The sequence below is a fragment of the Dipodomys merriami genome, unplaced genomic scaffold (genome assembly GCF_024711535.1).
Source record: "Dipodomys merriami isolate MVZ:Mamm:240054 unplaced genomic scaffold, mDipMer1.0.p SCAF_5, whole genome shotgun sequence".
NCBI classification, from domain to species: domain Eukaryota; kingdom Metazoa; phylum Chordata; class Mammalia; order Rodentia; family Heteromyidae; genus Dipodomys; species Dipodomys merriami.
Genome location: NW_027206068.1, coordinates 42,450,325 through 42,522,413, shown reverse-complemented (window position 1 = coordinate 42,522,413; position 72,089 = coordinate 42,450,325). Strand labels below are relative to the sequence as shown.

The 72,089-nt window shown below is 38.2% G+C and overlaps 1 protein-coding gene across 1 annotated transcript; it reads right to left on the bottom strand.

Moving 5' to 3' along the window:
* Positions 1-16,792: 16,792 nt before the first annotated feature.
* Positions 16,793-52,086, bottom strand: Col1a2 (collagen type I alpha 2 chain). The gene is made up of 52 exons (XM_069996508.1): positions 51,858-52,086; positions 49,254-49,264; positions 48,608-48,622; positions 47,950-47,985; positions 46,787-46,879; positions 45,457-45,510; positions 42,747-42,791; positions 42,492-42,545; positions 42,350-42,403; positions 41,926-41,979; positions 41,468-41,521; positions 40,914-40,967; positions 39,393-39,437; positions 39,004-39,057; positions 38,855-38,899; positions 38,430-38,483; positions 37,843-37,941; positions 37,701-37,745; positions 37,507-37,605; positions 36,999-37,052; positions 36,775-36,882; positions 36,358-36,411; positions 36,154-36,252; positions 35,192-35,245; positions 34,631-34,729; positions 34,189-34,242; positions 33,542-33,595; positions 33,337-33,390; positions 32,687-32,740; positions 31,680-31,724; positions 30,285-30,383; positions 29,004-29,111; positions 28,259-28,312; positions 27,317-27,370; positions 26,571-26,624; positions 26,416-26,469; positions 26,211-26,318; positions 25,759-25,812; positions 24,872-24,925; positions 23,736-23,897; positions 22,637-22,744; positions 21,865-21,972; positions 21,523-21,576; positions 21,329-21,436; positions 21,140-21,193; positions 20,646-20,753; positions 20,113-20,166; positions 19,896-20,003; positions 19,314-19,566; positions 18,731-18,915; positions 17,802-18,044; positions 16,793-17,257 (listed from the first exon to the last, which is right to left on the bottom strand). The coding sequence occupies exons 1-52, from the start codon at positions 51,925-51,927 to the stop codon at positions 17,111-17,113; spliced, it is 4,095 nt and encodes a 1,364-aa protein (XP_069852609.1). The 5' UTR covers positions 51,928-52,086; the 3' UTR covers positions 16,793-17,110.
* Between the last annotated feature and the right edge of the window lie 20,003 nt (positions 52,087-72,089).

Sequence of the window (72,089 nt, the reverse complement as noted above, 5' to 3'; positions counted from 1 at the left end):
GAGCACTTGTGAGCCATCACACAAGCACATAGAAACTTCTTAAAATTAGGGAACATGATATGTAGTTTGGCTATCACTTAATAAAAATGCAAGCAAATGCATATATGTACCTTTTAAAAAATCTTTATTATTAAGTAGTTGTACAAAGAGGTTACAGTTCTACAAGTCAGGTTATAAGTACAATGTATCTTGATCAACTTCACTCCTTCCATCCTTCCCTGTCATTTTACCCCTCCTGTCCCTACCCTCAAGTTATATAGTTTAATTTTTTACAAGATGTACATTGGATATAAGACAGCATTGACTCCATTTGTGAGCCTCCCTATTCATCCCCTAAACATGCATCTATTTATTTCTTAAAATTCATGTCTGTAGATTCAGTTATATTTCATATTTTTAAATAATCATTTCTGAGGTCATATTATTATGGTTATCAATGGTTATATAGGCACTTATAATATATAACCACTAATTTATTTTCTTCATCATAATTATTTTACTACTGATGAACAAAACTGTGTGGTAAATATATATATTTACGTATATATATATATATATATATATATATATATATATATATATATATATACTAAAATTATTTTTAGAGATCTGGGTATTATGATTCATGCTTGTACCCTCAGTAAATTGGGAGGGAGGAATTGAGAGAACTACAGTTTGAAGTCAGCACTAGCAAACAGTCCATGAGACCCAATCTCAACAAAGTAGGTAGGCTTGTAGTTACAGCTCTGTGGGAAGAATAGGTAGGCAAATTGAAGTCTGCATCTGGCTTCCAGGAAATAGTGGGAGACCTAAGTGAAAGTAAACTAAAAAGCATGAAAGGGCTGTAGGTGCAGCCCAAGTAATAGAGCATCTATTTAGTAAGCACAAAGCCCTAAGTTTGAACCCTAGTGTTAACAAACAAAAGCCCTCCAAAGATAATATTTAGGAAGACATTTAGTGAGATGGAGAAATAGTCATGAAATTTTTAGTTAAAAATTAGGAAAAAGAGCAATGTGGTGTGTAGTTTGCTCACTATTTGATAAGGTGGTTGGGTATGGTGACACTTGCCTGCAGTTCCAGCTGCTAGGGAGGTGGAGGTAGAAGGATTGATGTCTGATACCCACTATAGTAAAAGTGAGAGACCTTATCTGAAAAATAAAATTAATGCACAATGGGATGGAGGTGTGGTCTTAGAGCACCTGCCTAACAAGAATAAGACCCTGAGTTCAAAATCCCAATACTGCTAAGATACATATGTAAGTAAAATAAATAAAGAATGAATATTCTGAGGTTTTCTTCAGTAATATAAACATAGCAAATAGTTTTCTTTATTGCTTTCTAACATCTTTAAAATCTGAAGACAATAAAGTGTAAAGTGCACTAAATGTATAGGTTATTTTGTGCCAATTATATTTAAAGTGAAGATCAAAATATGAAAACAATTCACTTATTATTTCTAAAAAGAAAAACAAATACTGAAAAAGTGCCATGTTTACTTCTTACCTGTTTGGGATTCATTTTATCCCATTTGTAGAATTCTCAAGATATATAAAACATCTGTCTTTGTTGTCATTTAGTACAGTGAGACATACACGCTCAAAACCAGTTTGTGCAAATTTGGACCTGCACATTTTTTTCTGGTTCTAATTTCAGTAATTGATTTTATTTATTTATTTAATCATTTACTTATTTATTTAGTGCCACTACTGGGCTTGAACTCAGGGCCTTATCTTCTTGTTTGTCTTTTTCACTAAAGGTTGGTACTCCACTACTTGAGCCATACATACCTCCAGTTCCTAGATCTGCACATCTTTTTAAAGGTGGGATGGGAGGGGAGTGGTGTAGATTATTTGTACTTATCGAAGTCTGTAAGTGGATATCATGTCCAAGGGACTGGCTAGTTGGTATAAAAATTCAGTTGTTTATTTTTCATTGCAAGTTGGCAATTTCTTGTGATTCATAAACTTAAGCAAGCAAACAAGCATGCTGTGTATTTTCAGAAGGACACATTTACTCCAATGTTAGACATTGCCATTAACATATTCTGTGCTTCAGCAGGAATTTTATTGATTATAGGAACTGTTAAATAGTCCATCTGCAATGCAAATATAACTGCAAAAATTTTAAAAAGAGCATCAATTATTTTCCTCAAGCCATGTCAGAACTAAATTAAATAAAGCCCTTTGATTCAAGGCAGTCAGCCTTTTCTGATAAAGCTTTCAAATATCCGGCATGTTAAAAGGTATGTGAAAGATGACACTAGACAAGGAATGACACTGTCTCAATCATTTTTTAATAAAGGCCAATACCCAGCTATTCTGTGCAGCTGCACACAGCTTGACTGGCGAGTCATACTAATATGTGTTTAAATGTACATCAGTGTGGCCACATGTCATGCTGAGCTGTGCGGAGACCCCGCACAGATGCTCCCGGTGATGCTGGCAGCTGGTTTCCTGGAGTTTCCTGCCCTTTCTTGCAAAGCTGGGTATCGATAACCCACGTAGCTAATTTTTAAATATGAATGCACAGCACAGAGCCCAAGAATGAATGGAAATACTCACCCCTAAGGCATATCATGAGTTGATTATAATAAAAATCGCTTAATTATTTATTAGTCGTTGCTTTCTAAATTACTCTGGGGTTGCTGGAGGGTATAGACTGTGAGATAAGGGAGAAGAGCTGGAGAAGTAGAGGAGGCAGAGGGGACTGTGGTGAAGGTTTTTCATATTATGCAGATGCCTTTTGACTATATGCTGTGAGCGCTGTGGAGCCAGAAATCTTTCCACAGGGAGTGAAAGGTCAGATTTCCGTTTTCCCTGTGTGATGAAGGCTGAATATGGAGAGGGATGGGGGACAGAGGCAGAGAATGACTAAAATACTGGAAGCTTGTAGTAAACATTGCAATACAGGTGAGAAACGAGGCACAGTCCCCAAATATTTACAAAGTGAAGCACACAGGAAAAACAGGTGAATTTAGTATGCAGAAGAAAGGATGACCCACTTTCCTAATGGATACAAACAGACACTAGAAATGTTGGGAGAACAAATTGGATGGACACACACACAATAAACAATGACAGTACAACTACAAAACCCTCCAACTCAGTCACAAAAGCCGGGGAAAACATAAGTACCTCTTTATGAAGCTGAGGTCAGGGATTCAGACAAAAAGGAAACAGATTGTGTTACTTGTATTTGTTATGTTGCAATGGGAATGATTTTACTTGTCACACTAATGAGCTGTGGTATAATGGGCATTCTCCTTGTATCTCACCTACTCATTCATTAGAATGAGGTCTATTTATTTTTTCTTTTACAAAGTAAATATGCAGTCAGATCAAATAAATTTTGATGATTGCCAACAGATGGTGAGAGGCTCAACTTAAGGACCATCTGATCTTTTGCTTTTTGGTTCTTTCCGGCTGTTCTTTCTACTTAATTACCTTCCCCTCACTTCCTAATCCCTTCCATGTAATTCTATGCCAACACTGACTCTAGCACTCTCTATTAATTTTCCACAGCCTACACTGCTTTCTGATAAGATATTCTTTCTTTGTAGCTGTGATGCTAATGGGTCTAAAGAGTCTGGTTTAGCAGAACCTTTCAATCCTCCTTGAACCATGTGACTGCTCCGTTTATTAATTCAGTTTCAGGCTGAGAATTTAAGTCTCACTCTTACATTTTAATCTCATTTCACATCTGACACAATGGTTCTGGCACTGGTAATTTTACATAATCAAGAGGTATTTTAACTGACCTGTCTTTTAAATCCCTCTTGTATGAGACATTAATTTTTTTCAATCATTAAAACAGACTTAGTAGCATGATATATGTGTTGCAGAAAGAAGTTTCCTTTCTTACATGAATGCATTTATGTATCTTTTATGAATGAAGGCAACAAAGTATTGCTGTAATCAGTATTGTAACACTATTCCAGGGAGACCTTACAGGGTAGGAATTTGTGGAAGCTCAGTGAAGCACCTTTTACTGGAATTTTCTGGAGACTTTAAATGCATATTTTTATAATCCTGATCTAGGTAGAATTTTTGTTTTCCCTTTGACAAGTACACTTGAATGTCCAGTTCCAGATTAGAAGGATTTTCTTGTCCTATTCAGTATTCTCTAGTAGTTGCTCCTTACCAGGATGGGCTAGCAGCTTCCTGTGATGGGACTAACCTTTATTCCAAATGTGTCCTCATGTTCTTGTCTGGTTAGCAGTAATTTGTAATCAAGGGCTTTTTTTTTTTTTTGATAGAGGGATCACACACCAAAATCTAGTTCTGAAACATTTGTAGCACAATAAAAAATTTAATTTGAGAGATATCTATGTGTTGTACCATTTAAAAATTTTATATTTATTTAAAACATTGAAAAAAAGAAATCCAGAAAGAAAAAAGACTACCCTGCGGTAGTTGGTGATGATGGCTCTAAACATTTTGCATATATTTTCATACTCCCTTTCTGGATTTTTATGCATATGTGCACAAACCCAATGTTTTAAACAAATTTTGACTTACATGGTATATAATGAATTATACATAGGGTCAGTGTACGGCTTTAATTCTGTCCAGTTTTACTCTGCATGGGACACAATTTAAAAGCACGTGATGGAGGTCAAGGAGAGAAATGGAGTGAAGGCAGGGGTATGGACTAGCTATTTGTGTATCTCTGCTACAGTACCTATGATACTGATGGTACAAATGTTTTTTCTTATAAAATGGCCTAAATGCAAGCCAATTGCTTCTTAATGCTTATTCATAGAAATAGATATTTGACACAAAAAGGAAAAAGAACAGTTGAAGTTATGGTATTTGGTCTCCAGACTAAGGTTTGTCTAGGGTAATATTGACTGTAAAAGACATAATCTACTTAAAAGACAGAACTTCTGCATGAAAGGTAACTCCATATAACCTATGTGTTTAGTACACCATGATTAATTTTTTCCACATAATTGAGTATGCTTTGAGAACATTTAAAATAACTGTTCTGCGATACATCATATGGATGCCCCAAATCTAATTTAACCAGTCCACTACAATTAGGCATTTGGCAAATTTCTATTTTGTTATGAATAAGGCTGTGACAACTGTTGTGCTTAAGATGTGTATATGTGGCTTCCATGTCTCTTTTAAAGCCATTGTACCACATTCATGCTGACAAGATATGGGAAGGAGGGAGAGCTGACTTTACAACGTCCAATTATTTGTGGTTACCTTCAGTGGTGGCAGAGGCAATGAAACATGGATTTTCTTAGATACTCTTTGTATCTATCTATCTTTCTTTCTTTCTTTCTTTCTTTCTTTCTTTCTTTCTTTCTTTCTTTCTTTCTTTCTTTCTTCCTTCCTTCCTTCCTTCCTTCCTTCCTTCCTTCCTTCCTTCCTTTCTTTCTTTCTTTCTTTCTTTCTTTCTTTCTTTCTTTCTTTCTTTCTTTCTTTCTTTCTTTCTTTCATTTCTTTCTTTCTTTCCTTTCTTGCTTGCTCGCTTTCCCCTCTCTCTCTTCTTTCTTTTTTCTTAGACTCTGCTCTGATACCTGTTCAGAGGGTTAGATTAACAATTGTGTGAACCAGTTCAGAGTATGGGACTTTTTGAGAGCTGTAAGGTTCTAGTTCTTTCTGTTGGCCTTGCACTACAAATAGCCAGGGTATTTGCAAAGTTAGAAGACTTCTGTGCTTCACATGCTTTTTCTTTAGACCTGTAGAGCTTTGGCTGCCCTGGACAACTGCACTGGAGACAGCTTTGCACTGCTCTGAATTGATCCAAGGACAAAGGGCTAGATACTCATTGCTTTATGAGATTCTTCCTACAGATTCTCCTTGCTCAAAAGGCTTTCAAAAATGAACTGTTGAGGGATTCATTTCTCAGGATACAGTCCTAGATTTGGAATAATAACTGGTTAAAACAGTTATCATTATAAAAGTGCTATAAACATTCCTAAGGTTTTTGGTGCACTCTCAAAAACTAATAATTGCTAGGAATTTTATATCAATTTCAAGATAAATATAAATTTTATATAGTAACAGTATATGAATGTGATCTTTTTGTTAAACCCTATTAGCATTATTTTTAAAAGAACATAGGCAGAAATAAAAGGAGGTTTTATTTTATATATTTGTGTGGTTTGTTCTGTGTGTGTGTGTGTGTGTGTGTGTGTGTGTGCTTATTTGTTTTTATATTTTTTGTTTTTTGATATAGGCTATCTCCATGTAGACCAAATTCGCCTTCACCTCAAAATCCTTCTATTTTAGCCTCTTTACTGCTGGGATTACAAGAGTATAGGAATATACTCTGACATCCAACTTCTTCCGTATTTTCTTTACAAAAGAAGTTGATCTTTCTCTTTCATCTCAAGAACTTTTTGTCTTTTGTTATTTATGTTCTTTGTAACAACTGCATAAGCTTTTTTTTTAAAGTTGTCTAAGAGCTCTTTTATTTTGTCTTTATGTAAAGACAAAATGCTCTGATCTTGAGAAGAAAGATACATATTTTTCAAGGGAATGAAGCAATGGGAAGAGTATGAGAAGGTACAGTAAGCAGCCAGTATTTTTCCTTTTTATCCACAACACTGTGGCTTTTGTGATATAGCTTTTAAGGGGGATGCTACTAATGGCCTCTATGTCCTCACACCTTTAAACAAACAAACAAAACCAACTGTCTAATCCAAGGCTTCCAATGCCTAGGTAACTACATTTTATGCCACACGATAGAATCATGTGGCACAAATGTGCATTTGAGGTCACCAATTAATAGATTGCCCAGGGATTTTTGAACTGGATCCAGATATCTCTCATGATGTGTCTATGTGTGTGTGGGGGAGGGAGGATTGTTAATTAACAGCAAAACTGAAAGGGCTAACTTGCCACAAGTGTGTGAAACAGAGCATCAGGGGACAATGTAGAGAAAAGTGATGAAACAATGGAAACTTCCTATTGAGGCACTCTCTGAAACCTTACAATGCAGCCATGCCCCAGCTCCAGCTCCAGCAAATACCACCTTTCCTGCTTTTATTTCTGTATGCCCCAGTCACTTGAGCTTTGTTGAATGGATCTCTGGTATTTACAGTGAAATGATCCTGAAGGAATAGAATGATACTAAGGAAAGATTGGCTATGGATTCAATACTATCTTAGTTAATATAACTCTGTAATACTCTGGTAGAATTGTTTCTATTAGTAGTTCTTTCATTTAGCAATAGTTCACCATAAAGTCATAGACTATATAAAAGTCTGTATTAGTCATCAGGCTTCAGAGATGAATCGGACAATCTCAAGAAGCACACAGCTCAATCGCACTTTTCTACATAGCATGGTTGTTCATTACTGCAAATTGTCAGATCAATGGTGACCAGCCAGTTGCTAGGCAACTTGAAAGGCAGGCATATAGAGGGGATGCAGCTTCATCCTGATATGAATTCTTTTTTGAAATGTTTATCGAGAACAGTGAAGGATTTGAAATTTTCTCTATTTAAAGCTAAGATATTAGCCTGCCACAGTTTAATAATGCTAGCAAAAGACATGTGACTTCTGGGTCACAGAGACAAAAGATTTGTATTACAATAGGAAAAGGAAAAGGCTCCCTTACCCCTAAGTCCTGGGGGACAATGTAGAGCAACCCAAGTGGACATGCCACATTTGAGTAACACCAAACCTCAGAAAAGCAAATCTTTTATAAGTGTTGAGAGCACACCTGCCTGACATTTGCCCTGCAGGGAGACATTTTATTTTCTTTATTATACTGGGCAGTAACTTTCCCTCTGCTATTGAGGGAAAAATTCTCCGTCTTCCAAGGTTGTTTCCTATCATCATACAAATATCCTTGAACAGATAGTCCAGAACAAATGTCCTCAGTGCCTCCCTCTGCTCGCAAGAAATGAAGAAATGCCAAACAGTCATGGACAATTATCTCCAAATAATGCTCTATCTCTAGGTACCTTAAAAAAACCATTAAGAAAATTCCCTCTTACATCTACTTACTTACTTTGAGTATCTCCTTACTCTAAGATGTTCTTGCAATGCTCCATTATTGCCATATGCATTGTACTAGGCTATTTGCATTGTTCAAATTATTTTTGTTTTACCTAACAGAAATGACCTTGCTCTACTTTAAGTTAGTGGATGAACATTGGAATTTTCCATCATTCAAAGAACAAGTAAAAATTTAGCATTGTTCTAGGGCCTTAACTGTCATCTATCTCCTAGCCATATCTATACGGTCATTATTGCCAACTTAACTCAGCTGCTCCTCTCTGTCATGCCTCATTCCAAGTTTTACTTTCTCAGGGGAAAGCCATTGAGTGGCCCCATTAGGTTAAAGCTTGTCATATAGTTTTTCAGTTATTCCCAGAAGGGAAGGGGCATAAATGCACAGACCAAGTAAATTCTGGCTTTTTTTTCCACAGAAGGAGAAATGGTTTCTTGAGAATTTGGAGATCTTTCCAATTGTTTTCTATATCTGGATTCATTTCAATTAATATTCCATAGCTCCTTAGACATAGTTATTTGTCTCAACATGAGTTCATTTTAAATCAGTTAAGCACTGTTTAACTTTGTATGGCATTTTCTTAGCCATCTTTGCTGTTTCCTAGTTATTATTATTTTTATTTTTTTGAAGTCATTTTGTGATTGGATCCTAGCCAATTTAGAGATTCAAGAGTTTTGGTAAAGTGAAGTAGCTGCGATAGATAGAAGATAGCACTTTACAACTTTTCCTGTCAATCTTGTTCCTGAGTGATAGGCTACAAGTAAAGAAAGATCTAGTCCAAATTTTGATACTGTGAAATATGAATTAGGTAACCATATGTGTTTAAGACCATTATTTCTCCAGTGAAATATAACTTGTAATATTTGATGGTAATTAACGTCTCTAGTGTGGCCTTCAGTAATGCCACTGGAAACACTGAGGTAGCCACCTTTAAATGTGTGGGCCTTTCCTCACTGTGGTATTTCCAAGGCTACTGCATTAACCCTAAAGTGGAGACTAATGTTACTGCAGTGCCTGTGTGCATGCACAGATATGAGACGTGCTGGGAAAGTATTTTTAAAGTATGCTATCAGACAGATAATATAATAGGCCAGAATTTAGGCATTTCGTCATACACTCAAGTTAATTTCCATACTCCTTTGTAATTAACATTCCTCCTGACTGATTAATTGGGTTTGCAATAAGTAATCACATTTGCAATACTGCAACTGTTCTCAGATTAATTGCTCACGTGTTCAATGAGCCATTACATGTTCTCTTTTTAAAGCTTCATAGAGAGCCCATGATTTGAGAACTAGGGTCCTAACTATCTTGGGAGAATGACACAGCCTCATCCAAGAATATGACAACAGTCCACCAGGGCTTTCCTACTTGGAGTGTACACAAGAATCATCTCATGCACCGAAGTTGTGAATATCTTGGCTCCACCCTATGCAAGTCTAGTTTGGTGGGGTCTTGAAATCCCTTGGAAAATATTAAACATAGTCTCTTTGGCAAAAAGACACATGTGAACCTGTATTCAACTCTTCCAGTGAGTATAAAGGAGTGTTAAGAGAGGCTTTTTGTTGTTGTTGTTTCTGGGCTTTTTTAATATGCTGCAAATTACAGTTGCCAAGGGAGTTTAAGACAGTATTTCAAACCAATTAAATCATGAGATGCATAGTGGTATAAAGAAGTCAAACCATCTGTATTTTTTTCCAACCTGGAATGAAGACAGAACATTTTTTATGCAATGTGTCTACCTAATTGGATATATTAGAAGTAGACTCAAGTGGCATGTACCTCACAGATGAGAATAAAAGGAAGACTGGTGACCCTATAAATCTTCCAGAATACCCAGTTTACCTTGTGATTTGGTGGGAAAGCCAACCATTTTTGGAATCAATTTGTCTTTCTCTCCTCAAAGGTTCAAAGGATTTAGTGGACTTTGTACTTTGTTTGATAGATAGCTTTCCCCTGTTTGAGAGAAAACAAGTAAGACTCATGTAATTTATAGTGTTCAGGTGACTCTTTATTGTCATATTGTAGTAGAAGAAAACAAAAAGAATGTGGTCTTTAAAACTGACCACAAATTCATCATATTTAATAGCACATGAACAGTAACTAAAAGAAAGTAATTCATTATGAATAATCCAGAGACATCTGTTAAAAGAGAAACTTTCTAGATGCTGAGGTCTTTTTGGTTCATTTTAAGTTCCCTTGATTAGGAACAAATTTTACAGTGATGAACAAAGTAGTAGATGGACGTAATTTGGTTACATTGATAAAAGTTTTTAGAAATTATCATGGACTTCAGTACTATATGGGAAATGTAGATCTATAATCAGCGATAGAAAATCCATGTTGGAAATAACTATAATCAAAGCTGCTTCTATGTGTCTTTGAAGTGGATCCACTTATAATATTATTCATATAGACACTCAGAGCACTGGCAATAATAGGTGATTTAGTGATGTCTAAAGCCCTTGAGTAAATTCACATAGGCCAAGACATTTCTTATAGGACATGAATTTAATAATTGTGATCATTTCTTGTGCTGAAAACTCTTGAGTTAGAATCTCCAGTGCCACAGTTCTAGGAAATTAAATTGCAAAAATTTAAGTGTCTAAAGTTTGCCAGATTCCACATAGCTAAGTTGTGGTCCATGTGTGTGAAAGAAAAGTAAGCAAAGAGGCTATTTCTAAACACAGGAACATTTCCTTACAAAATTGGATGCACCCAATGGTATGGGGCCTGGGCCAGTTAGATGCAACATGTTCTTTTCGTCAGCAATTTTCCTTTGTTTTTTTTAACTGTGAAGATAGGGTTATTACTTTACATTTTTGGAAAAATTAAAAAGAGCTTGCAAAGATTTTTATACTTCATAAAAGCGAGGTGTTTAAAAAAATTGGGTCTTGATTTACCAAAATTGTGAAGTTTGGGGGGGTTTGCTAGACTCTCTCAGTGGTGAGTGAAATTGAAGTGTAATTGAATTGCAAATATGCTATGATTTTAAGACACTGTTGCCTGAGAAGATGGTACCTGTGGGCAGGTGATTACTCTTGTTGGTGATGAGAGTTGAAGGCTTTTAGGGAGGATCCAGCTTTGTGGGGATAATGACAGTAATGGCCTAATGTCCACCAGCCTTACAAGCTGCTGTGCTTTCCTGCCTGTAATCTTCAAATCATCACCAATTGTAGTGTTATTATTATCCACATATCATGGACAGGACTAAAATTTAGCTAGCTCTCTGTCCTAAGGCTTTGTTCTCTCTGACATTGTCTTGTCTCTGTTCCAGTCTCTGATGTGTGCCTACGTACCATTGGCTCACCATGTGTGCCTACGTACCATCCCTCAAGGGATGCTTGCTGCATCTTAGACAACTCAAAGGTCATTTTCCGTGGGGCTGTTTATGTCTTGTGACTTCTATTGATCAGCTGCATGGTGAGATCGTAAAGATACTTCAGAGAAAACAAATAAACTAGGAGACAGTGAATGAAGGTAGACAACTATGGAGGATGGACCAAAGGATATGTGTCTGGGGCAAGTAGGAAGGAAACTTTTCTCTTCCTAACTAAATGTTCCTTCTCTGATGGTGTGCATCTTTGTCAGGAAGAGGACGAGGGTGCTCTACTCTCCTACCAGCAGGGGGAGCAGTAAACTTTAACAAAGTGACACCTTTAACAAAAGTCCATCCACTCAGTGGAGTGTGAGTAGGTATTCCCATCCAGTTTTTCACTAATAGATTCTAACTGGAAAAGGTTGTTTTGCTTTCTTCTACTTATGGTTCATTGAAGGGTGGAACACTAAGGGTCCTAGGAAACAATGCTCACTGTGGTGATAAAATGCATGTTATACTAATGATTTTTTAAAAACTATGGTAAATTCTACTTTTAAGATTACCATTCTAGGTTCTAGGAGGATTGTTAATTATGGCTCAAGTACTCTTATACCTGAGCTTGTTGAAAGGGGTGACATTGATCAAGATGTATTGGATTCATAAACTACTTTCCGTAAATGACAACTCCTTTGTTTAACTACTTAACTACAATATACTTTTTCAAAAGGAACAGCCAGATAAGATTAGGGCCTACAAGGAAATTTGAAGTCCCTTGGAAGCAGTTGTTGCCATGAGGACACTTTTATAGTGCCAGAAACTGCAGTCTCTTTTGTTATTTTTGTTCAACCACATCACTCTTTAAGAAAAAATTAAACACCAGGAAGTGGTATGCTGTGGCTCAAGTGGTAGGGCTCTTGCCTTGAGCTGAAGAGCTCAGAGATAGCGCCCAGGAGCAGAGTTCAAACCCTACAATCGACAAAAATAAATAAATAAATAAATAAATATTGTGTTACTTACAAGTGTTCACTTATTCATGGACCTTTATTATTTTCTTTCATTGTTCTTCATTGAAGGTTCTTGGGATGGCAGTGTTTTGATGTTGCAGATTATAAGGCAGGGTTATCAGATGCCTTATCAAACTTGGTACAAGACACAAGGCTAATCACTAGGAAGTGGAAGAGTTCAAGGCAAACGGTTATTTTAATTTGGGCTCTTCTTAACTTGTCATCTAGGTTTTCTCATGTAGGTCTTAGAAGAAGCACCATATTCTGAATAAGATATCCAAGATATGATAGTCATAGTTCCGAAGAGTCTCATGCTCAGTGAAAGTGAAAACTACTTCTTGTGTGGTAGTTTCTGTCATCTTTTGGGGGTCACACAACCCTTGTGGAAGTAGTGGAAGAAAGTTGTGGGACTTCTTTCCAAAACTGCACAGACATATATCATTTTAGATTCTACTTCAGGATTTTATTGGTGGATCCAATCATGGGAGCCCATCATAAATCTCTTCACTGGAGGGATCATGTGGGCCCATGTGCAAGATGATCCATTAAAGTACAGACTGATCAATGTATTTATTTTTGTCTTTATTTTTACTGTAGAGATACCCTATTTCACATAGTAAACTAGTTTCTTGGTGCCTATATAGCATCTGAATACAGATAATCAATATTTGTTCTAAAAGCTCAAATTTTTATTGATTAAGAAGGATAGTTCAAAATTGATAGACTTACCAATTTAGAGAGTAGTGTTAATTAAATTTGAAGTCTAGACTCTCTTCTTCCTAAATTGGAGGACCAGTGATAAGAAGTTAAATCACAAGATGACTGCAAGTGAGTGGACATTTTGGAGCTAATGATGACAATTCAAATCTCCTGGACTTTATTCAGTACTTTCACACATGTTCCGCTTGGTCCCTCCAGTGCTTCTGCGACCTAATGAGGTAAACATGCCAATGTAAATTGTTAAGAGCAGGTTAACTCAATCTTTGATGACTTAAGACACATTCCCAAGGGCCAGGGGCTAGCCAATGTTGGAACTGTTGTGTCTGACCACAAGTCATGTGCCCATCATTTCACTGAACTGCAGAGAGAAACCAGCCATTATGGGATGCCGATGACTCCTTTGCTGTAGCTCCTGGTGCTCCCTGATGATACAAGGTTGCTGAATCCCTGGCCTATCCAGGCATGGGGCTAGGAAACATATTTTAAGCTACATTACCTCAGGGCCAGGAAGCTGAACTAACAATTAAGCATCAGTTCTCTCCTGTAGGTACTGTAATGCCAACATATTTCAAAAGAGATAGGAGGCTCTGGGAGGGTTTAGCTACATCTATGGGCAATGAAGATTTACAACGGGTTATTAAATAAGAGTTCTGAATCTGGCTTGTGAGAAGTACCAACTGCTCTTTCTCCCAAATTTCCCCTGGTGCCACTGTCAAAGGCAAAGTACTCATCCAGATGGATTGTTGTTCTGACCCAGAATGACATTTACAACTTTTCTTATCTAAGATCCAATTTTAGAACTTCCTTTTCAGTAATATTATGTGGAATAGCATTAAAAAAGTCTTTTGGCATTAAAGATAATAAATGTGTTCAGTATTTCTCAGGTGTCTTTGCTCTTTGCCAATGCATTAGCTGTATTGATTTTAGAATTTTAAATGACCCTTTTTACCAGACTTGATTAATATCCCTTCCTCAGATCTTGGCTACCTGCTCTGTCTCTTATGTGAAGTTGTTGTACCTTTCCCACTCACAGGAGTGAATGGTGAGTGACCTTCACGTAGCCCAGGTCACGGAATGTCACAAGAAGCATCCCTGGGGCTGGGTGATTAGTTTAGAAAGGGGTTCTGATCATGGAAGGGTCAGCCTTCAGAACATTGCTCAATGTCCAATTGTTGAGCGCTGGTGCTAGAAATGCTCACTGTGTACCTGTTGGCTTGAGGAGTACCACACTGCTGTAATGTATGGCTTCCAGAGCAAAAATATTTAGCCAGCAGAAAGCTTGCAGGTGAAATCTCCATTTAGCAAGAGACCAATTCAGTCCAATATCACTATGCTGCCTGAGATGAAAGTTAATTCCCCAAGAGTCCCTCTAATGAATGAATACTATCCTGCTGTCCTCAGAAGATGCTTTAAAAAATCTGTTCACACATGAGTTTGTTCTCCATCTGATAGCGAGCTATTGGACCTTGAGAATGGTGCCACCTGTCACAGCTTCGTGCATTGGCCCTCCTGTTTCTCAGAGGAGCTGGTTCATGATGGATGCTGACTCACAGGCCAGACTTTTTGATAGCCAATATTGTTTCCACCTGTTGACTATTAATTTCTCCTTCTGGTATTTTGAGTTAAATCTGTTATGAATACAAGTGCATTACATCAAAGTTGAAACATTTAGGCCTAAAAATCATTCCCAATCTTATTACAGGAGAGCATCTACTCAGCACTTTTTACATGGTTGTTTAAGAGATTTCTAACAACAGAAACAGAATTTTAAAGTTAGCAACAGTGAATATTTTATTCAAAGTAGTTTTCTTTTGTTCAATCATCCTCATAAAAGTTATTAGGACACCAAAAATTTATTTCACCATTTATCTTATGGTTGCATACTACATATCATAATATATAGTTGCGTTCTTTTATAGGGATGATTATTTACTTACCCATTTTTCTATTGTGTCACACTGATGATTATGAGATATGATGATTATGGCATAGGAAATCTCTGATTCAGATTCCATTTGAGAAAGGCCATTGCTATTATTCTAATACTGTGTTTGGCCCATAGTAGTTAACAAATTCTGGTTTTCTTCCTTGTATTGAGACCTTGGGGGATATATTAATATTTAATCCAAACACTTCTAATTGTTTTACTGTGTAAATTCTTTCTATTTTCTATTCTTAATTTTAGGAGTACTGGGCATTCTGATGTCAGGGCTTTAATTCCTTTATATTGTTAGATGAGGTATATTGGATTCTTGTCAAATATATAATGCTAGTGCTATAAATAACTAAGCATGTAACTCTGTGCAATGGGTTCTTCCTCAATTGACCCACATTAGAATTGGATATGGTGTTTATAACTACTAATACCTTATGAAATCCCAGTTTAGTGGATGAGGACTCTCTACCTGGACTTTAATATTTCTGTGTTCTAATTTCAGTGGTAGAGGGACCATAATTTGAGGTTACCATTTGGCTAGTAGACTTTACTAACTTCATTAAATGTCATGCTTTTCATCCTAATAAGACTTTTGCTTTAAAAATTAATTAAATCTTGAGATGACTTATAACAGGAGGCAAATATTGCAATAACAATTATGTTCTGCAACAGGAAATAAGTTCTAAATGAATCTTAACATTTTACCTGACACATGACTATGTTTAAGTGTATTAAGGATGTCATGGAATGGTGCAGGGGAGGAAAATGAACTTGATTTGGCAGGTGGGTGTTCCAAGTACTATTATCTACAACTGTCTGTGTTGATTGACAGCATGCACATTACCTCTTAACAGGCATTGTACTCAGTTGCATCAGATATAAGTGTATGGCATTTTTACTGAATATTTGAAACTGTTTTAGTTTGTAATATTAATTTCACACAGACTTTCAGCCACAGTTGCAAGGTGCTTAATGGAAAATAAACCGAAAGTTTCTATGAACATTTTCTTGCAGTAAACCTAGATCAGCAATGATATCATAGCCTAGGTATTCTGTATTCTGAGTAAGGCAATGTTAAATGATGCATCCAAGCACTCTATCCCATATTATAGTTATGGAAGCTGAAGCAGAGGGCTCAGAAGCGCAAGGTCACAAGTAGAGCCAGAATTGGAACTCAGATCTCTTGGATCCTCGTTCTCGGCTCTTTACACCCTACCCAAATTACCTCTTATTCATTTATTTTTAACATAATTTCTATCTAATGAGAGGCCACTTCTATGTGATGGCTGGTGGAAAGAACATTGGAGCAAGGAATTTTACTCAATATTTTCTTTTGGAAAACCAAACATGCTTTATTTCATCTTTTCACAATTTATTTAAACATCTCACATATACAAAATAGGTACAATTTAACTTTTTCTGCTTGTCCAGGAAACAAAGCTTCTTTGGAACCATGAAAGAGAATGAAAATGGCAAAGAACAGATGCTGAGTCTAAAGAAGAGATGATCCGCTTACTATTAGTTGGGGATAAGATGGGAAATATGGATGCTAATTCAATTTAGAAAAAAAAAAAACACCACACAATACTACTCAATACAGAGGAGTATTTCTTCTCAAATTCTTCTAGCACCATCAACATTCTTCAAGTGTCTGAAATACTATTAACTAGCACCTTTGCATTATGAACAAAATAAGTACCTCAGTTCATGTCTGTCTAGGCCAGCACCTAATGAGGTGGATCGCACTCAAAGGAAAGTGTTTGAGGTAGTTTAAACCTTTGGAAGTTCGGGTTTTAAACTTCCCTCTGTGGAAGATATTCAGAAGCCACAAGTGGTGTGAATGTTCATGGTTTTTATTTATTTTTCAATTTTCATTTTGGTTTTCTTACAAAGGTTGACATTGTCCACAACAGGTGTAAATGTTGAAAAAAAATTCCAAATCTTTGGGGGAGGGGGAGAGGAAGAGGGGGTTAATGAAATTGTATTGCACAATGCTCTGGTCAATCTCTTCACTGTGGCCCACAATTTAAGCAAGGAGATGTGCAGAAGAAATGGGAGAATTCAGCTTTCAGTTAAAAAAGAAGACAAAGAAGAAATGGCAAAGAGAAAGTTTTTTTCAGATTCCTTTTTGATTTTTAATTTAGGTTGAGTTCGTTTATTTGAAACAGACTGGGCCGACGCTCACTTTGAATTCTTGGTCCGTGCCACCGATGTCCAAGGGGGCAATGTCAAGGAAGGGCAGGCGAGATGGCTTGTTTGTTTTGTATTCAATGATTGTCTTTCCCCATTCATTGGTCTTTTTCTGTGAAAAAAAAAAGAAAGAAAAGAAAAAAATACATTAAGTAGCTATTTCTATACCTACTGGACATTTGAACCTTAGATTTTGTAAGGACTACTTTTTGGCTTGTTTATGTCATTCTGAACATAGGCGTCTCACAACTTGCACAGGCTCAGCCTTGGAACTATAGCATCAAAGGTGTCTTTATAGTCTGTTTTAAATATGCATATTCCAAATGACATTTCTATAGGTATAGAATTGGTGGGTCTCTGTGTGTATTTGTATCTGAGGAAGTTGGGAGGGTACTCAGTACTGCTACTAGTAAATTTTAAATTTTCTATTATTTATAGGATTTATCTTGTAGAGAACATGCTTTATATTTCTCGATTATCATTTTTAGTTCGGGGTGTGTGTGTATGTGTGTGTTTGGGGTTTGGTAAGATGCAGTACTGCTATTAGTGAACTTTAATTATTTTGTACTTATAAAACATGTAGGGAATACTTTGCATATTGTTACTCTATCCTGTTTCTCAAATAAATGTTCCACCACTATTTTACTATTACTTACCGAGCAGCCATCTACAAGAACAGTGTAAGTGAATCTGCTGTTGCCCTCAGCAACAAGTTCAACATCATTGGAGCCCTGCAGAATGACAGCCTTATCCAGGCTGCCAGTCTCCTCATCCAGGTATGCGATGCTATTCTTGCAGTGGTAGGTAATGTTTTGGGAGGCATGGTTGGCCAGCAGGCGCATGAAGGCAAGTTGAGTAGCCATTTCCTTGGAGGTCACTCCTTCTACATTATATTCAAACTATAGAAAAAAGATGGGAAGTCCAGTTAAGTGAAGAAAGATTCAAAAACTGACAATAATTTTTTTAACTTGGTGTGAACAGGAATAATAGACTCAAATGAAAACAGTATTTTAAAAAGAAATTCCATCTCTGAATTCTATCTCTAAAGTATTGGTTACTTTGATGGAGATAAACATCACCAGGCTAAGGCAAGGTCTTCTGAAAATGGCACCTGTTTTGGTTAAGTGTTGATGTGTATGCAGATTTGTTAGAATAAAAGAGTGATAGGACAGACATTCAGACATTTTTCCTTTTTGGTATTTCTGTAATTTTCCCAAGTTAAAGTAGGTAATGTTGGAGAAAAGTTTTCATTAAAAATTCTGGAAAGCTGCTCACGTTCCAAAAATGCATATGCATGGCTGTGGGTTATATGCTGGCCAGTTCACCTTTACACTAAGTGACATTGGCTTGTTTCTTCAATGATTATCAATTAAGTCAAATTTGAATATTAGACGTTGAGTTATAAAAATGTGTCCACTCAATCATCTATCACTATGCAATCTAATACAGAATTGGATCTCAAGGAGCAGCAGGTTCTTTTAATCAGTCCATTTTGATAATGGAGTCAAACTCATATAATTAAAAAACAAACAATCCTAGAGAAATAGTATCTAGTAGAGGAAAGAATATTTGTAGGATTGCTCACCTGGCTGCCACCATTGATGGTTTCTCCTAACCAGACATGTTTCTTGGCTGCAGCACTCCTGTACCAGTTCTTGGCTTGAATGTTTTCAGGCTGGGCCTGGATGCAGGTTTCACCAGAAGAGAAATCACAGAATACTTTGATGGCATCCATAGTGCATCCTTGATTAGGGTCAATCCAGTAGTAACCTTTCCAGAAAACAAGATACAACTCAAACTTCTCATTAAGCAGACAGTTTAGGAAAACTGAGTATGCTTAATCCCATAAGTAACATTTTTGAACACAGTTACATTTGCTATTTCATTATTACTGGGAAAAGGGTGGCTAATTTTTTTAAGACTAGATAGTTTCTTCTCTCTTCTCTTCCAGGCAATGTCAAATTTGGGTATTTATCACAAAAAATGGCAAAATAATTTCTAAGGTAAAGTTGAGGATAGGTATGAGTTGGGAAAAGAAAATGATGCTTTATTAAGTCCATAATGTATTTTTTGGTCAGATACATCTTTATTGAAAATGTCAGTAGGGATTGATATTGGAAATTTCAATTTGTGAGAAAGGCCAGCCTTGTTGGACATTTTTGACCTACCACTACTCCACTCTGGGTGGCTGAGTCTCAGGTCACGGCAAGTACGAGCTGGATTCTTCCTGGAGCCTTCAGGAGTAAGAAGGGTCTCAATCTGGTTGTTGAGGGATTTTAGAGTAGCATCTACTTCATAGTCCTTGGGTCTGAGAGAAGGTTGTGAGCGAGGCTGGTCAGCCCTGTAGAAGTCTCCATCAAAATCATAACCACCACCGCTTATGCCAGGAGGGCCAGGAGGACCAGGAGGTCCAGGAGGACCCTGTGAGGGTAAGATGGGAGAGGAGCATCTTTGAATTACATGTTAGAATAAGAATGATCAATGGCAGCAGGCTTTCAATTGAGTTTCACACAAAAGCGTGTTTGGATAAATGAAAAAGAATCAAGTTCATGTAATAGATAACTTGCTCTCAGGTACACTTATAGGAAAGGGGCTTTTTAAAAAGCCTATTGCCCACAGACAATTCTTCAGCTATCTTTGGAAATCCATGGAGGTGGAGTTCCTCCAGTGTGTTGCCAAAATTCCCTTGGTTTAGTTGGAAGAAATGCCTTAGATTGGAGAGATACATTATTTCCCCCAGTTATACTTACAGCAGGACCTTGGCTACCCTGGGTGCCTCGAACACCAGCAGGTCCGACAGCACCAGGTTGTCCAGAGCGACCATCTTTGCCAACAGGGCCTGTAGGACCAGCAGGGCCCTAAGGAACAAGGACATCAATTGCATGTGAGAGAGGGAAATCTGATAAGGAGATCACTGCTAATATAATGCTTTATTTCAAAACTGAACTGTCTTTTGAATTCACCTACCCTGGGACCAGCAGGACCCACAGTACCAGGAGAACCTTGATCACCATGCGGACCCTTTAACGAGAGAACAGAAAAAAAAATTATGCTTTCTGAACACGTGTCAATGGATACATTAGTTTTTTCTTTCACATTGAATAGAAAACATTAGTTTCAATGGACTCTGGATTGAGAAAATTGAAAATGTAAAGTGGGGCTCTTTTCTCTCATTATGTCTATTATATTCAATTATTTCTTTTTCACAGCTATTTCAACAGTGAAATATTAGTCATCTCTCTAATGATATTTATTTTAAGTGGGGTTGAAGGATATCGTTACCAGGAGGTTTTAATATGTGTATCTTTTTCTCTCCGTTAATTCTTGCCTTTTTGTGTTGGTAGGTAATAGCATCATCTCTGAGAAAGATGGAGTTAGCCAGGGAATGGAACAAGGATATGAAGCAGGATATATTAGAACAAAAGCAGTGAAGTATCTGAAGAAGTGAACTGAAGGTCATTGAGGTCAGTTTATAGGATGGATGACCAACTCGTGCTTACCGCAAGGCCTGGAAGACCTTGTAATCCATTGTGTCCCTTAAGGCCAGGGAGCCCTCTGTGTCCTTTGTCACCAACCTCTCCCTTTTCACCCCGAATGCCTTGAGGACCCTGCAAGGCAAGAAAAGCATAAAGAGAACATTTATTTAGTCATTCATTTATGTAAAAATTTAATGACACTCCTCTATAAATGCTGTTCAATCATCTCATTTGCCAGACATACAAATGTTTAGATGAGTTCTTTCCTGGTAGTCTGCCTTAGTTTTAGCTATAGAAAAAGGGCTCCAGTCTTAGAATTATGTAAAGCAAATAAGCAGATAAACCTTAAGATACACCAAATTATCTGTATCAATTAAGTGTGGACTAAATATTTAAAAAATAGGAAATCTAGCCTCTATATTATATGTTTTCTGTATCTATCTAGCCACCGATATAATGGATGTCAGGATTGATTTTCTTATATATTAATTTGTAAGAAATCTTCACCATGTACGTACACTAGGGCCTCTTGGACCTACAGCACCGACAGGACCGATGGAGCCAGCAGGGCCCTGTGAATTGGGAAAGAAAAACAGAAATTCATTAGCTATTCCCAGAGCCTTCTTCCTGTGCCCCAGCCATTTCTAAGAGCAAAGTCAGAAGTGAGGCCCATGAAAAGCTTGAGGGACTCGCATTTACGGACTTACAGGTTCACCACGGTTTCCATATTTGCCAGCAGGACCCACAGAGCCTTGAGGACCAGGTGCACCTGCAGCGCCGGTAGGACCGATGTTGCCAGGGTAACCACGCTCTCCCTACCAAAGGTGAAATGAAGTTTAGCGCCAATCTGCCTGTATTCTAATCACTATTAAATTAAAGAAAGATGAAGAAGTGTGCTGACCTTGGGTCCAGGTTGCCCATCACGACCTGGGGGACCATCGCTTCCAGGATTGCCCTATAAAGACACCATATGAATGAAGTCAGTGCTCAGACTGTTAAAGAATAGGAGCAAGAACTTGCTAGGTTAGATGTCTTTTTAGAGATATTTTAAACATTTGGACCCAAATATAAAATGTGCTGGGTAAAGGCCCATTCTCCAGCCCAAGTAACTTTTCAAATTTTTAATGCTAAGAGAGGCCATAACATGCCAGTGATATTGTGGAGAAACAGACCATTCAGTTGAGGGACTTGCCACATGAGAACATGAGGCTCTCAGTTTTAAGTTTTCAAGGGTTAGACTCACATCACGGCCAGCTTCACCGGGAGCACCATTGACTCCAGGACTGCCCACAGCACCAGGGGGACCACGGGCCCCAGGAGGGCCAGCAATGCCCAGAGGACCAGGTTCACCCTAAAAAGGCAGAGAAGATGAGATGACTTCGCTCTCATTGGATAGCATTCTAACCTCACCCTTCTGAAACAATCCCCCAGGAAATTCTAGTTTAAAGAGAGAAAGAACATAGAAGGGGAACAGGCTGCAATGTGACTGGATGCATAGTGAGCGTCCCCCTGGCCCTCCTTTCTATTCACTTAGAGGGTCAGTTGTGCAATGATGGAGCATTGCTGTGCACAGGGAAGCTTGTTACATCCAACATCCCAGTTGAATGGAATGGATAAAGTTCCTAGAGTTTATAGAGATGAGATGGTTTCTAGTTCTTGTCACAGGTAAGGTTAAATGGAATGATTCAGAACTTCCAGTTTCATTCTGCAGGATGATGCCAGCATTTCCCATTGCAGGGAAGTCAATGCAATGAAAGCTTATGTTGTTCTCAAGTGCGTAGAAAGAACAAAAATCATCCTGCATAATGTTAAGCTGCTTTATCGTTATAGTGTGTGTCTAAGTAAGGTGGTATTAAAGCTTCTTAGATAAATGACATGCGATCTGTATAAAGAAAATGCCATGAATAAAAAATCTTAAGTGGAGTTATTCAGTGATCAATCTGTCATGTTTGAAGTGGCAGCTTTTAAAACCTTTTATTATGTTAATGAGAACCAGAATGATGTCAAGCACTCACCAGAGCACCAGAAATACCTGGCAGACCACGTTCACCTCGAGAGCCAGGGAGACCCAAAATACCAGGAGCGCCAAGAAGACCCTGAGGACCTGGGGTGCCAGGAGGGCCCTAAACAAAAGTGAAAATACTGAGCATTACTACAAATACCCTAGGTGATAACATAGCTTTGCTTGAAGATTATGTGAATGAGTTGTCCTCAGTTTAAAGAAAGGTTAGTGACCTTCTAACAGTGGGACACATTTTTCCTTTAGTTGTATCTTGGCAGGTATAGTTTTTTGTACCTGCTTCTTCCTTGAGGTCAATGGTACAACATGCTGTGTGTGTGTGTGTGTGTGTGTGTGTGTGTGTGTGTGTGTGTGTGTGTGTGTGTGTGTGTGTAGTTGAGATTCGTAAAGTCTTCAGGGGAGTAGAATAAAGTGTTTATAGATTCTAAGCAGGAAAGCAAATTTTGAGCTTGACCTCTAAGGTTTAATAAAGGCACTTTTCACAGCAGCAATAACACCTGACAAGGCATGTTTAAGTATTTTAGTAGCCTACTGAAATGATTAATTTACAGCACAGTGGCCACAAGCATGGGATTCTATTTGAATCTTGGTACCTTAAGTGACCTCAATAGTTTAAAGGGCTGATGTAACATAAAAGTTGAGTTTCCTTGTTTACTCCCATCTCATCATTCCTATGATGTTCTTTCTGAGCATCTGCTCAAGCCACCACATCCCCAATCTGCCGTGGACAGGTTGTGTGGTTCAACTGAGTTCTACTTCAGAGCCTGCAATAGGTATCAACAAATATATGCTGCGTAAGGATTTGTAGAGGGGCATTATTATTATTTGGGGTCTGGGTGATGTCCCTGAGCTTTTGTGCTCAAAGCTAGTGCTCTACCACATGAACCACAGATCCAGTGCTGGCTTTTTTGTGGTTAATTGGTGATAAGAGTCTCATGGACTTTCCTGCCCAGGCTGGCTTTGAACCATGATCTACAGATCTTAGCTTCCTGAGTAATTAGGATTACAGGTGTGAGCTATTGGTGTTGAAAAAAGAGGTGTTATTTTTTAACTCATTGTCAGATATTAAGAAAAAAGAGTTTGAAATCACTTACAGCAGTACCAGGCTCTCCAGAGGGACCTTTCTCACCAGTAAAGCCAGGGGGACCAGATGCACCTGTTTCTCCAGTTCGGCCAACTGGACCCTGGTCACCACGAGGACCACGAAGCCCTTCTTTACCAGCAGCACCAGGGGGACCAGGAGGGCCAGTAATACCCTGTGAGCAAATATACACTATCATTTACTTTCTACTAATTATTATGGGCCTGGAAATGAGAAGCAGAGGTTGGTTGTAGCTATTAAGATGAAAACTGTGTGATACCACAGAACAATACCCCAGCAATGTTGGGACAGATTTAGATTTTTTTTTAGAAAAACATTCTCATGAAAAAAAAAAACTTCTGTCTTCTGAGATGTGAATAGTTGAGTGAATAGTGATTATGAATTATTGAGTCAGTTTCTATGGCCATTTTCAGTGACAAAAAGCAATGTCATGCTGCTGGCATCTGGCATATTGAACTCAGAACTATGAGGAGACAGAAGAGTTTTAAATGAATGTGACTTTGGGTTTCTTTTTGAACAAAGCCAACATTGACATTTGTTTACAATTGAAGAATCACATATGCTCTCAACTAGGTTTAATTAAATGCCTACAGGGAATGAAGATTTTTTTCTGTTATGAACCTCTAAAAGGATTTCAAGAAATCAACATCTTTGCTACTTTTTTCCCCCTGAAACCTTAACCAGAAGACTTAATCCTTGGTAATTAATTAAATTCTCTTGAGTCCTGACAGGAGAGTCTGAATCAGAATTAAATTAAAGACCAAACCACCTTTAAATTCAGGGACAATTATACTTCAACAACAGAGGCAGAATGTTAGCCATAAAGGGTAATTAGATATAGAAATATCTGATATGTGACTAAAGCCTCTCTCTTTTTTTTTTAATACACAGACATCATGCCTCTGAAAGGGGACTGGTGCTTGCATGAATTAAAGCCTTTTAATCTGATCTTATAAAATGCAATTTGTGATGATTTTGCCTTCATGATTTAGAAAAAAATTGATTTTAGACCAAGAAAGTAATAGCAAATAATAGTCAATGTATCACAGAGAGTTTCTTACTAGTTTCCAACCAGACGCTAGATCTTTTAGCTTGAGTAAATGAAAACTTATGGAGTGTTTGACTTACACTGGGTCCAGGGGGACCAGTCCGTCCAGCAGCACCAGGGAAACCAGTCATACCCTGAGAACCAAGCACATTACAATTCCATCATTAAACCAACTCTAAGGATGTGCACAGAACAGAAACTTCTTTGACAAATCTTCTCAAGACTAACATGGACTAAAGAATAAGTAGCATGCAGCCTCCGGTTGGTATTATTTAACCAGAACCATGGTAGCCCCTTCTCCACATGTCTTCCTTCTCAGCAATTGCAATGCCCATATTGTGCATTAAGGTTTTGATAGACTTTTTTTTAAAGGATGTTTATAAGATTAATATAAGATACAATGACACTTATGCTTATTTAAGTATACACAAGAATGTATACACTTAAGTATAAGTAACCATCTTAACTACCAGTCTGGGTGCTAGGGACATAGGCACTATCTATAGAGGAAGCTACAAAAATGACCTAGAGCATTAAGGCCCTTCCTACTGAGCAGAAAACATCAGTGGAGTTCACTCCAGGAGATCTCTGGGTCTTTAGAGAGTTAGTTTGATAGTACTGGATGCAAAGGCAAAGACTTGGCCAGGCAGAAGAAGGACATACACAAAAATATATAGGGCACTAAGAAAAGATTGTATTTACTTCAGAATTAAACTGCCTGGAGTTGACATTGGGTATATTATCTCAGTCAAGGTGGTAATAGCATACACTGGGCTGATGTGCAGTTGGGACTAAGTTACTATCCAAGTAGCTGACCTTGGATACAAGATTAGAATTGCTCTATTAAAATGAACTCGAATCTTAGGACTCTCTTCCCTCTTGTTCAAATTTACCAAAAATCTCAAAACTTTCAGACTGTCCCTAAAACATTCTAAAGAAAAGTGATGAGTCCACTGTAAATACTCACAGGGGGACCTCCATCACCACGACCTCCAACAGGGCCAGGGGGACCATTTGGACCCTAAATGCAAATAAAAAGATAAGAGTTAAATCTCTCTCTCTTTCTCCTACCCTCTCCCCCACACTCATGAACACACACACACACACAAGATCTTATAAATGTTATTCTTCTTAGTCAAGATAATTATTCTCATATCCATTAGAAGAACATTCAGAAATGAAAAATTGATTATGTCATATAAAACAAATGTTCTACTTCAACATAATCATCCTATGGGTATTCAAGAACAAAAATAAGATAACATCTACAAAACTCTTAGACACTGTGAAGTAAATTGTTAATTAAAAAAAATCTATGTATAATTCCTGGAATACAGTGGGCACTAACTGATATGTGTGAAAGTATATAATCTAGGGGAATGTACAAACACTGTGTTAAACAACACAGAATTCACTTACAGATGGGCCAGCAGCTCCGACGGGACCCGAGGGACCAACAACACCATTTTCACCCTTAGGCCCTTTAGCACCCCTCTCTCCTTTAGCACCAGGTTGACCAGCAGCACCCTGTTGGAGAAAAACAGTTAATAGCTCTGATAGTCTGACTCACTCTGCTCTCCAACTTGGGATATCTACAGATGAAACTTCATTATGTGATACTCACAGCAGGACCAGCGAATCCATTGGGACCAGCAGGACCAACCTCACCGCGTTCACCCTATGGAGGAAAAGGGATTTAAGATGTCTTAGCAAATCTTAGGTTCATAAATGTCTATGGGTTTTGAGACCTGAGTGTCAAAATGACAGATTTCTACTTACAGGGCTACCTCGAGGACCAGCAGGGCCAGCAGGACCAGCAGCACCAGCTTCACCCTGTAACGGGACCAAAGATGTGTTTGTTAATGTGCTTTCCACAGGTGTTCCAGGAATGGAAGGGACAGAGAACATTAGGAAACAGTGGGCTATTGTCAGAGTTAGCAGTTGTCCTGGAAGAGATAACTAATGGACATCTCAGAGGAAAATGAAGTGGATTCTTCCTCTTCATATTGTTGTATTCATTTTAAGAGTTCAAGTGGTATTGGCTGTACAGTTACAGACCACTATAAGTCAGTACCCACCATACCAGAAGGACAGTTTAATTTTTAGATGGACATAGGACTGATCTATTAGCTGCAATCTTAGCAATACGATAAATAAGGCATGTTTTAAATGGTCTGTTTGATGTGAAATAGGCGTGCTATGTATTTTATTGATTTCCTTAAATAATTGAAAGCTTTGAGGAGGCTTAGTGCATTAAGATATTGTTAATGGGCAACAGGGAAAGTCTTTAAAACAAATGACAGGGATTATGTATAGATCAGATTGCTAGTACATTTATAAGATGGGAAAGAGAACTTTAAACACATAGCATTTGTTTCCTGCTGCCCTACCACAGGATTTTAAATATGTGGCTGTTCTACCAAGCTGTAGAAATTAATTGCTGGAGCTCTTGGGGACTAGCACGCGCAGGAAAGGTTTAGTCAGTGCTATCAGTTCAAGACAGATACATGGAAATGAATACTCACTCGGTCACCTGTAGCTCCAGCAGGACCAGGGGCACCTACAGCACCAGGAGCACCCTAATGTCAACAAGGAAACATGTTTTATTAATAACTCTCCACTCCATCAAAAGTGAACTTGTCATTCTCTGCTGTTAAGTGTGTATACATGTTAGTTGATCACTAAGAAAGCTCCTGATACATTTCAGTTCCAGTTGTTAAAGAGACAATAATATTAAGACCTATCTTAAAATTAGTTGGAGGACAAAAACACTCCAGTAATAAAGGTTGTAAAAATGTGTAAGGCACGGGCAGGCTGGAGATTAGGGAGAGTTGAACTCTTGTAGAAGTCTCTGGAAAACAGCAAATGAGTAGTGCTATTTGGGATCCTTAGAATTGGGTGATTCAAGAAAAAGACTACTAGGAATCAGCTACAGGGAGAGGTGAAAAGAACCCAAGTAGACTGGCCTAGAAATACCTCTGGGTAATTATACCTAGATAAAATATTTTTGTCATTGCCTTGGCATTAAGGCTGCTCTTAGACAGAATCCCTAAGGCATATATGTGAATAGCTGTAACACCTTGTTAGGGGTTCTGGCTCTTATTTTTTAAGATAAATATTATTTCTTGAAGCTGTCTTACCACTTAAAAAACAATCATTAAATGTTATTTATTAAACCTTGAGCTTTGGGTCTGCAATTTGTAACTGGTATATTTAAAACTATGGGAGGTAGCAAATTCAGGTTGTGATTTTCAAAGGGATATGCCTAATTGAATTTTTCTGTTGGAACATGTAAAATAATATTATTAATGATCCAGAAAGGAATGGAATACTATTTCACTAAACTTGAATTCCTTTCCTCCCTGCTTCCTTTCCCCCCCCCAATGGTTCTATTCTGGAAAGTTTCTCAATTGAAACGAAGGAAAATGTTAAACAAAGATCTAAGTACAAAGTAAAAATTTACTCACACGAGCACCATCTCTGCCAGGGGTACCTATTTCACCTCTGAGACCAGTTTCACCCTGAAAGTATAAAGCAAGAGCAACATTTTTGGCACCAAGTTTTAAAACCAGAATTTGTTGGAGGTGATTTTTTTTCTTTGCAGACGATGTTATGATGCTGTTAGTCATTTAAGATGGAGGAACTTTCAATCCTACAGGGTGTTGAATGAAGGAGAAATAAGAGCAAAGTCCTCTCTAGAATATCACTGAACATTTTTTTTTCTACTTCCGATACACCCTTCTGATACATAATCAAGCAAGGTACAAATTCATGTGGACAGAATTGTGAGGCAACATCACAACGGGCTGCAGTGCCTGATCACTTTTATGGCATAACTAATGCAGCAGCACGCTTGACAGCTGTTCAATATAGCTTCTTCCCATTAATTAGGGCAGAATGAGGCATTATTGTTAGTGGCATTAAAATGAGCCTCATGTATTACTCAACACCATCTGTTTGCATGAAATTCCATGGTAGCAAGAAATTTTGCCAGATTAGTGAGTTCAGAAGTGTGTAGGTGTTTGGTGGCAGAGGGAAACGTGATAGATAGATGGCAAAATGCTACCAGACTACCTGCCAAGAATTGTAAAAAAACAAAACAAAAACAAAAAAAACTAAACACCCCCCCAAAACAAAACCCACAAAAATTGTTCAGCTTTCATTGCTTGAGATCACCAATGGTGTGTAAGGTCTCTAATACTGACAGGGTACCTTTTCTCCTTTGCCTCCAGGTATCCCAGCAGCACCCCTCTCTCCTGGGAGTCCACCAGGACCAGATGCACCAGCATTGCCAGGAGCACCAACTGCACCGGCTTCACCCTTGAAACAAATACATGTGAAATCAATTATTTCAGTAGCAAAAGAAGAAAGTGGAGATTCAACCTCTTGGATTTCCAATTTAAACATTTAATAGCATTCTTGCTTGCTTAGAGACACAAAAGAGGGCCATTGAGAAGAGAAAGAATATAACAAGGAGATACTATTAATGACAGGATGACTAAAGCGAAGAGGGTTGTGGGAGTGGGTGGTTGTGATTCTTCTTTAACCTGTTCCCAATCCTCTTAAGGGAGAAAGGTGTGGAAAGAGGAGAGACTAGGTTAATGGGAAGTTGAGCTTGAAAAGTGTTTGCCCACAATCGCCTTTATTGGATAAGTCTCTTAGCCCAGGCAAGAAACATGGAACAAAACCTTGTCAACTGGGGAAATGTTTGTGTTTTAGTATACTTAAGAATGGAGACTATAGCTTCCATTTTTATATAAACCTTACAATTCTATGTACTTAAAACCTGTCTATTGGCTCCTGCGATGAATAGATCCCTCAGAAAACACCATCTCACACCACTATATTTTCTTTCTCATTTATTCTCTCCCTCTTATCTTGTTTCAATTTTTTTCTCTTTTATACCATTCCACATACTAAAATTGCTTCTTGTGACTACTCTTCACATTCTTGTCCTGGAAGGTATGAATCAGAAGTAATATGATTTGCCTTCTTTTATTGTGGTTCAAGTAATCCATTTTCAGACATGGATAATTCCATATCTTAAAATTGAAACCACAGATTCTCTGGTGGAACAACATAGAAGTTTTAAGACCTGTTGTGAAAGTGAATTTAGTGCCCAGTTAATTTTCATTACTCTATGTGTAATACTTCTACAGAAGCTGCTTCTCTAAAAATAATGGTCAGATAAAAAGGATGGTTCTAGAGCCAAATGAAGGTTTAAATGATGTAATGAGGAAAGAGGCAAAACTGACACTAATTACTAATTCATTATTGTTTGTAGAACACTCTCATCCTTGCCACTATACTTTTTCTCTTTTGAAATAGTTCAGGTGCCCTGGAGTCAGCAGTAAATTGCTATGTGTTGATTTGAGGATCATTACAGAATTGGAAATAAATGAAATCTGAAGACATTTTTTTTCTATTGTAAAGGATTTAGTTGTTCTAGGATACAGGGGTCATGCAGCTAATCCACAAAACAGGAAGTTTTACCTTGTTTCCATCAGGTCCTGGGGGTCCAGAAGGACCGCGGCTTCCAATAGGACCAGAAGGACCAGCAGCACCACTTTCTCCTGGGGGACCACGTTCCCCCTGTAAAGGAGAAATGACAAGTCGCTTTTAGAGACACTGTTTTATGCCCTGTGGCCCATGTTTGCTTATATCATTAGCCCTGATTATTTCACATTTTCAGCAAATTAAAATCTCCTTTGTAATTTATCCACTGATGAAATGAAGAGAAGGGGAAGAGATAGAAAATGCCTGTGGTCTCAATTCAAAATGTGCTGCTTCTAGGGCATAATTATTTAGAAATAGGTTACTTTTTAAAAAATCCTCTTTGCTGTAATAGTTCTACAGGTAAAAATAAATGTCAGTTATGCATTCTAGTTAAAGGAAAAGATTGTGGTGCTTTAGATTATGTGTCAGGTATAGGTAAGATTATATTCTTTTATCTCTACCACCTTTTAAATAGTGCACTGATACAACACTTAAAATATTCAACTGGGGCCTTACAAGTTAATCCATTTACCTCCAAATTTGCTCTAAATATAGGTAGAACATGACACTCTCTGGCCCAGAATATTTGTCAGAAGATCCACATTGCAACTCTGTCAAAGGACCTCTCAATAGCTGTGGTTCCATGGTACTATGGTTTATGAAATGAGTTTTGGTCTTCCTATCTAGTAATACAATGTGATACATTAACTGCAATCCTTAAATCATCCCATGTATGCTATTATACATAGACAAAAATCATTTTATTTGTGTATTTTATTTATGTATTCAGACATGGATAATTCCATCTATTTTAAAGTTGAAACCACAGATTCTATGGTGGAGCAACACAGAAGTTATAAGATATGTTGTGAAGGTGAATTTAGTGCTCAGTTAATTTTCATTACTCTATGTGGTGGGATGTGAAGAGGGTAAAAGTTGATTCTCTAAAAATAATGACCAAATATATAGAATGGTTCTAGAGTCAAACCAAGGTTTAAAAAATGTAATAAGAACTCGACTCATGAGTTCAGCTTTAGACTTTGTGCATCAACATGCACTGCAAAAAGTTGACTTCAAATTCTAAGATAGTATTATTTTCCCTTGGTTCAAGCTGAGCAGTGACTCAACTATATAATACTTGTTTGTGTAAGTCACTGCTATAATACATATATTAATTCACTTACACTTCTTGTACCATGTGGTTATTGCATAAGAAATATGAGCAATTAAATCAAAAAGCTTATTATTTATTTAGGTATCTAGTATTGCCTACAGATCAGACCTGATTGCAGGAGAGGGCTAGGATCTTAATGTAAGGATAGGCATCAGTAACTTCATTACTCCTTTTAAAAACAGATTGCCAGAACTTTATGAAAACCAAGTAGCACTTACTCTTGGACCAGCAGGACCAGGGAGACCAAATTCACCAGGAAGACCCTAGGCAAAACACAAAAGTAAATAAAGCATGGAATATATTGTATGATCTCTAAATTTGTTTGTAATCATGATATTTAAAGGGTTCCGAAAGAATGATATAAACCTACAGGGGCACTACCTACAGAAATACTTAAAGATACAGAACTTTCAGTTGTGTAGGGAAGGTATAAAAAGAGAATTCCATTGATATCAAAGATGGTCCTGTGATATAACTTGGTATCAGAAAATGTACATTTTTTAATTTTGCAGCAGTATCTTTAAAAAATGACAAAGCAGACTATTGCCTTTGATAATACAATAAATAGTAATGAACAAAATCAGACATTGCCTGTTTTTAGTTATATAACAGACTGCCTTCTTAGCAGAAATTATCATATTCTTCTGTATATTAGCTAGTTAATTGTATACCCAAGTGTATCTCTTTTATTACTGACCAGCTGTCTCCTTAATGTGCCCCAGTGTTGACAAAGGAGACCAGGCCACAGAATGGAACTAAATGGAGGCACATTCATCACAATTACAGAGAAAATGACTCAGAACTCATGCTCTGATTGTGGAGAACAGTGTTACGTCTGAATGCCAAGATAAACATTAAAAGCAATTTTTCAGAGTCTGGTTTGATGGAAAATCAGTGCATTTATGTTTTTGCTGTGGAGAAGGAAATAATCTGTATTTTAATATTACTGAGAACAAAACAAAAAGTAAAGCTATTATATGAAATGTGCATCAATAGGGCTTACTTTCATAATGTGATGTTTCATTCCATCCATAAAACAAAGTAATTTGAAGTAAAATAAGTAACTTGTTTTATTCTCTCCCTCAGCACCAACTAGACAGAACACTATCATTAACATATGAAATATGAAATTTCCTTTTGCATATTGGAGTGGCACTGCAGTAAGTCATTAAACAGAAGAAGATTCTTAATTTTAGGTGAATTCATTATCACTTGGTTTACTCACCCTTTCTCCTGGTTTTCCAGCTTCTCCAGCTGAACCTGAAGGACCAGGCAGACCCTAAATGAAAAAACATACAAACCTCAATCTTATCATCATGTGTAATGGATTTGCTCATAATCCGATTTACGGGGGAAATGACTTAACATCAGTCTGGGCAGGATCATGAATTCCACAAGTTTTCTTTGACAAACTGCATTCTGTAAGTCTGGCAAATGGATGTCCTGAAGTTACCTATCATCCCTGTGTATTTGGGTAGGTTTAGACCATTTGTCTCCATGGCTTGGAATAATAACAAGACCTATATTACCCCTTGTCTCTGTACTTGGAAACTTAGCAAAATGATTAGGGGTTTCTAGGTCATATGACTGGGTGTCTAGGTAAGAATGACTGGGTGTCTAGGTAAGAATTCAAGTCCCCACATTGAAATTAAGAGACAAGAACCACTCATCAACATGTGAAGCAGGAGATGTTTCTCTCTTGCATTTCTATGTCTCTCCAGTTTGTTAACTAAACTCCTTGCTAAACTTAAAACCAAACAAAAACACCTTCTGCTTCAGTTCTGAAGCCATGTTTGGTGTGGCAGGGAAGAAGGAGACAGTGAATTATAGTAGAGAGTGTGGCCATGGGCAGAAGCTTAAATGTGTGTGGCTCACCTGGAAGCCTGGAGGGCCAGCAGGACCCTGCTCTCCTTTGCCACCTTGGACACCCTGAAAGCAACAAGTCAGACAGCATCAATATCAGTGCTTGCCCAGGCTCCTCCTGGCTATCCAATATTTGGACTAGAAAATGGCAATGGGAGTTTTAAGGGACTAGATACCTTCCATTGAGGAAAGGCTTGGGAGTGGGAGGAATACTCACTTGGGGTCCGGGAGGCCCCTGAGCACCATTGTTTCCATCAGGACCTGGAGCACCCTAAAAATGTTTAATAGAAAGTTTGATGGTTACATGAGGGACAAGCAGTCTAAGATGCTTCAAAGAAACTTTACAGTTAAGTCCTCAAAGCCAAACTCTCATTTTGGCATGAATTAAACTCCAAGACCTGAATGTTGACTACTAAGTTTTGATATGTTTCAAGGGAAGTCCATGGTTGGAAGAGATTTATTAAGGCTTGAGAATATTACCACATAATGACACAGTGAATAAATTAAAGGCCATAGGCCTTTTTAGTATCCTTGTCTTATATTTCCATTTGTTTAGCTCACTGCCTTCCCTGTGTGCTATCTTTTTGATTGTATATATATTTATATATGTTTTATTGTAAAGATACTGTTCAGAGGGGTTACAGTTACACGGGTAATGTAATGTAATGTAATGAGTACGTTTCCTATCAACCATTGTTACCCTCTCCTTTGTTTTTCCCCTCATATGTGCTATTTTACAATGGTCATGGGACCCTTGAGGATACCAGCTTAGAAAGAAAATCTCAGATGATATTCCATAACCCTAAAGGAAATATTTTTTGGGTGTCTTCCATGTAAATAGATTTCTCTGGCATCAGCACCTACCCGAGCACCAGCAAGACCAGGATGACCTTTATCACCATGTTTGCCAGGTTCACCCTGTAATAAAGATTAAAAACAAAAAGCAGTCTTACAAATTTAACATCCAATTAGTGAGAACAGTTCTGAAATGCTGATTTCTTGCTTGCTTGTTTTTCTGAGCTTCCTAATTAAAAAAAATTGATAATTTGAGTCATGATCCATCCTCATACACAGTAAGAGGCTCCATCCACAGCAAGAGGCCACTGTATCTTTGGAAGCACAGATTTAGGAAGTGGTCTTTCAGCTGGTTATGATAATGTGGTAAAGGTATAATTTAAATGTGGCACACGGCCTCTAGTTGTCCTGTATTGAGGTAGACTAGACTGAGAAGCAGGAGAGAAATAGGAATTCTTGCGAAATGTCCTAAACAAATACTGAGGAGAAAGGAAGTTGTGATGATCCTTACAGTGGGGCCTTTAGGTCCAGGAAATCCAATGTTGCCAGCCTCGCCTCTTGCTCCAGCTGGGCCAATTGGGCCAGGCCGGCCGTCGATACCAGGAAGGCCCTGAAACCAGAGTTAAAAGTTTGCTCAGCATACACCTGTCTCCCAACCTCAAGCATATGATGTTGCCACAGGATGAAACAGCAATCGTTTATTCGAATGCATAGAACCTCTCATATAAAGTGTCAATAAATTATGAATCAATTTTCCTTTTCTAAATAGGATGTCAGTACACACACACCCAATTCAATCTCATTTGTAGGCAATTTTTCTTCTCTTCCCTCTTCCCATACCCTCATCACCTGTTTCAATTTTCCCTGCCATGGTTTTCTTTTCCCCTTCTCTGCTTTCAGTCCTGTGTTCATTTGGACTCCATAATTACAATCTATTACTCTGCCTTCCCAGATGATGTAGGTGGCTGATACTTATTTTCAATGCATTCATGTATAAATAAGCCACAAAATTGACTTGATAAGGGTGTAATAAGTGTCCTTGAAAATATAATAGGATATGAACAATACTTACGACAGGACCTTCTTTACCAGTTGGGCCAACGCTTCCGGGGGAGCCAGGAAGACCCTGCCAAACAAATAAGAATGCTTTCAGGTTGACGCTGGAAGTTCAGATTAATTGAAATCTCAAAAACGTAGTTTTCCCTCACTTTTTGCTTATTGCCTAATGTACATTATTAGGGATATTAGCTACTAGACAGAAGGTACAAAAAGAGCTCTGAATTTTTTCCCTATTTTGTGTATGTTTGTGTGTGTTCCTTTTTCCTTTATTAAATTTTAGTGTAACTGATCCACTTCCAGATATCACAAGAAACTTTTAAGCAGCTGGCTATGGGGGCAAAATGTATCATGGTATTTATCCCATAAAAGAAAAAAACTAATACTTTTAGTAAGTCATTTCCAAAGTGGATTTTTTACTGCTGTATTTGGCATCTCTATTATTTGTTTATGGTGCAATTACAGACCATATTCACCCATAGGAGATAATGGGACAAAAAAATTACTGTATTGCTATGGGTCAGAGTGTCTATAGCTCTAAAGGTCATTTTTCCATAGATAGTATGATGCTGAATACATTATAACACTTTGTGGTTGCTGGAAAAATGATTGCACTTATGAATCTAATATATTATTAATAATGTATAGCCCTCATACATTGTATGAACACTTTATACAAAGCTCACATATCAAAAGATTCATGCTGATAGGAGGACCAGTCTAATTGATATACTAGAAATAAATCTGTTCTCTGAAAAATTTAAAAACCCTTTGTCAAGTAATAAACAAGATGTTTATGCAATAAGCACATAAAAACATCTACAGAGATTTGATGAAATTAAATGAAAAAATAATTGTCTGCAAGATCACCAAAAATTTTCTTTAGATATTTTTATCTTTTTCTTCAAAGTTAACTAAACCCTTTGAAAAAGGACAGGGTGACAGATCTGACTTGCTGAGGAATGATCTGATACTTACTCGGGGTCCCATGAGACCAGGCTCTCCAGGACGACCAGAATCTCCATTGGGGCCTCGGACTCCAGCAGGACCACTTGAACCACGATTACCAGGAGGACCCTATTTTAAAAAAAAGAATGAATGAAGCGCATGATAATGCTTATGACCCATCCATCACCAGAAATATCTAGCTTCTTCACCAGAAATTAGTGATGGACAGCTTACCATGACACCAGCTCTGCCATCAGCTCCAGGAAGACCACGAGAACCTGGATTACCCTGCAGGAAAGTCCATGAACCAGAAAGGAATCAGGAGAAAACCCTTGAATCCCATAAGGCAAAGCACATTAAAACATGGCATGATCCCTACAGAGAAGACGGAAAACACAAACCAAGCCAAACTTTGTCACCCAACCCCAAGGGAATATGTGGAAGCACATCTTGCAAAAGTAGGTCAACATTGTTTCTGAACTACTTTTATAACATACCAAATTTGAGAGTCACTGATTTAATAAAACAGATGGGAAGCAGATGCTTCTTTCATCTAGAAAAATGCTCTCAGCAATTTTGACCAATTCCCAATTAAAGGGTGTTATCATCTGCCTGTAGTGTATCTGGGTTGTGGAAACATTTGGAACCTACCCTTAGCCCAGGAGGTCCTGCGGGACCAGCGGATCCAGGTTCACCATTGGAACCTCTCTTTCCTTCTTCACCACTGGGGCCAGGAAGGCCTTGGGGACCAGCAGCACCCTATTTAATGAAAAGAACAAGAGAAAAGGAAAAAAAAACATTTATATTGTATCCTGCTAGATATAAAAGTGCATTGAAAGGATAGCCCACAAAATTGTGATCAGAGAACGACTTACAGGCTCACCCTTGTTACCAGTCTCTCCTTTGGAGCCAGCTGGACCAGGCTCACCCTAAGATCCAACATAAAAACCGTGGTCAAATGACAAATGTTAGTTAGAACTCTTTTAGCATACACATAATTTGGAATATTTGTGTGTTAAGATAAAGACAGACTTCAGTTCTCTAAGTTCATACTTAAATGGACTACCGGGAATGAAATGGTGATGGTGGAATGGTGACTACTTTGTAGAACTGGGTCTCATCTATCTTGGAAAAAGCTTAGAATAGGAGGATGTGTGCATGCATGTGCATGCATGTGTGTGCGCCTGTGTGTGTGTGTGTGTGTGTGTGTGTGTGTGTGAAAAAGAGAAAGAAAGAGAAGAATGTACATGTCTGTACATAAAATTATTTTAAAAATAGAAACTAAAAATACCAGGGAAGGAAAATAGGAAGAAATAAAGCTGGTAAAGACAACGGTAAAGTGTGTATTTTAGCATGCCGAAAGCCATGGCTATGACCACTTACGACAAGTCCTCTAGGACCAGTAGCACCAGCAGCACCCACAGGGCCAGGAATACCACGGGGACCAGGGAGGCCGGGAGCTCCAGCGACACCAGGGAGGCCCTGATGGAAAACAAAGTGTGTCCATCATGAGGGAGCGAGGTGGAGAGTCCGCACACATTAAATGCCATTAAACCCATGCTGCACATTTTACTCACAGCAGCACCCTTAGAACCAGTGAGGCCATTTGCTCCAGGGTTGCCCTAGAAGGAAGAGGAAAGAGAAAGGTAACACTTAATTGGACCATTTCTGGTCTCCTTTGACTTTATCTTTATCCTTGCACTCAGTAAGGCTACTCACAGGAGGTCCAACAGGGCCAGAAAGACCTGGAAGACCCACTTCACCACGGGGACCGGCAGGACCAGAAGCACCAGGACTGCCAACAGGTCCAAGTTCACCCTAAAAGGAAAAGGAACCAGGAATTAGCCAGGAAATAATGATACCAGTTCTCTCTGCCATCAGCACACAACATTTTAAGAAATGGCTTCAGAATTACAATCATTTACCTTTTCTGGTTTGTGATCCATGATTTTTGATTAGGGATGGGGGTTTAACATTCCTAGCCTAACTCTGCCATTTGGCTATGCCAACCCCATCTCTGTCTCTTGGTGGCTAAGTGTGGTTCCTAGTAGTCCTGACAAATTTGGCGTTTATTTCATAGGGGCTGCAGAGAATCCATTTTCATGCTATGCTTCTAGTGTGCAAGTGCAGTTAGATGTTCTATTTCAAACTTGGATTAAGAAAACTGATCATTCTAGAGCCACTGAAGGGAAGGCTATTTAAGGTAACCTCTGTAATGATCTCTCTGCCAACACAGTTCTGATCTTTGGCATTCTATTGCAGTGTTTATCAAGATAGTGACAGACAATGGTCACCAGTGTTTTTACCTTGGGACCGGGTGCACCTGGGAAGCCTGGAGGGCCAGCAGACCCAATGGGACCCTAGAATAAAGAAGAAGGTGGAAGAAATTTCCTGTTATGTAAATTAAGAAAACAATGATGATAACAACAACATAAGAAGGTTGAAGTGGTTTTGAGTGTCTTGATCTTATGCATACAGTTACAGAAGAACCTGATTTCTGGTCTGTTGACATTAGGGTCTCAAGGAAAACTTGTCAAAGTAACCAGTGTAAGGTGAATTTTACTTTATATATCAATCCAGTATTTATACATAACCTATACTGCTTAAAAATAATCTCATAGGACATTTGGCAAAGTGTCTAAAATAATGGCATTCCATAGGAAATTAAGAAACAAGACAGCTCCTGCTCCATACGTTCAACCTTTTGAAAGTACCCATTGTTAAAACTTACAGCAGGACCCACAGGACCAACACTGCCATCACTGCCACGGGCACCCTAGGAAAAAGCACCAAGAAAGAAAGTCAGATGGAAAGTTAAAGAGCAGACTTCAGAAGATAAATTAAAGGGAGAAAAAAAAGAACAAAAAATGAGACACTTACAGCTGGTCCGGGGGCACCGACCCGTCCTCGCTCACCAGGAAGCCCACGAGCTCCCTACAAGTAGAAATATGTTCAATAAAATCCAGAATGCTATTTTTTTAAAAGGTTACAAACAGCATTTGCTTTGTCTATGTCTAATTTCACACACACACACACACACACACACACACACACACACACACACACACAAGAATCCACTAAGAATAAATAAATCTTGTTCTAATACAAAGTAAAAGGTAATGGATTTCAATTAAGCATGCAAAAGGCTATTAGAAAAGTATCAGAGAATACAATGCCCAGTGAAATGGTAAATAGCAAAAATATTAAAGAAGTTCCAGCCTATAAAGATTGTACACATTTAAATCTGCAATAAAGTAATCACTACTTACTGATTGACCTGGAGTTCCATTTTCACCAGGGGCTCCAGGTTCACCCTACATGGAGAAAAAAAATGAGGTTTTGTTCATTATATGGATGTACATGTATTTTTGTTCATTATAATATGTACATATGTACATATGATTACATATATTCTGTCATATTATTTTTTTCTGTCATATTATTTTAACTTGAACCATTCATGTATTTTGAACATTTCTTACACACTTAGATTGTTTCTCAGTTATCCCAGACACATATAAATTTCTAAAGTGTGAGTTTTTATTTAAATATACCAAATATCAAGGTACCAGAGGTATGCTGCTATTTGACTATATTAGACTATATATATAAGCTTATATATTAGGAATGGAATCACAAAAAGAGACAATACATCTGCTTTCAATATGAATGCACTTGAATATTTAAGTTATTTTGAGCACTTAATGTTGTCATTTTCATAAGTCCTCATGAGAAGTGGAAGCTTCATAATACTATTTTCATAGCTGTCATAGGATTTCCAATCTATACTTTCATGCTTAGTAAAAACCATAGTGTCTGTAGTAGGCCCACACATACCATGGAACATATGAAACATCTTTCCTTCCAGATGAATCTCATTAAGGTCTAGAAGAAGCATGGTTCCTGAGACTGTCCTTCTATGTGAAGTATTTTGTCTGGAAATTAGCACCAATGTGGACACTTTTCTAACCACTAAGTGCATGACTTTGGGCAAGTCACTAGCTCCTACTGAGTTAGTTTCCCTTGTTCTCTGTGAGAATCCACAGAGCTCCTTCCAGCTCTAGCATTATATGGTACTGTGATTAGTAGTCTGAGCTGTTATATTGGGCTCCTGGGAGAATGAGTTTGACCTTATCCATTTTTGTGGCAGCTGGAAAGTTAGAACAGATTCTCCATATTCACAACTCCTTTCTGCTCTCGCTAGTATTCGTTACTCATTAATCTGTAATTATATTGGTATTCACTTTAATATCGCATTATCTCCTTAATAGCAAAGAGCACATTTCATAGTTGAAAACGTTGTCAGAGAAGAGCCTAGCCAAGAGATAACACACTTCTGAGACTTTAATTACCTAATTAAAAAAAATTTTTTGAGTACATACAGATAAATCACAGGAAAGAGGTTGAAAAGTGTATTGTGACATGAATGTACCTACCTAATTAGTGCATGGTAAAAGAGAATTTACAGCTTAAAATAGCACATAGTGTTCTAATATCAGATTATATGTTTATTTACTTTTATTTTGGCATTGATTAAAACTATGAGAGGTGGAGATGAAATGGAGGAAGAAACCATTATTCAATATGATAAATATTAAATTAATAAATATTAGTTATTGGCCTTTTTGTCCTGGAATCTCATATCTTGTATCATTAGGCATTTTTAAAGTGTAGAAATAGAAATAAGATATTTTTTAGGATGTAAATATTCTTCAGTCAAAATATATTCTGCACTGATGATAGAGAATTATATTCGATTGTTTTAAACAGTGCTTCTAAGTCAGTGTTACCTTGATACCAGGAGCACCAGGCTGTCCCTTCAGTCCATCCAGACCATTGTGTCCCTGAAAGGCAACGGATATTATTAAAGTGCTGCTCTATTGCAGGGCTTGGTCAAGTCAAAATCTTCTCTCTTGGTGGGTGCTGTGACTACTGCAGTAGAGTGGAGCCCAGTGTTCCAGCTCCAGGTGAGCTAGTTCATGGCCCAGGTAAGTCATATCACCTCCTTGCATTTGAGAAGAAAGGCATGTTGGAAAAAGACACTCATGTCCATGTCCTTGTCCTCTTTTATAATGTTATAAGTTTCAAATAATTGTAAACACCCATGAAGTAACTATATATCCTATATGGTTTCTCTGTAGAGTAGCAATCCTGCTTCTTAGTAGCTATGAACAGATTAGCAAAATAACATCCTACCCTACTTTCAAGTATCATACTTTAACTTTTTCTCCCCTTGGACAAACTCCATGAGAGTGGAGGCCAAGGTGTGCCCTCCAGGAGTTTAACTGAGATCCTTTCCAATAAAGCACTCAACATTCTCTAGTGGGATAAAGAATGTGCTTACCCGGATACCCTTGAAGCCAGGAAGTCCAGGAGTCCCAGGGAAACCACGAGCACCCTTAAAAAGAAATGCAGAAGGTGAATAAAATATCACTGTAAGTAAAAAGACAACACCTTATCCTTTCAAAGTCATTTCTCTTATCAAAACGCAGGCTTAATCAGAAGTTAGTATATTTTTAAGCACAGAGTCAAAGCTGTACTGTGGATATCTAAGACTGTGATACTTGTAGTAAACACAGTTTAGTTGCTTATAGTATGCCTGGTATCACAAATACTACATTATTTGCATAAATCAAAATCTATTTATTCTTTTCTGTGACTTTTTAATTGTCAGATACCTTCAATCAGTACTACAGGTACAGTGACCTCTATTTACCAATGCTCACATGCTTATTTGAGCAACTACCTTAGATCTAAGAAGACTCTCATGTTGGGACTATATGTTGTGAAAAACAGTCTCACCTGTGGTCCAACAACTCCTCTTTCACCAGGGCGTCCAGGTTTTCCAGGGTGACCCTGAAATGCGAAAATATTGGAAGGTCAACATGTGAATGATGGATAAACTTCAGACAAAAGTGGGCGGCATCCTGGTGTTCACACCAGAAGATAAAAAGTCCCCATAAAATATGGACCCAATAAATAGTTAATTAGGAGTTGCATTTCCTTAGGTATAAGTAAGTTGATATTTCATTAAAAATAATAGGTCCCATATGGAGAGAAGTTATGTCAGGCATATTCAGCTTTGCGCAAAATACTTATTTGGCAAGCACTCTATCACTAAGCCACATTCCCAGCCCAATGATACCTATTTGGGAGCAATCTAGAAATTCTTGCGGAGGGCATCCTTTAAATGGTGTTTGGGGAAGAGCTTCAGGGTAACACTTACATCTTCTCCAGCCTTGCCAGGAGCACCAGGTGGACCACGAGCACCTGCAGGACCCTAAGAAAATGGGAGACCCACAGTTTGACTAGAAATGTATTCATAAACTTCCAAGGATATTTACTATCAATGGAGACAATGTACTCACCGTTTGCCCAGGTTCACCAGGCTCACCAGCAGGTCCTTGGAAACCTTGAGGACCCTGAAAAAGGAAAAAAAAGTTTCAGTCCTTGTTCCTATAATTTTATTTTCATTTTTTGATGGTGCTGGAGATCCAGTCTAGGTCCTTGTCGGCTAGGCAAGCACTCCATCACTGAGCTGCATCCCAAGCCCAAGCCTTAATTTTTTTTCACTCCCCCTTCTCTCTCCTTTTTAAGAGAAATTCTGAGTCTTTGGTACTTACAGGGGCTCCACTAGCACCAGGAGGGCCTCTGGGTCCCATTAAACCCTGTAAAGAAGGCAGATATGGTTAGTACCGACAAGTTTGTCCTCACCTTTTGTTGAGGTCAGGTAAGTTAGGTTAGGGAAAATGGAGTAAAGAGTAGACACTACTGGGCTGTACACATTTTGTGATGAACAGATGAAAAGAACCATCCTGATTTTATTTCAGTGTTTGTCCCTTCCAAGGAAGCATTTAAGAACCCCGGGCTGTCCCCACTGTCTCTCCTTTTGCTTTTCCTCATCTCCCAACCAGATGAGCAGAACCAGATGAAAATTGGGTGGGATGGTGCTAGATCCCTTTGGGATGTGCACAGTTGGGTATATTGAGATGGTTCAAATGAAGGGACGTGAACCATCTTTTACAGTACAGAATATGTAATTTCTTTTGCTGTAGTTGATGAAGCATTTTACATAGATCCCTCCGATCATTTGACATTCTCTATGTCTCTGTTAGTTAAGAAATGGGTTATTATTATTTTTTTACTGTCATGAGGGCGTACATTGAAAAGAATCAAAAGTTCTTCTTAGTGATCAGAGGGAGATTTGTTATGACCTTAGAGATCTTTTCAGGGCTACTGGTGACTGGTGAAAATATCAAATACACAGGGATGGAAAGGGAGGGGCGAGGAGATTATTATTGAAACAGTTTACTGGGGGAGTCGACCATATGATGTTATGATTATGGAAAGTGTAGCCCAAAGGCAGATTGTGATCCCATATCTGCTTTATTCTAGAACACAAAATGAAGTTAAAATAAAATGCCATTCGATTTTGAGCTAATTACACATTCTTGACTTCTTCTCCATAGCAATCAATGTTTGTACAAGCTCCTCTGTTGGAACTATTCCTCATAATGCTGAAAATATTCCAGGTCCATGACTTGAGTAATTTGTTCATGACCTATCAACTGTGAAAGCCGCAGTCAAGTCTATCCCCATTGTATTAATGCCTTGAGTGAAACACTACAGATTTTATTTAAAATGCATATCATTTAATTATGAGATTTATTTGGTCTTAGAAATTGCTTCGACATTTAACAAAGCTGTTGCTTTTCAACAGAAATAATGTTTAGGTGTACATTAAGAAGAATGTTTTGACAGCATAAATTCTTAATTATGTTTACTCAGTTTTACATGCATTTGCAACAATTTCATTTACATAGAAGGTGGATTATTGAGTGGAGACTGAGATGAACTATGATGACTCATTAATTCAGAAAGATACCCAGTGGGAATTTGTTGTTATTGATTTTCCAACATGGAAATTATTTTAATACTTTATTACTGCTATCTTCTCTATTTGTGAAATTATATCTGTTGATTGCCTATGTCTCTGGACATGTGTTGATGTACAAGCTGAAATTATATTTCACTGACATTTAAAAGTAAAATACAATATGTCCCCTCCCCCAAGAGACAGATTTCCCAAGGCAAGGGAATCTAAAATCCATATTAATTTTCCTTTCTTATATGTAGTTTTAAAAAGTGACATTTATAGTGCCTTGCTTTATTTTCCTCTTTGCTTCTTCTTGAGAAATAGGTACTGCTTTAGAACTGACTAATGTCCAACATTAGTAGAAAGGGCTAATTTCAAATATCCAATATAAACAAAGCCAAAAGCAGCCCTCCAATTTTTCACTTGAGATATGAACATTTTAAATTACCAGAGAAAAAAATCAGGAAATTGGAAACCATCAATTAATGGTACATTACTTCACAAGCGAGAGTGTTAATTAAACAGAAAATATTATCTTGCCCTTATAGTGTATTAGTTTATTGTGGACCATTAGCTCCAGTAGAGGATCTTTTGAAGGCAGACTAGTGAATGCATACCCAGGTAAAATTTGTATTTTAAAGATCATGTTAACACCGGGCAGATAACTGCTTTTGAAAAATAAGTAATTAGAATCATTAAATGTGCATTACATTTTGTAGTGCTTAATCAAACTAATGTTTTTACTTGAAGTAAAAGTTTTCTATATATACACTAATATTTGTGTTGAGTGATATAAATGCTAGATTTTATTTAGCTTCTATATTGACTTATAATCAACATTCTTAAAAGGTTAGTTTCATCAAAATTGAGAAAGGAAATTTTATTGTTAATTTCTTTTGAGAAAGCCGAGAAGCCAAATGTGTGACATAGTTTGGAGCCCATTGGAGAAATTTGAATGTTCTATTTAACACTAGACACGTGAGCAAATCTTGTCTGGTGGTTAATTCTAGTTCTTTCTTCATGCCTGCATGATCTTAGAAAGGGTCTTAAACTCTCCAGTCACTGAATGAAATGGATGGACTAGAATTTATTGATTTAGCCTGCCCAAGTCAAGAAATTTAATAAATATTCATTCCAAGCACTGTTAAAGAATATAAAACATTAATTGGTACTAATATTTTTGAATTAAATTGATTTGCCTACATTATAGTTATTACGTTCAAAGGTAGTTTCTGGACATAAGTATATGACCTATTATTAATGAGGCATATTTATCAAGATAATCTGAAGTTCCTAATTCAGGTTTAGGTTTTGAAAGATTCCAATAGAGAAAAAGTTGCCATTCATCTGACTGGTCTTGAATAGTAACCTGAATAATTAATTAAGTAGTATTGTGAGACCTAACATAAATTCTCTATGTAATAAGGTTTTCAAATGTTAAAAAGAGATCAGCATACCATTGGTCCAGGGCCAAGTGAAGCTCCTTTTCCATCATACTGAGCAGCAAAGTTCTAGAGGGTTTCAAATAAAATAAAAACAAAGTATATAGATTTATTGGTCACTTTTCCATTCTACTTGGAAAAAATTTTCTGTTGCTATTTATAGAAGAGCAATATTTTTGTTACAAATGATGAAAAATTGAATACTGAGCTAAGTTCCTAATGACTTTGGGAAAATACAAATTTAACATGTAACCCACACCTAGCATAAAATGGAGAGCTTTCCTAAATCTTCTTTTTCAGACTTTAGCCCTATGAAGTCTGTTCTTCTGCTTCTGCCAGCATCTCTACTGTGAGGAAGGGAATCTTCTGAAACTTTTAGTCCCTGAGAGACCCTGGTAGATTAAGAGAGAACAGGAGGACAGTGTCATATTTCTACCTGTTGCTCTTGGCCATGAGAATCACACAAAAATGACTGGGGACTTTTTTCTTGCTGGAGTTTCCAAAAAGAGATAGTTTTCAAATTTAGAGGAAAATTAAATTAAAATGCCCCTTGGAAGATTAAACTTTTTAAAAATAGTTCAAAGAAATAACTTTACTGTTAAAGATCTCTCTTAGAGTAGTAGCTCTATTAAAGAAGGTGCTTTTTAATGCACTCAGTAGATAAGCAATCATAATAAGATCTTTGGGGGAGAAAGGTCTTATTTTATTGGCATAGTTGGGTGTTAGAATCAGGCTTCTGATTCATACTGCTAACCAATTAAGCAAATATGTTTTCCTTCCTGCAGTGAGGCCATTTGGCACTCATACCATTGTTAAAGACATAAAGCTAAAAGAAGATATTAATGAAAAAGGGAAATGTACTTTTCTCAAATTAGTTTGAAGCAAATTAAACCTAAAACTGCTTTGAATGTTGGTTCAGCAGACTTCAAGCCAAGGAGGGGGGATAAAAAAGGATAGGATGTTTGTGAAATTGTTTAAGATCAGGGGTTTCACTTATGTAATTCAATCTAATCAAACTCTTTAATAATGCAGCACCTCCTATTTGTGCCTTACTGATAAAAGATATTAAATCCCCAAATTAAATAATGGTGCTGATGGCCAGAGCTACCTTCAGTGGACAGACACAATGATCAGTCCTGCAATTGACAAGAGCTCACAAAAGAGAATGAGCAAAGCAGAACCTTGAATGAAGAAACCAAAGGAACGAAATAAAATATTCTCATTTCTAAATGGCAGATTTTCTTCCCCTTCATTGCTCAAAATAAATGTCACAATGAACTTTCTGCTAACAGACATATAAGAAACTAAAGTTAGAGAAAAGTTACGCATTCGTAAGCCATCTTACCCCACCAAGACCAGGGGGGCCTGGCGGGCCAGGTTCACCAGGAGGGCCAATGGGACCATCTTCACCATCTCTGCCTGGGGGGCCTGGTGGACCCTGTTATGTATAAAGTAAATTAGGATAGGATTAGACAGAAGCTGATACAGCATGTGAAAAATAGATCCGAGAGTTCATGTTGGATGACTTTTCAATGTGTGTGAAAGGCAGGAATTTAATACACACCAAATTTGACATTCTAAATAGACTACGGTCTATTTAGAAAATGCTTTAGTAATGGAGGCAAGAAAATAGCACAGAATAGTTTTCTTAGAGAAATAATTCATCCATTGACTATTCATTCGTATAGGGATTTGGCATTTAAATAGAGCTAGAAATGATACCTAAATTTTATGAATCTTATCACAGTGCACAATGGCATACTATATATCTTGATTGTTGGTTTCTGACTTTGATGAATGTATTCAATTGTTTTGGAACTGATGTGTGAATAGCAGATTAATTGATAAGGTCATTTTATTACAAGATAGAAAACCCTGCTGATTTTCTACCATTTACATAATTTATGTTAAGATAATTAATTGATATAAATTGAGTAGAATACATATGACTATAGCTTATGATTGTCATGAAATATATTTATGCATCAGTGTTATCTGATGCAAATAATATAAAACAAAGTAGTAACATATGCCAAATAAAAACAAAAAGGATGCTACAATGTAAACCTGACTCCTACATATATGAATTTTGACAGGGAAACATTTTACTTACTACCATTATACTATTGTTCCTAAGCTACATGAGAGATCTTATTTTAAAAGGAACAAAACATGCTAAAAAGAATAATGTATAGTGGTGAGTAAATACATCTAATTATGTATGCATCATATAGATCAATTAAAAACAAAAAAGACAGACCATGCAAAGGAAATAGTTATATCTGTAGTAGTCTTTCTTTTTTTAAAAGAGTATTGTTGGCCTAAAAAGAGTATTGATGATATATAATAATGCTTATTCACCTCTTCTGTAAGGACATTATCTATTTAAAAGTTGGTACAATTATCTGGATACATAATATTCTTATAAATTACCAGTCTCCTTTATTGTCTAATATGTGATTATTCAAATATGGGCTAAAGCCCTTTCATAGTTCAAAAATTTCATACCCTTTCTCCACGAGGTCCTCTATCTCCGGTGGGGCCCTACAAGGAATATATAAACAGTACAATGGTTAGGTAATTTCTAGTGAACAAACAAACCGTTCTGGATAAGAAAGAGTTGATAAGAATGATCTGACCAGTGTTATTAGATAGTCACTAAAAATGGGTATAATACAATAGATAAAAGTATAATGTTTTTATTTTAATTATATGTAATTTTTAAAGTGAAAGACTAGAGGCTACTATAATTTCTAGTCATTAGACCAACATTATACTCACTAATTTTACCAAGATGATTACTGTAGGTAAAAATAACCATGTTGTTAGATCTTTAACAGTGTATTTATATAGTTAAAGTCCTTTAAAGTTTTCATTTGCTACCTATCATTACGTTAATAATGTATTTCGCCTCAAGAATGATAAGTCTTTTTTCTGTCAGCATGTATATTTCCAATTTGTATAACATAAATGTAATTAGAGATAATTTTGGAAGATAATAAAATTTTTTACCATAAACACCAGAGCTACTCTTTCATGCATTAGCTAATACATAATCATGTGAACAAAATCTTGGTCAAGATTAAGATTTTCTTTACCTCCTTTAAATTTCATTAGCATTTATCTCTGTTAATTTCTGAGAGTTGTTGAGAAGTTAGATTCTTACCTTTCTTGGAGTTCCCTAGAAGAGAATAAATAATATTTTATTTATAAAACAGTTATTTCTTATTTATAAAAGATTATTATGAGGAAAATTTTATACCTAGACATATATATATATATATATATATACACACACATGCTCTCATTTTGCTGTCATATACAAATGTATTTTGGATGGTATTACATCACTCATTCACTATCTTCATTGATTATTTCAAAACACAATGTACAAATTTATCAAAAAGTTAAATTTTGTTATATCTAAAAGCAAATATTACATATATATATATACTTATCTGTGATGCTGCAATTTCAATTGGTGAACTAAGGATGTGTTCATAATATTTTTGAAAATTTCTCTAGCTTAGGGAAATCTTGGATTTCATAGTAGCTGATGCTCAAACCCAAACTAGCAGTGGTTTAATTGGTCTCAGTTTCTTATGGGTACTTTATGAGGCCAGCCTTATTTGGTAGCACCACCCATTTTGGAAAGTGGGGTGGGCTCCTTTTATGGAAGCCGGAAAGGTTTGGATCACCATATCCCTTCACAATTTTCCTGGGAGGCCAGATCACCTTCCTTTGTCAGCAAAAATACCACTGTGATCAAGGAAACAAAAGCCTTAGAATATTCTAAAAATAATAGTACTCACCTCTTGTAAAGCTGTAGAAGAAAGGGAATGTAAGAAATAATTATTAGGACCATTTCAGTGATTAATAACAGCAATTAACAGATATACAAGTTTATAAAATTTAGTTATCTAATTAAAGGACTAGTTATTTTTTTTTAATTAAGACTATTCTAATGACTTAGAAATTATGCAGGTTAAAAATATGCCAAGGAGCACTAGGGTGATTTGTTTGCACTATTAATATGGAAATATATTTTGAATGAAATGGTTAATTATTTACTATTTTATTAATGTCTTGCAATATTAATGTGTCTGAAGGATATTTCTAATGCTTAGCAATTAGGCTGGAAATTGCCTGGATGAATCACTGACCATACATAAAGCCAGTAGATTGATAAGGAAATAGTTTATGGTTTACATGATTTTTAATGCTTCAAATGCCAAAAAAAGGGAGAAGTTAATAAAATATGCTACATAAAGGAGACTTAGTTACTTAGTACATCAGCAAATCTGTAGCATTCTTAATGTCCTTTTTCAAAAGGTCTAATTTGCACATTAGTAACTTTGAAAATGAATTAATCCATCGATCTGCATATTTGCTTTAAATTAGTTCACTTAACTTAGGTAAGGTCATTTTTACTAAGACATAATATTGTTGTCCCTGAGGAAAGATTACTTTGTATAAATAGAAAACTGTGGATTTGACATATTAAAATATAATGGGAAAATAGAGTAATATCTCCTCCTTTGTCATAATTATTAGAAGTCCTCAAAGACCAAATTCCTTTCCTATAACATAAAAATAAAATGAAAGGTTAATGTGGGACACAAGTGGGACCAAGTTTGCAATAAAAATAAACCACCCCCTCCCATCCACCGCCAAGAAGTGTGCCTTTTGGAATGAGACCATCTGTTGAAAGGATGGACCACATCCAGCACTGACATTTCAGGGCAAATTTATGAAAATTACTGTTAAATTAAAAAAATATGTTTACTTTATTTGTATCCATCACTAGGAAGAAGAATGACGCCTGCTTTGAAGAACGGAAGCCCTTAAGATTTTGAAAATGTGCCTTTTAATTACTCATATGTGAGCTGTTTTGAACATGTGTTTGCTAATGTTTATTCCTCATGGCCGTGGTTGGCTGTTGATTTGAAGGTGGGTTGACCTTCCCCAAGTCTGTTCACTATTTTATTTCTATTTATTTCTATTTCTTCCCCCCTATTCTCTACCCTCCTTCTCTCTCTCCCATCTAACCTCACCTACTTTATCTCTGAGCCTTTATTCTGTGTGCCTCTGCTCTGTGAAAGGAGTAGGGGGGAGACGAATGCAGCATGGCACCCAGCCAGAACTAACTTGGTAATATGAATTTGCTCAATGCAATTCCTCCTTAGGATCTTCAATGTGTATACTGAGAGCAAGAAAGGGAACACACACTGGCATGGGTAATTATGCAGTAGAAGGCCTTGAGGCTTATGGGTGGGGCAAGATTTTGAAGTGTAGGGTGTGGCCAGACACCCTTTCTCTCCCATCAACATGCCTAGTATCTCTGGGCAGCCATTTTCAAACGGGAAAGGGACTGAGTTTCTTCATTTCCTCTTGATATGGAAGTCTGGCTATAAAATTTGGAACTGGAACGTGGTATTGGATTCTATTTAATTTCCATCCCCCAGTTTGGAAAAGGCCTATTTTTCACTCGGTCAAGGTCACGTGGTAAATTAGTAGCAAATTCATAGTCTTCTGGTCTCTTGTTTCAGGTTAAGTGGATATTTTCCAGCTTTCTGTATTCATAAGGTTTGGTTTTCCCTGGGAACATATTGAAGGGGTAACTAACTTTTAAAGTTCAACAAAAGGCACATCAGATTTTTAGTTAAATGTTACCATTTGCATTACCAGATAATTGAGAAGGAGATTTTAGTTTTCAGAAGGTTAAAGTAGCTTTCGAAATAGCATCTTTACCAGAACACACTGACTTGCCGATGGGAATGGGCGCCATCGCCTTACAAACCTTTAGCATCTTCAGCTGGGATTCCATGAAGGGCTAGTCTCCTGTGCTTTCATTTTCTTACCTCCAGAGGGCGCATTTTGCCACCACCATCCCCACCCTCACCTCCTCACCCCCACCCCCACCCCCATCACCATCAAAGTCATCCAGACCAATCCCAACTCCCAGCAGATAAAAGTTCAGTGGGTCGGGGTGAGTTTTGTATAGCTGAACTCAAGGGCTTTGTAAGCGAGGCCTCAAGTTGTACGAGGTGGGTATGATGAGAAAGGCCCTTGACTTCTGTCACCAAGTCAGTTCTTAATAGCTCTGTGGGGAGGGCGAGGAGTGGAGATCTTCCTCTCTTATGAACGCTGCTAATCTCAGAATTAATTGCCTCGCTTTTGAGTTAAGAGAGGAAGTTCCCTAACTTCCGGTGCGACTGAAGACACTTAGGTGTGCTCACTTTCCAACTAGGTACCATGTTTCTTATCAATCCAGCCTTTCTCCACATGCCAGACAGACAGACTTCCCTCCAAGGGGTGGGTACTTGGGATTAAGATGTCCATGCGCCTCTTTCTGGCCTGGGTGCCCACACGTCTGCCTCTCATTCCCACTCCCCGAACAAGCAGGAGACACTTACTTTGGCATGTTGCTAGGCACGAAGTTACTGCGAGCAGCAACAGAGTCCGCGTATCCACAAAGCTGAGCATGTCTACCACCTAGACATGCAGACTCCTTGTGTCGCAGAGGCCCTGGGTCACCGGCGGAGGTATCACCTGGCGGGAGCTGGCATGCAGTCGTGGCCAGTACCTCCAACTTAGCCGAGAACCTCCTGCCGCCGTGGTGCTAAAATAATAAAGCCCGGATCTGCCCTATTTATATGGCAAAAGTTTCCCCGGCCCTAGGGTGCCTCCAAAAGCGTCTCCACCAATGGGAGGCCTGGGGCTGGGGGCCGGGGCGGCCACACTGGGAGGAGACTGCGGGGGCGCGGGGGGGGGGGACCGGGGGAGGGACGTGGCCCAGGGGGCTGGCTTCTTAAATTGGTTCCATTCTTTTTGAGGACGTGGACACGTTTGAGGCTTTCAAGGGCGGGGGGGGGGGCGGGGGGGGGAAACTCTGACTCGCAGTCTGCATACCTCCGCCCTCCTTCCCCCCTCCTCCCCTCCCCCCACCCCGCCTCCAGTCCCCCACCCCTCCCTCTGCCTTTCCAAGTTTGGAAACACTTCTGGACACGTCGGAGCACTTTGCAGACACCGACGTGGGCAAAAGTTTGAGGCTCTCGGGGACAGCCCGGCCAGTGGTAGAGGGACCTGGAGACATTAAAGCAGGAGCTGTCCAGTCCTGCTTCACCCAGGGCCCGGCGGGACCACGGTGGAGGGGACCCGGAGAGGCCGGGGAGGGAGAGGTCACGGCGGGGTGCAGGCTAGGGCCGCCTCCGACCCGCCCCCATCCGTCCGGCTTTTCTTTAGCTTTGAGGGTCCCGTGTGCACCCACTTGTCAGTTCTCTCTCCTCCCTCCCTCCCTCCCTCCCGTGTCCCATCTAACCTCCCCTGCTTTATGTCTCTGCTTTACTCTGTGCGCTCCTCTCTAAGAAAGGGGGGAGGGGAGGGGAGGCGAGTGCAGCGTGGCACCCAGCACGAAGGAGGAGGCCTCACCCCCTCCCCGCCCCTCCCCAACTCGTCTTTGGACCTGGTTTGCCTGTGCTAAAGCCAATTCCAAACTGCATTTTGGGAGTAACTTATTTGGCCCTGGTGACCTTGAGACCAAGGCCACCGTGTTCTGAGGCTGCTGAGCGGAACCCTCGGGTCTCCCCTTCCCTTTCTAGTCTTCTCCAAGGAGTTCTGGTCAGGCTTTGCCAGCCTTACCCAGAGCCTAGACTCAGATAACCATCTCATGAGACCACAACCCTCTTGACCTTGCGGCCCACTCACTGACCACTCTGGTGTAACCGATGCCCAAGCATATCTCTGTCTTTATCCCAGCTGGTCCCCCAGAGAGGAGGACTCCCTTGTGCTCTATCTGGAGGATGATTTACTTCGCCCTTAGGGGTGTGCACCACCTGCACGGTTGGTGGTTGACCCTTCCCCCACAACACTGCCCCCACCCTCCACATGGAAGTTCACTTTCTTCCCCACACCCAAACTCCTCTTTCTTTCCCTGCCTCCACCCAACTGTCTACTCCCCACTAGGAAGAGAATCTAGTTGGGAACTTGACCCTGAAGCATCGAGGTGGGAGGTCAAGACTCCTGAGAACTGTGAAACACAGAGTGCTGCCTTCCAGAGCCTCTGGGGAGGCCTTCCACGCCCGAGTTACGGAAGGCGGGGTCCGGGGCTGCTGCTTTGCCTGTAGGACCTCTAATAGAGCTGCAGTGGATCTGTCAGCATCATTCCGTCCCAGAAGATATCCCCAAAGGAGCATCTTTAGGTCAATTCTGTGTCCAAGAAACAGAAACTGGGCCGTTTCCTTGAGAATCTTTTTTTTTTCTTTTCCCCATTCCCCTTTCATTTTTGCTTCATCGTAAGGAAGAATTTCTGTCTACGTTAACTTCATCAGCAGCTGCTATAAAGCAAATAGATCAGATATTATTATTACAGCCTCTTGGCAAACTTGAAAGAAACTGACTTGGGAAGTAACTTTGGTTGTTTAAAAAAATAACATGGAGTGAAAGAATCTGAAAGCATGGCTGGTCCATCCTAGGAGGGAGGGTGTCTACAGGAAGGAATTTGCATTCAGATTTGCTCTTAATCAAGCAACAGTGTTGAACATTTCATGAAGACTAGTTGCAAAAACAAATGACCATATCTTTTTCCTTTATTCGAACTATTGCCATTTTAGAATTAATCCAAAACTTTCAAAAGTGGAAGTTACTTTTGTCAGAAAAAAACTTCAAAAGTACACAGCTAAATGCTTTTTAAAATTATTTTTTCCTGCATTAATCAGAGAAGTGAGTTATTCTTTTCAGCCTCTGTGCTGAGTTGCTTTTGCAAAACATTATTTGTGCATTTGTCTTAGGTTGCTGAAAGTCAGAGATTAATTCTGAACAAAGTGACTCAGGTATGTTAAGATTTATGAAAGAAACTCTCCACATGTCCTCTGGGAGGTTATATGGTAACGCATACAAGGGCCAAGTTGGTCAAATTATAGAATTTCCAGTACTTATCCCAGATCTTAAATATTGTGTTATGAGTTTTGTCATTGTCAAAATGGTCTAAAATGGAGGACAAAACCCTCACTTGTGAGAATTAGCAAAATAGGAGTTCAGGCCCACAAATCTCCACTGAGAAGAAAATCATCCCTGCCGAATGGCAGAAAGAGTGAACTGATAACTTGGAAAGCATTCCTGGAAATAGACACACATACCAAAGGCTGCTGGGCCGCCTCCCTGCTGATGTGGCAGGGTTAGAAGAAGGCGTCAGCATTGAGGGGGGAGAGAGGAGGAGCCCAGGATCTAGACGGAACAGCGAAGATAGAGAAAGCAAAAGGAGAATTTTTCTTTTTGGAAGTGGGAGGCAGATTTCAGTTCCAGCTGTTTTTAATGTGTAATTTTGACACACTTTCTCTTACCAACTAGTTACCGGGGACTACAGCTCCTTAGGTGTTTGTTAGTTATAAAGGATGAGTCCTTTAATACTTGCAACTAGATGTCCCCTGAATATTTTGTAACTCCAAATAGCAAGAAAAGCTTTTGTGTGGGTGGGACTGAGGGAACAGGAAGAGCTCACCCAGAGACTGAACTGTGCATCCTAGTTATGGTCTGAATGGTGTACGGGGAGGGGCCAGGGAGGGCAGAAACAAAGCTGGAGAAACTACAGATGGGAATGAGGTTGCTCTGTGGAGGAATGGAAGAAGGGACACAAAGCAATCAAAAACTTCTGCAACTTTGTTAGTAGACAGTTAATACTTGGCTTCCTACTTCCACCTTGTTCCTTGATGAGAGCACAGCTTTCAATAACACATACATTGCAAACTGGATCTTACCTGTAGGTGTGCAGAGGAATGCTTGAGCGTCTGGCTGATATAAGGAGCTTGACAAGGCTAAGTTGTCTTAATACACCTATGTTTTCTATGACTGAAGTTATCCACCTGACATCTCTTTGTAAACATTTCTTTTGAGGATGGAGTCCAAGAATCCACCAAAAGGTACCAGTCTGGCACTTCTTTGTTCTATTCCCCTTTCTGGTTGCCTTATATGTCAAACAACTCTTAAGAACGCACTTGCTGATAATTACCTGAGAAGGTCTCAGGGCTAGCTCAAACATCTGTTATTTGTATAGAAAGCCTGGGAAGAGTAGGTCATATTTGGATTTGGATTGTTTATCTTATCAATTAGGTCATAGTCCTGTTGGTATATTAGATTGAATCTCATATACAGTCATTCACCAGTCATTCATACCAGGCACTATGCAACGTGGGAAACAAAAAGTGAAATGGTGGTCTTGACCCTCAGGAGACATATACTATGGTTTGTTAAAGGATAAAGAAGAGTTCTTATGGGTTTATGGGAAAATTTAAGATAAACGTTAGTTTAGATTTTGGTGGCAGGATCAAGAAGGGCTTCTTGGGGGTGGCAACATCCTTGTTTAAGCTTCGATTATGAATAGAAATTTAAAAAGGAGTAAGGAGACCCAGAATTGTACAATATACCTGCAATCCTGGCTACTTGGGAGACTAAGGCAGGAGAATAGAGAGTTTGGGACTATCTTGGACTACATAAAGAGACCTTATGAGAGAGAGAAGGGGAAGAAAAATAAAAGGAGGAAGAAGAAAGGAGGGAGAAGGAGGAGAAAGGAAGGGAAGGGAAGAATGAAGAGGAGAGAAGAGGAGAGGAGTGGAGAGTGTAGTGGAGGGTAGGGGAGCAAAAGGAGAAGGGAGGCAAGGGGAGAGTAATCTGGGCACAAAGATACTAGGAAATTTGGCAGTCTGAGGCATGCAAAGCCTTTCAGCATAATTCCATTGTAAGAGCCAAGGTGGGGAAGAGGAGGGACTGGTAGATTTAGCAGGAACCAGATTAAAAAGACGGTGTAAGCTATGTTCTGGTGTTTGTGTTTTCCTTACTGTGCTGTTGGGGTCTTTGGATGATTTTAAGTGGAGAAAGTATGTTATCAGAGAGTAGTTGTAAGTGGATGGCTTTGGCTGAAGTCTGGAGAATTTAGAACAGAGGAGACAAGGGCAAACAAGCTAGAAGGCTGTGGCAGAAATTCCAAGAAAAACAGTTATGGCCTGAACAGGGAAGTGGTGATAGAGTTCAGGTAAGTTGTTGAGCTTTAGAAACATCTCAAAAGTAGAAGAAAAGCATTTTGAAGTTTGGTCATGGAAACTGAGGAGCCAGGAGCACCGCAGGTTTGTGGTTGACTGAATTGGGAAGATCTGAGGAAAGGCTGGCTTGGAAGAGGGAGGAGAGGATGAAGAGATTGGTTCTTATTCAAACTTGGTTGGTTATGGACATTCAAGTAGTTAGGTCTCATAGAGAACAGTTAGACCTGAAGTACGGCCTTTATATCTGGTCTTGATTTGTGGATCAGGGAGTCCATTCAAGCCCTCATGCTTCAGAAGTAGATGAAATCCCTCAGGTTTTAGGTGTATATGGAAATAGGAAAATAAAACCCAGAACAAATACTTGATGAGCTCAAGGAATGGTGAGAAGAGGAAAAGCCATGGGGAGAGGTGTGATTGGGAAGCAGAAACCACATTGAATATAGCAGATACTATGATGTCTGAATGGCAGAAAGAATGGGTTGTTGGGAGACAGGAAGAAAGCATAGTTTTGTGGATGCTATAATGTTTCATAGTTTTTCTGAGATGTCAAATAAAAGTTAAGAAGATTACACAAATTTGCATCTCAGGTATTAGTGATACTAGTGAAGGTGGGTTCACTAGAAAGGAATAGAAAGAAAGTAGAAGAGAGGGAGTTAAATTAATAAACTTTGCCCTATGACCCAACCATACCACTCCTGGGCATCTACCCCAAACATCATAAGCCAGGATTTCATAAAGACACGTGCACACTCATATTCATGGCTGCACTATTCACAATTGCAAAGTTAGGGAAACAGCACAGAGGCCCTACTAAAGATGAGTGGATCAAAACAAATTGTAGTACTGATGCACAGTGGAATATTACATAGTCATTAGAAAGAATCATGTTATGCCATTCACAGGGAAATGAATGGACTTAGAACAAATCATGGTAAGTGAAGTAAGCCAAACTCAGAGAGAGAAATGGCACAACTTTTCTCTCATATGTAGAAGCTAGATCTAAAATGTACTGGGAGATGATAAATTATACAAGACTGTAGATATTCACACACAGTGAGACCAAAAGAGGATACTCTAAGTGGAGGAACACAAAGGCACAATGGCCTATATGCCTCTGATCATATAAAATTATTATTGAAACAAACTGCAGAAAATGGAACCAAGAGGTTTTATTTTCATCTGTTGTTTTTGTTTTCTTTGTGTTTTGCTTGTTTATATACTGTCTTTAGGAGGGTAAGCAGGGGCACAGAAATAGAGGGACAAAGGGTGAACAAATACAGCAGTGGTACTCACTGGAGACTACGTTGAAAATGAACTTCACAGCTTGTGAGTGGGGAAAGGAGGGGAAAAACTGGGAGAGAATGAGGGAAAAGGTGACATTGTCCAAAAAGAAATGTACTCATTACCTGACTTATCTAACTGTAACCTCTCTGTAAATCACCTTTATAATAACAATTTAAAAAATTAAAAAATCTCTCTATTGGCACCAAACTTTAAGTAAAAAATGTGATGAATAAAAAAATAAGTAAAGTGTAGGACTTTAGTAATAACAGGAGGTGGGAATAGACTCGAGCGTACTTTAAAGATAATGGTAGGATTAATATGCAAGAGAGACATGCATGTGTAGAGACACAGCATCCACAGCAGCAGTTTCATTTCAATCCCATCATAAAGTCTTTTATTCCTCCTCAGGTTCCCTATGTCAGACCTCTCTCTTCATTTGCTTTTCAGTATTGAATCAAGGAGCATTTAAATGCATATAGATTTTGTTTTCAACTTGGTACTGAATGATCAATTTCTTTTCATGAAATCCCTTTAAAATGTGTAGACAGTCAATTTGTCTCATATTTTATGAATCCCAGTTTAATCTTCAGTGCCCCATTTTTCAAGTTTAGAAACATGGAATAGACAGCTCCTTCTTTACTTACGTATGCGCCGGAGTATCCTTGAGGACAGATGGTATGGAAATAGTTGTTTCACGGTGTCTTGTTATTGACTATTACAAACCCTATAACTCAGAGGGATACAGTGGGGCACACAAATTTCAGCTTTCAATTAAGTCCACCTTTTTCTTTGAGAAGGTGCTGATTGCATTTATTCAGCCAGTTTCCAATCCATCCTTAAATTGAAGACTCCCAGAAGGCTGGTACATTCTGTAAGTCCAAGCTGACTTATTACAATTTTGGTTAGCATAATTTCTAGACTCATACTTTTAAATTCTTTTCAAGTGGTTAAAAAAAATAAACTTTTACTTCAGATGTAAGAAAGTGTCTAGGAGTCAATGATCAATTCACTTATGAAAATGAATAATCATACATACTCTTTGTGGTTCAGATATTACCTGTTGAAAAAGTTATAAAGATTAAAATCTATGGGATACCATATTCACAATATTAATAACTTTCATATGTCATTTTAAAGTTAGCTAACAAATTAAGTTAGTGATATTACCAAGATACTTTTTAAAGTTTAAATTTTGATTTTTGACCTTTGGAATCCTTTATTTGCATGGATAAAATTCCAGTTAGTTAATGTGACATTATAACTATCCATTATATAAATACTTTTGCAGAAAATTTACATATATTATCTCAAACCACTAAAATTATTGTCTAAATTTTGATTTAGCATGCTCTATTATTTCTGATTTTCCAAGGATGAAAATGTAGGGTCAGAGAGGTGAAGTATAATGTCTAGGACTTCCTAGTACCCTAGAATGGACCAAGACCCACTTTTCCACATTTTTAGATGCCTTCTAATATCCTCTAATGTCTATTCTAAATGTACTGAGTTAATTAAAGAACCCAATTGTTTATTGGTTGATTTTTACTTGTGGTCTTTTAAAGCAGAGAAATTGCCTATTGTATTTACTGAACTAGTCTTACATCATGGCATAGTACCTGCTGAATTAAACTGAGTTAAATTTAGCCAACGAATATTTGTCTAATAAACAAAGACTGATTTGGCATGACGTAACTGGCGATTCAGGAGCTTAAAAAAGTACTTACCATTTTCCTAAGTGATAGTTTACTAGTTAATTCATGTATTAAAAATGATTGATAGAGTATCAATCCATGAAATTTACTTAAATGATATAGGAGAATATTTTAGCCACTTCACTCAACATTAGCAGCTCGTTATTCTCTGATGTGCCATATGCATTCTATTTTACTAAGTCCAATTTATGAAGAACAAGTGCCTAAAGAATAGGACAAAGCTAATCTTCTTAATTAAAGGTCATGAATTTTGAGAGTTAGAAGATAAGTCAAATAATATTCAAATCATTATGATAAATACTACTGTGTAGAATCAAAATCACTTCTAACAACCATCTGTTAGGCAGTAGGTATTCAATAAGCGTGGCCTATAAGAAAAACTCCCTAAAGAGGCTATGTGGCTAGCTTATCCCGAGCCTGATAACCACATGGCTGTTCTCTTCTCTCCTCGTCTTTTGCTCTTGTCTTTAAATTAAAATAATATTGGATATTTATTTAGAATGCTTTGCAATATTTAACCTTTATAGAAATCTGAAGATTAGTATTATTTTATGGAAAAAAGAATAAGTGGAGGCTGAACTATCACAAAAGTTTTCACCAGACCTAAGATTCTTAGTAGGATTTCTGTATCAATTATGCTAATATCAGTTCAGGACATATTGGAAACAAAAACTCTCATGCCCCATCTCAGACTCACCAAATCTTTCACCAGACCTAAGATTCTTAGTAGGATTTCTGTATCAATTATGCTAATATCAGTTCAGGACATATTGGAAACAAAAACTCTCATGCCCCATCTCAGACTCACCAAATCAAAAACGCTGAGTTATCAGTTAGTTGTGTTTTTACAAGCCTTTGTTTTGATCATGCAACATGTTGAGAATGGCTAGTCTTGAAGAAGAGAGCTGTTAAGATTAAACTTGGAATTAGATAAATCACTCTGAAAATATCAGACAAATGGATTTCAACAGCACGAGATGGAAAAATGGGAGAGGCAATTAAGAAAATTGAACTCTTTTCTCTATTCTTCAACCCTGCAAACTTCCCTGGTGCTCAATTTTACTCTTTAATATATCTATTGGCTTGCTTTTTCTTCTTTTGTAAGTTTTATCTTATTTTTTAAAAAAACTTTAAATTAATTTTTTCTTTCATGGTACTGTAGATTTAACTCAATGCAATACTTAAGCAATACCTCCAGTCCTTCTTTTTATATTTTGTTTTTGACATAGAATACCTCTAACTTTGTTTGGGTTGGCTTTGAACTCAATATCTTCCAAGTAGTAAGATTAAAGGTATGAGCCATCATATACAACTTAAAATTTTAAATAAGTTTTAAGAGCTAGCAATTATATAGGGCTGAAGATCTTTGCTTCCTCCCTCCCTCCTTCCCTCCTTTCCTCCTTCCTTCCTTCCTTCCTCCCTCCCTCCCTCCCTCCCTCCCTCCCTCCTTCCCTCCCTCCCTCCCTTCACTCATCTGGCCTGCAGTAGTCTCCTTTTCCTTCCTTCCTTCCTTCCTTCCTTCCTTCCTTCCTTCCTTCCTTCCTTCCTTCCTTCCTTCCTTCCTTCCTTCTTTTTCGATGGTATTATTTGAACTCAGGGCCTTGTGTTTGTTAGGCAAGTGCTCTATCTTTAGAGCTAGGCCTCCAGCTCCTTTTGCTTTAGTTTATTTTGCAGCTATATCTTGGGCCACAGTCCTTGGACTAAGATCTTCCCATCTCCATCTGCAGAATAGCTGTGGTTACAGGCATGAGCTACTATGCCTGGCCTTCTTTCCTTGAGTTCTCTTGGCTCTAGGAACGTGTATTTAGGGAACAGTCTTTAAAAGTCAATTGTTGTTTTAGAATATTAGTAGCATAAAAGGAAGATCATTTCAGTACTTAATTTGTTAATCTCCACTCTATTTGAAATGTAGTGGAAAGTGTGTTCCAAATGACAGGCATTTACTGTACAAGAGGGTCAAATGTGATTGGGCTGATAGCTATAGACTAGTACTGGTGCCATTCTTTTAGACCAATTAACTTCTCCTTGGTTAAAACATTTCACCATTCTGTGGTGTAATTCCCTTGGCATGAAACAGGTCAGGTGAGACAAGACAAATTCATGGTTTAGTACAAATTCATTATTCACTCTAGAAAGTGCCCTCAAAGGCCCAGAGGTTGTTTTGAAACATTTTATTATGTGTTGACATCAAAGACATATGCATTTATTCCCTGTAGTTTCCATGTCACATTTTGATACTTGAATCAAAATGGCATTTCAAAAGGCTTAAAAAGAATGGACTTCCTTTCTGAAGTACCCAAGATACTAATCAGAACTTCAGGATTCGCAAGATGCTGAGCTAAACTAGTCATACAAGTCATTGTTTGTGCCCATGAGTCCCTGCTGGTTTTCTAAAAGAGACTTCATTTTTCACACATGGCAATTTATGCACACCTGCAGCCTCAGTCCTGCTTACACTGGAAATCATCTGTGTCCTTGTATAAGGGGAACTTAAAAACATTTAGTTAGTATTTCCCAAGCATTGCCCATTGTACTTGACTTCATGGCCCTTTTATTATCTCTGAGCTTCATATTTTTGAACCGCAGATGGAACTACTGATCCTTTATTATATATCTTCCATTTTGTCAACTTGCAGTCAAGTTTTTCCCTCAGTAATATAGCAAGTATTCTCTTCTTTTGGTTGTTGTCGTTGGTTATGTTGACTGAATTATGTCTGGGCTTCCTGTTGCCCCTGAGTTCAAGGCTAGTGCTCTACCATTTTGAGCCACAGGGCTGCTGCCAGTTTTCTGGTAATTAATTGGAGGTAAGAGTCTCATGGACATTCCTGCCCAGACTGGCTTTGAACCTTGACCCAGATCTCAGCCTCCTGAGTAGCTAGGATGATAGCCATGAGCCACCAGTGTCCCGCCACTCTAATTCTTTTATTTGTTTGCTCATTCTGTTAACAAACTTACTACCATCTGTGCAAGACAGTGTTAGATACTAGGCCTGGGATATGGCTTTGGAAGCCCTCCCATCACAGTCATTTCCTCCTCTCCTTCCTCTTATCCCTTGAGCTTCAGGGTTTCGCGGCTATGTTCAGTGGCCACCGCTGTTGCCGAGTAGTCTGCCTGCTGTTTGCCAATCACACTTCTCCAGGGCTCTATGTTCCAGCACATGCTGCAGCACCTGCAGCCCTCCTTGCAGGGTTCCTCTGATGGCAGTCTTGGCTTATTATCTCCATGCTTTCCCTGCCTCAGACTTCCAGCTGTTGCCTACAGCTGAGTTCATTTATGCTTTGCGCACTCTCCATCTCTACTTTTTTTCCTTCAGAATCTCCATCTGAGATTTTTTGCTTGTTCCTTGATATTTGCCACATCTTGTCTGAATTGCATGTTTAACAACTACTGAGTTCAAGGTTCAACTACTGAGGTGTCAAGGTACCAATTCCAGTCTCAGACGACTGTTATGTGTACAGTAGCTTCTTCCCAATGTTGAAGATAGATATTATTTTGCACTTTGAAGTACTTGAGATTTTAGGGGAAAAGTAAAGTTGGGAACGAATTAAATTGCAAACCTTTATTTTAAAAAATCTTCTTTGTTATCATCTCTAACATAGAATCTTCAAGACAGCATGCCAATGAAAGAAAGTATTGGTGACAGTTTTCATGTCTTAAGTGACTAATAATGGTTATGGCACAATTGCTTTCCATTTACTATGACTTGTCCAATAGGAATTTCTTAGGGTTTTTTTCCTCCCCTGCCATTTCAGTATCATACCCATAAATTTGCTTTTCTTTGCTGAAGATAATATGCATATGAATAGATTTCCCCCCCCCCCATGTATCTAATTCTCCATCCAATGTGCAATGCCTTCCTGATTTCACGAATTGGAATTATTAACTCCTGCATCCTCAGTCCCACAGATAACTCTCCAAAGCACACACCACTGGGTCCTTCTTATACAAATATCAGTCTTCATTCCTTATAGCTATGAGAGTGCTAGTCTAAGGTTCTGGTTTATGTCTCCTCTGATTCCCTTATTTCCTAAAGCCTCAAGTCAAGCCCCTCTGTTACTGCTATGCCATCTGCTTTATTGTACTTTTTTATTCCCAACACCCAATTTCTTTTTTCCCCTAATTATCCCCAACAGGTGTGTCTCATAATTCTTTTTTGTATATATTTTTATTGTAAAAATACTGTACAGAGGGGTTACAGTTACATGAGTAAGGTAATGAGTACATTTCCTATTGAGCATTGTTACCTGCTCCTTTGTTTTTCCCCTACTATCCCTTTCCTCCCCACTCCTCCAACTCCTACCCTCTGAAATTATAAAATTCATTTTCAACATAGTGTCTTGTACATCTCATTGTTACAATGGGTCATCCTGTATCTTTATTTAAGCATTTTGTTATTTGCCTTCCCCTCCCCAAGTTAGAAAAACATATATACAAGATGCAGGGCACCAACATCAAATACAGTGAAAACAGGGTTTTATGCCATGGGGAAGAACATACAAGAGAAACATAAAAATCACATGGTACATTATAAATACATTAAAAACAATAGCAAGAAAGATAAAAACACTTGATAATTCTTACATAAGGGAACTGAAATTTCTTGTGAAGAAGGAAAAAGTATACAAAAATTAATTTGCATTTATTGAAATCCCTTAGTTACTAACATTTGTAGTGTGGGAGTAATTCACCAGTGAGAAGAGATTACCTAACTTGAGAAAGATATTGCATTATCTTTTTTAAAGCAAAGTAATTTTGTATTTACACAGTAAATAATGGGATTAATAAGTCTAAAGATGTTCATAAGAAGAATGAACAAGTTAGAAGTGACTGACTCTGCTTAAGACAGTTGAAGAGGTTAGGATGAGGCAATATTGGGACTGAATCTTGGAGAAGTTCACTACGTAGAAAGGAAATAAAAACTCTAGGAACATAACAGTGTGTGTAGGGGGAAGATGATATTTATTATAATTTGTACTTAAATAATTAATGTTATAATAATTTCCCTCCAGAATAGTGGTTTCCAGCCTAAGGTGATTTTTGTCTCCTGGGAGACATTTCATATATCTGGAGACATTTCTGACAGTCAGGACAGGGAGAAGGGGTATGTACTAATGGTATTTTGCAGATATACATCAGGGATGTTGCTAAACATCCTACAGTACATAGGTCAGACATCACAGTGAAGAACTATCTACTTCAAATGTCAGCATTGCTTCTATTCTACTAGGTAAGTCTCCTAAGGGTCAGGACTGGGCCTGCTCATTAACCACAGAATCTATAGGATCTAACATGTTTGAAGTCAGAGTTAGTACTCATACATCATTCATTGAGAAAATGGAGGCATGAAAGAGACAAGGTACAATTGGGGAAGAACAATATATATTCCGAGTGAATTGGTATTTAATTAAAGAGCACTTGGAAAATAAGACTGAGACAGAGAGAAATCATGAAGGGCATCTTGTATCATGTTAGAGTTCCTTTAATATATTGTCCCTGGAGTATCACTGGGGGACTGTATGCAGGAGAATTTCACTATCTGATTTATGCTTTATTAAGACAGTCAAGCAGAAGTGTAAAGAACTCAGTCCCTGGGCAGTCATTTAGGAAGGTGGTGTAACAGTGCAGGGCAGTGATGTTGAAGATCTTGCCTACGGCATAGTCAGGAAAGATAGGGAAGGAGATATATAGGAGACATCTTGAAGAGTTCCAATTGATGGGACTTGTTATCAGTTAAATATGGAATGAGGTTTTATTTGGCCTGGCTGTTGGTGTTATTACTTGAGAGGTGGAAGACAGAAGGAGAATCAGAATGTGTGTGTGTGTGTGTGTGTGTGTGTGTGTGTGTGTGTGTGTGTATGTATGTATGTACATGAGAGAGAGTGAGCACCTGCCTTTGAATATTCATAAAAGCATTAATTTAGACTATTATACTCAGCAGACTATGATTAACCCAAACCTTGAGGATATCAAGATAAGTAATTGCAGTTTCTAAGATGTTTTGCTCATAGCAACCCAGTCATAGTAAACTGAAAGTTGTAGACAAAATAGGTGTTCATGAACAGGTGAATGGATGAGTAAATGTGGCATCTTCATACAATGGAATTTATCCAACTATCAAAAGGCATGAAATAAATGCATGCTAGAACATGGATATTGAATGGTTCCATTTATGTGGACTATCCAGAATAGATAAATCTCTAGAAAGAGACACCATATTGATGGCCTAGAGCTAAGAGGATAGAACAATGGGAAAAGACTACTTACTAGGTTTAAGGTCCCCTTTGTGGCACTAGAATGAGGTTATGGTTGCACAGCATTCAGAGTATGATTTATACACTACAACCTACACATTAAAATGGTCAGCTACACTTTACCATGATTAGTTTGCATGATGTAAGCCATTTTGGGTTTATGTGATAGAAATTTTCTCCTGGAAAAATAAGTAGTAAAAAGAGGCACACAGTCTTGTGAGAGAAATTGGTAAAAAAAAAAAAAATGGGGCAAATCAATGTGAGCAATCTATAATTGTCTTTACTTTTACACAGTCTTCTTCAAGCTGGAGAAATTGACCTGAGCAACAATGAAAGCCATGACAGGAGCCAAGTCAGGGAAGGGGTGGACAAGGGACTTAAGAGACTATTTGCTCTGTTTTTACAGTCCTGATTGCCACACTTCATGTGAAGCATAATGGAGTTATTATTCCTAAGATATAAGTAGTTCCATCAATGTCTTGTGACCAGTCATTGGCAGAGTTCTGAAAGAGAAGAGTTCACCAGTTCTTAGAACTTGAGTCTTTTCGGTCAATAGTCTTTGTCTCCAAGGCATTGGCAGAAACTAAAGCCAGAGCACGACAGTGATCATTACAAGTTTGAAAAAAAAAACAACAAATTTTAAAAAGGATGGAAAACTCATGACACAGAGTAGTTTTAAATGTTTTAGAGGGTTTCTCAAAGAATACTACCTGACTTGTTTTTGCTTTTGTTTTTACCAAAGGGATGGGCTACAAAATATGATAGAAAACAACAAGTAACTGGCATAGTGGTCTCATGATTAATTGAAGGTATATCCCTAATGTAAAATGATTATATTGCCATGCTTATTTTTTACATTTCTTTAAAAATAACATGATGTTTCCTGTGTATTTATAATTTTTCAAAAAGCATAATGGAAAGCTGGAAACAAGTTTAGCTAGTCCCCAAAATGGGGCAGAAAGTTCTTAATGTAGTTCCCCCAAAGTTGGAGGAAACCCTGCCTCTTTCTCAATGAATGGCTTATTCATTCTTTAGCAAACATGTATTAAATTGTAGGCACTGAGGACAGATGGTTACTTACGATGATAATTGCCTTGTTGTCTTAATTTACTGGGAACATGTTAGAGATAAGTAATGTGAACAGATTAGTAATAGAAGTCTTGCTGTGGGAAAATAGAACTGAGGATCTAACTTTGTCTAAGAATATTAAGGCGGTTCCCAAGAGGCGAGGGTAAATCTTGATGGGTGAGAATCTGTCGGGTTGGCAGTCTAGAAAATAAACAGGAACATGAAAGGCATGGCAGCATGTAAAAGTCAAATTATTCACTCATCCACTCATTAAATACGTATTTCAAGCTTCCCTGTCTTGGGCACTGATGAGCATTAGGGGGTCTAAGACAAGAAAGTTCTTGCCCTCATGCTACTGCTAGCAAAGAAGACAGGCATTAAACAGCCTATTCCATAAGAGTCTGATGAGTTGTTTTTCAGGAAGTATGGGAAGAAGGAAGTATGGGAATGCAGGGCAAGGCACCTGGCCTTGCCATGGAACAAGGGAGAATTCTAAACATATGACTAACTCAGAACTACCATAGTATTTTAGTCAGCGTAGGCTGCTAGAACAATAGATCATATGCTTGGTGTCTTAAACAAGAATTTACTTCTTACAGATCCAGAGTCTGGGAACTGTAAGATCAAGGCGACAGCAGATTGGTTTCAGTGAAGCTCCTTTATCTGGCTTGCAGACTGTCACCTTATTGCTGTGTTTTTACTTGAGATGTGAGAGGGAGGGGGAGAGGAAGTAGGAGAAGTGTGTGTGTGTGTGTGTGTGTGTGTGTGTGTGTGTGTGTGTGTGTGTGTGTGTGAGTGTGTGTGTGTGAGAGAGAGACAGAGACAGAGGGAGACAGAGAGACAGAATACTTAGGGGGAGAGAGACAGACAGAATTGTAGTGCTTCTTTCTCTTCTTATAAAGGTATTAAATCCCATCTTGGAAACCCTACCCTCATTTAAACCCAATTATATCTCAATAGCTCTACCTCTAAATGCCAATTCTAGCCTTAAAAATGAAATTTGAGGAGAAGGGCAAAAGTTACATAAGAGAAGAAAGAAGGATGATGGGTTGAATAAAAGTGAGTTCATAGAGGTATGTTTCAGGTTAATCAGAATATAATTGGCCAGGGGAGGGGAGGAAGGAGGACTTTGAAAAACATGTTATGGAATTTGTCCCAATAATAGTGTGAATCTACTGAGACACAAAGTCCTCTGAGGTGTGTTAAATCCTCATCCAAAGATTAACCCTTACCTACTGTCTCTAACCCTTACCTCTGTCTCTAATCCTGCTCAGAGGTTGTGTTTAGAAAGATAACTGTCTGTGATCTAGAAAATGTAGTAGAGTCAGATGAGTGGAGTAATTTAAGACTTTATTCCAGAGGATAGCTAAGGTCTGTTGGGGTCCTATGCGCTTAGTAATTGGGCTATTGTGATCCCCTGCTAAGAATATCATAGACATATTCTAGTTATTACAAATGAAGGAAACCATGAAACCTATTTTTTTGGAAACTGGCTTGCTTCACTTAATATAATTTTTTCCAAGTCTTTTCATTTCCTTACAAATGACGCAATGCCAGTCTTTCTGATGGAAGCATAGAACTTCACTCTGTATATATACCACATCTTCTTGATCCATTCATCTACTGAGGGACATCTGGGTTGGTTCTATATCTTAGCTATGGTAAATAATGCTGCAATGAACATGATTGTGCTTGTAGCTTTAGTGATGAAGCATATCAAAATGAACTCCAAGAATTGGAAACAAGAAGTTCTTCTTATGTCCCATTTGCAGTTATTTCTATTTTTTCTCTCTGTTTTAATTTTCTGTACTCTTTGTCTTGTATATAAGCTTATCTGATCCGTGGAAAGAGGATCACAGCAACAGCAGGACAAAGGATGAACTAATGCAACAATGATACTCACTAGACACTATGATGGAAATGAACTTTACAACTTGAGGGGAAGGGAGTGGGGGGTGGTAAGAAGGAGAAATGAGGGAGGGGTAATAGTATTTAAAGAGAAATGTATTCATCACCTTACGTACATAACTGTAGCCCCTGTTCTTCACCTTTACAATAAAAAATAAAGATAAATTAATTTTTTAAAACAAAACAAAACAAAAGATCTGGAGTGGTAACACTGGGATGAAGAGATTTAGGTGGGCTTGGGGTATGAAAATCAGGACAAAAAAGAAGTTAAATTTGACTTCCATGTTTTTGCCTTGTTAAGCTTAACATTTTAAAGACAAAGCTAATATAGCATATTCAATCCTAGCAGAGCACATGTGGGTGCTTGGAAAATGTGATTAGGTCTCTTTTAGGCATGTTGTGTTTGCAGTGCCTCCATATCATTTCTTATGGCTGGAACATGGGAAAGAAAAATCAAGAGAGCAGTGGAGAAGTAGGCAGGCATGAACACCTCGTGGGACAAAAGTATATACCATGGAATAAAGATGAAGGGTTTTCAGTAGAGAATGTCTAGTGTTTGATTTGTGCTTTAGAAAAATTATACTGAAAAGTAGAAAGGACAGATCATAAGAACTGATTAGTGGAGGCAACTGGATAAAAGCAATTCTGTTCTTCAGTCCTCAGAAAATGCAGATAGGAGGATCATGGTTCAAGGCTAGAATGGGCAAAGTTATAGAGACTATTTCAAAAGCAAATTGAAAAAAGCAAAAGGGCTGTAGTCTTGGCTCAAGTGGTACAATCCTTGCCTAGAATGCATGAGGCCTTGTGTTCTAGCTCCAATACAAAGCAGTGATATTATGTGATATGGTGGCAGTGGGTTGTGCAAGTTAAGGACGAGGAGCATTCTCTTTCAGGGATAGATTTCTAGAGTTTGCTAAGAGAATATCAGGATTAAGGAAGGGATTCAGAATGATGCCTAACTAACATTTGGAACCCTGAGTAAATGCTGTTATCATCAACAGAGATGGAGAAAGAAGAGGGGAGGCGGTAGAACTTAGATTTGAACATGGTTTGTTTTGAATGCAATGGCATGTGTCTGTTTCTGACGAGTAGGCAAGTGTTTCTGGGTTCTGTGGATCATCTTGGGCTTTCTACTAGTGCTCTTCTATTTCACCTTCCTTTACTCCATCCCCGAAGGTGGACCTTCTCTCTGTGCACTGTCCCTCAAAGAAGACCATTAATCAAGAGATACAAATATCATCATCTTAATGCAAATACTAGCAACTGAAGGTTGATTCTTGCTCTGTTTTTTGTTTTTGTTTTTGTTTTTTTTGTCGGTTATGGGGCTTGAACTCTGGGCCTGAGCACTGTTCCTCAGCTCTTCAGCTCAAGGCTAGTGCTCTGCCACTTTAGCCATACTACCATTTCTGATTTTTGCTCTGTAAATTCAATGTTAGTCTATAGTTCGTTCACTAGAGGAGCCAATTTTTGTTCCAATGCAGACTTATGGGATGAGATTTTTTAAGGGTATGTTCTAAGTACTTGCAGGCTAAAAGGTGCCCCTTGACTGACTTAGTGTTCCTGGGGTCTCAGGTGTCACAGAAGAGTTGTTTTCTCTATAGGGGAAGTGCTTAAAAGGAATTAAGTTGTTGCATTAGAAAAATTCAGAATGAGAGTTATAGTAAGATTCCCAGATGTAAATGAGAACTACAGTAAGATTCCCAGATGTGAAGAAGCAAAAATGGAAGATAAGTATCTGAAGCCCAACATTTTAATAGTTATAGAAAACATACCTTTCCTCCTTGTCAGCGCCTGTTCCTTCCCTTCCCCTCCCCTCCCCACCCCCTCATCTCCCTTCCTTTCCTCTCCTCTTCTCCCTTTCATTTTCTTTTCCTTCCTCCCTCTCTCCCTCCCTCCAGGCCCTTCCTTTTTCCCTCCCTTTCACCCCCCCCCCCCCCCCGCCTTTAACCCAGCAAACAACGTGGACAATTTTGTGAAAATCTATCATTAGAATTCCAAGCTGTTTTTCTTTTTTTTTTCCCCCTTTAAATTTGTACTGGGTGAGGGGAGGAGGGTAAAAAGAATGTGGTTTGTGAGGGAAGCTAAACCTCAGGCATGATTTCAAACCAAACACTGTTTCCAACTATTTGATGTCTGGAAGTCTGGAGATGGGGGTAGGGGAGTGGGCAGAACTTGGGCTCTGGGGCCATTTGTCATTTCCTGGGAGGGCACTCTGTACTTAACCCTTAAGGGAAGCACTTTTCCATGGGATTTTAAGCTTTGATTAGGAGCAGCTCCATCCATATGCATTTTCTTTGTGTTTTTCACATCATGGTTTTCTTAATGGCGTTCCTTGTGAGTGAAGCCTGTAGCAGTGGTATTTGGATGTCAGCAATAACAAATACCTAATGCCTCTGTGCTTTCACTTTCTTGTGACAATCCAAGTCACAGACACCAAGAAATACATTTTACTCCTTGCGTTTAGATATGCATTATTTCACAGCATTAGGTCATTTGTATAATTTCACAAGAATATTTTCACCTATACTGACTGTTCTGGTTTTTGTTTTGAGCTAGTACTCCAGGAAAGGGTTACAAACACCAAGCTTTTCTTGATGCATAACAGCTGGTAAGGAGGCCAAAGCCTCCCTTACTCTCAGCTCTGAGCTGTATGCTCCACCAATACCATCCCCCACCGCCTCGGCCTCTCTCTGATTAGTAAAATTCCTTGCAAAGTTGAAACCTAGCATAAGCGAAGGAAACTGCTTGGGTTGAACAGTTTTGGGAGGACCAAGCACAAGATTGTTGTAATTGAAAGAGAAAGCTTTAAATTCAACAATTCATTTGCCCTCTCCAGACGTCATGGTTAGAGTGTTGTTTCAGAGGAAGAGTAACTCAGGAAGAGCTGTTGTGGCCTTATGGAGAGCCTAAGTTTGAATTGAAAGCCCCAAACCCCAAATCACAATCAAGTCTGAGAGTTCTTCATCTTCAATTATATGAACAATACTCAGCAGCTTTTGCTGTTTGCAGCTTACAGTAGATAACAACTTCCATTGTCCGCTAATCACTGCCATACAGAACTGAGCTGGCTTACTGCAAATAAACAGGGACACAAGGAAGCATCCACCAAACAGCACACCCTTGGGTCAGCATAATAACTACTTAGGTTGTAAAGAAATCCACATATGATTCATGATGCCTGTAACTAAACACATTAAGGAACTATATATTACATTTTCTCCAAGTTAGAATAAGTGCTTTAAATAGTGGTCAGGAAGGAGAAGTTGAAATAATGTAGGTCTCAAAATGGGGAAGAGACAGACACATAGAGGCAGAGAAACAGAGACAAAGAGGAAGAGAAAGAGAGAGACATAAAGGGATTACCGAAGTTTTATTGAGGATGATCTCCTCTC

Excerpts from the sequence above, each read along its gene's own strand:
- Col1a2 (XM_069996508.1), bottom strand. The coding sequence starts at position 51,927 with ATGCTCAGCTTTGTGGATACGCGGACTCTGTTGCTGCTCGCAGTAACT. Across the intron at positions 33,391-33,541 it reads AGGGGCCTCCCGGACCCCAA|GGTGTCCAAGGTGGCAAAGG; the intron begins GTGAGTATTCCT and ends TGTTGCTTTCAG. Across the intron at positions 31,725-32,686 it reads CTGGAAAACCAGGAGAAAGG|GGTCTTCCTGGTGAATTTGG; the intron begins GTGAGTAAACCA and ends TGTTTTGCCTAG.